Here is a 51,214-nt window from a genome sequence, read left to right on the forward strand (position 1 = left end):
GGGTGACCCTGGAGAGCTGGGATTTGGACAGGATCAGGGGAGGTGTCCCCCAGATGATGAATGGCTGGGGCATGGCAGCCAGTCCATGCTCCTGCTGCTGTGGGAGGGAGACCCCCACTCTGGGCTGGGGTGCAGCTCAGGGAGCCCCGGAGCTGGCTGAGCCACGTCCTAGTACCAGGCAACGTCCAGGTCCACCCCCAGGGTCAGATGTGGGCAACCAAGCCAAGAGAGGGGGCTGCTGAGGCCACAAGCTCATCCCTGTGTCCATTTATCCATCTGTTTACAGAGTGTCTACTATGTGCCATGTGCTGCATACTTTTTTTTTTGAGACAGAGTCTTGTTCTGTCTGCCCAGGCTAGAGTGCTGTGGCACGATCTCAGCTTACTGCAGCCTCCACCTCCTGGGTTCAAGAGATTCTCCTTCCTCAGCCTCCTGAGTAACTGGTATTACAGGCATGGACCACCACGCCCGGCTAATTTTTGCATTTATAGTAGAGACGGGGTTTTGCCATGTTGGCCAGGCTGGTCCTGAACTCCAGACCTCAGGTAATCCACCTGTCCTGGCCTTCCAAAGTGCTGGGATTACAGGCGTGAGCGAATACGCCCAGCCCCCGTGCTGTAGACTTAATGTGATAATGTGACTTCCATCGTACCGCCCAGGGCCTCTGCTCTTGCTGTCCCCTTGGCCTGGACTGTCTACCCACCAGATCCCAGGCCTGGCGGCTCCTCCTCACTTGGAGTCACCTCCTCCAAGAGGTTCCCCGCCCACTGCTGCCTTCCTGCCCTCTGTTCCTTTCCTTGGGTATGCGCTGAGAGCCTGGAAAAGAACACTGTGCATTTCCTCCTTTATCTAACTCCCCCATTCAAATGTCAGCTCCTCGAAGGCAGGGTTCTATCTCTTTCATCACTGCATGTCCCTAGCACAGGGCTTGACACACAGTAAATACTTATTAAGTGCTTGTTGAATGAATGAATGGACAAATGAACGAATGGAAGCTCTGCCGGGGAAGCTCAGGGATGAAGCCTGGCTCCTCACCCAGATGGCAAAGGTGCTCTGGAGGAGGCCACCGGGAAATTGAAGCCTAAAGAAGCTCAGGCAGGCAGGTGAAGAAACCAGGGAGAGGGCTTTGTTTCAAAACACCTTTCTCTGTGGGAGGAAGAGGTGAACTATCTCAACTTTGCTCAGAGGTAGAAACTGGTGATTAAAAATAAAAAACACTGGGAGTGGTGGCTCACACCTGTAATCCCAGCACTTTGAGAGGCCAAGACAGGAGGATTGCTTGAGGCCAAGGTTTCGAGACCAGCGTGGGCAATATAATGAGACCCTGGCTCTACAAAAACAAATGAAGCCTTTAATTAATTGCTACCATAGAAATTAAGACATTTTACTACATCCTGATGTTCCTGTCTCTCTGGAAGACTTGGAAGATTTGGCCACGTGGGCCAGCATTCTCGAGGCAAATGCGGTCGGTCCTGTGTTCACAACAGTCTCCTTCGGGTCCTTGAGGGAGGTGAGCTTCAAAGCTGTGCATTCACAGCTCGACCCTCACTACCCACACCTGCTAGGTGACCTTGGACAACCCTTTCTGAGCATCAGCTGGTCTTTGGCAAAAAATGGGTTGGAGGCCACGCATGTGGCTTACACTTGTAATCCCAGGACTTTAGGAGGACAAAGCATGAGGATCACTTGAGCCCAGGAGTTTGAGACTGGCCTGGGCAACACAGTGAGACCCCATCGATACTAAAAAAAAATGTTTTTTAATTGGCCAGTGGCCGGCGCTTGTAGTCCCAGCTACTCAGGAGCCCGAGGCAGGAGGATCTGCTTGAGGATGAAGGAGGTCATGGCTGCAGGGAGCCTTGATCATGGCACTGCACCCCAGCCTGGGTGACAGAGTGAGACCCTGTCTCTAAATGAATAATTAGTTGGGCGTGGTGGCACCCACTTGTAGTCTGGGCTACCTGGGAGGCTGCGGCTGGAGGATCGCTTGAGCCCAGGAGTTGGAGGCTGCAGTGACCTGTGATCGTATCACTGCACTCCAGGCTGGACGAGAGACCGGTCTCAAAAAAAAAAAAAAAAGAAGAAAGAAAGAAAGGAAAGAAAGAAAGAAAGAAAGAAAAGAAAGAAAGAAGAAAGAGGAAGAAAGAAAGAGGAAGAAAGAAAGAAGAAAGAAAGAAAAAAGAAACAGGGTTGGAAGCACAGGTACTGGGAAAAAAGCTTGCGCACTCCCCTCTGAGGGTCTCTCGCAGTTTCCTGCTGTGCCAAATGCACACACTCAGATGCCTGGTTCCCTGCCCGGCGGTGACGCCTGTCCCCTCCTCCAGCCCAGCTGGGAGGTGACGCGTGGCCCCGCTGATCCCTAGCGCGCGAGCGCCCTCTGCTGGCCCAGGGCGGGCGCGCAGGCCCGAGCTTGAACCGGGAAGCCGGGCGCCGGGAGAGCCTGGAGTTTCACGCTTCTCGTCGGCGAGATGGGGAAGAACAATAGCGAATACATAAGCAGAATATACCGGAAGGAAAGGAAAGAACAACAGCGAACTAACATTTACGAAGGCGGTACTCTGTGCCGAGGACTGCGAGAAGCCCACACCATGTAAAACCACACGTAATCCTTAGAATAATCCGGCGACGTGGCTACAGAAACGCACAGAGAGGTTAAGGAGCCTGCCTGGGGTCGCACAGCTGGTAGTGGAAAAGCCTGACTCCTGGGCCTGCACTGGTACCCACCGAGGCGGAGAGAGGATGTGAAGGTCTCAGCTGCGCTCACTCACTCATGCATGTCCTTCCAGCCACTCACCCACTCACAAGTATTCACTGAGCACCTGCTGTAGGCCAGACATCGTGTGAGATGGCAGAAACAGCCGCGCCCTTGCCCTCTTGAAGCTGACATTTTAGTGGGATGGGGAGGGGGCAGATAATAAACATAAATATATCATTAACAGTTGGGCCAGAGGCCAAAGGAGAAACCTGTACGCACTCCCGGTGTTACTCAGGCAGCCACCCCAGCAGGATTTTTTGCTGCATCTGAGTCTTACCTGCACTATTACTTACTTGACATTTGCTCCTAGACAATTGTTTTTTACTTAAATGTATCTTTATTTATTTATTATTTATTTATTTATTTATTTATTGAGACAGAGTCTAGCTCTGTTGCCCAGGCTGGAGTGTAGTGGTGCAATCATGACTCACTGCAACCTCCACCTCATGGGCTCAAGCAGTCCTCCCACCTCAGCCTCCCCAGTAGCTGGCACTACAGGAACGCAACACCATGATCAGCTAATCTTTGTATTTTTCATAGAGATGGATTTTGCCACGTTGCCGAGTCCGGTCTCAAACTCCTGGACTCAAGTGATCTGCCCACATTGGCTTCCCAGAGTGCTGGGATTATAGGCATGAACCACCGTGTCAGGTCAAAGTGTCAGGTTTCTGTTTGTTTTTTGAGATGCAGCCTCACTCCGTCACCTGGGCTGGAATGCAGTGGCACAATCTCGGCTCATTGCAACCTCTACCTCCTAGGTTCAAGTGATTCTTCGGCCTCAGCCTCCCGGGTAGCTGGGATTACAGGCACGCACCACCATGCCAGGCTAATTTTCATGTTTTTAGTAGAGACAAGGTTTTACCATGTTGGTCAGGCTTGGTCTCAAACTCCTGACCTCAGGTGATCCGCCCGCCTGGGCCTCCCAAAATGCTGGGATTACAGGTGTGAGCCACCACGCCTAGCTGCCAAAGTGTATTTTTAAAAGGGAATCTCGGTATGTGAAACTCTGTCTCTAATAAAAATAAAAATATTAGCTGGGCCTGATGGTGTGAACCTATAGTCCCAGGTACTCAGGAGGCTGAGGTGGGAGAATCACTTGAATCTGGGAGGTGGAGGCTGCAGTGAGCCGAGATCGTGCCACTGCACTCCAGTCTGGGCCACAGAGCGAAACTCCATCTCAAAAAAAAAAAAAAAAAAGGAAATCTCACATCACCACACCTAGCCAACCAGTATCAGCTGTCGCCTATCAGACAGCATCCCGGACTGAGGTTGAGGTATTGACATCACTGTTATATTAATGTCCTTGGCATGCCACCTCAGTTCTTCTAGGGCCTGGCAGAGGCACTAGAATCTGCCCCTGGGAACCCCAAGATGAAGCCAACCCCAGGGTCAGGCCTCGGGAACAGAGGTGCCATCAGCTTCTGAAGAAGGTGGGTAGCCTCTCCAGGATCCTCTCGGCCACTGTGACCCATGCCTTTTCTGGATTCTGCTGGCAACCCTGCAGAACCTGAGGTGCCGGCCTTCTGGGCAATCTGAAAGCAGTGGCTTCCGTCTGAGCTCGCTACCCACCGTGGACAACACTGCGTCATGGAACCCCCGTCCGCTCCGTGTCGTGGCCAGCAGTGGGTCTAAGGGGGACTTGCTCAGACCTGATTCTCAAAATTCCTGCCTGGAAAGGCCAGGCTTCTGAGCCAGTCCATCTGTTGTCCCCCGGACCCAGCCACCCAGCTTCCCTGCATGCAGGGTGGAGGGAGCAGGAGGCCCCATGGGGCCACTAAGACTCCTCCCTTGTCATCACCAATGGCCTGAGAGGCCCATGTGACCCACCCAGAGAGGAAGGCCAGGCCCAACCCTGGGGAGTTAATCATTCAGTAAACACAGTCTGACTTTGTGCTAGACAGTGTTTGTTGTTGTTGTTGTTGTTGTTTTTGAGACAAGGTTTCACTGTGTCACCCAGGCTGGAGTGCAGTGGCGCGGTCTTGGCTCACTGCAACCTCCACTTTCCGGGTTCAAGTGATTCTCCTGCCTCGGCCTCCCGAGTAGCTGGGATTCCAGGTGTGCACCATCACTCCCGGCCAATTTTTGTATTTTTAGCAGAGATGAGGTTTCTCCATGTTGGCCAGGCTGGTCTTGAACTCCTGGCCTCAAGTGGCCTCCCAAAGTGTTGGGATTACAGGCATGAGCCACCGTGTCTGGCTTAGACAGTGTTTTTATTTTATTTATTATTATTATTCTTTGTGAGATGGAGTTTTGCTCTTGTCGCCCAGGCTGGAATGCAATGGCGCGATCTCGGCTCACTGCAACCTCCACCTCCTGGGTTCAAGCAATTCTCCCGCCTGAGCCTCTTGAGTAGCTGGGATTACAGGCGCCTGCCACCGTGCCCAGCTAATTTTTTGTATTATTCTTTTTCTTTTTCCTTTTTTTTTTTTTAAATATGGAACGCTTCACGAATTCGCGTGTCATCCTTGCGTAGGGGCCATGCTAATCTACTCTGTATCGTTCCAGTTTTAGTATATGTGCTGCCGAAGTGAGCACACTTTTTTGTATTTTTAGCAGAGATGGGGTTTCACCATATTGGTCTGGCTGGTGTTGAACTCCTGACCTCAGGTGATCCACCTGCCTCAGCCTCCCAAAGTGCTGGGATTACAGGCGTGAGCACAGTCTATGATTATTATTTTTTGAGATGGTGTCTCACTCTGTCACCCAGACTGGAGTGCAATGGCATGATCCTGGCTCACTGCAACATCCGCCTCCCAGGTTCAAACGATTCTCCTGCCTCAGCCTCCTGAGTAGCTGAGATTACAGGCATGCACCACCACGCCTGCCTAATTTTTGTATTTTTGGAAAAGACGGGGTTTCACCATGTTGGCCAGGCTGGTCTCAAATTCCTGACCTCAGGTGATCTGCCCGCCCCAGCCTCTCAAAGTGCTGGGATTACAAGCTTGAGCCACTGTGCCCGGCCTTAGACGCTGTTTTTAACACTGGGTTCATGGCAGTGAAGAGGCCAGATGAGGTGCCCACCTGCAAGAGGGACAAAGGAATAACTACCGCAGGCCGGGCATGGTGGCTCACACCTGTAATCCCAGCACATTGGGAGGTTGAGGTGGGTGGATCACAAGGTCAGGAGTTCAAGACAGCCTGGCCAACATAGGGAAACCCCGTCTCTACTAAAAATACAAAAATTAGCCAGGTGTGGTGGCATGTGCCTGTAGTCACAGCTATTCAGGAGGCTGAGGCGGAAGAATTGCTTGATCCCGGGAGGTGGAGGTTGCAGTGAGCCGAGACCATGCCATTGCGCTCCAGCCTGGGTGACAGAGTGAGACTGTTTCAGAAAAAAAAAAGGAATAACTATGGCAATGAATGAGATGGTTAAAAGAGGACCGGGCGCGGCCACTTGACACTGGACTGGGAGGGCCTCTTTCAGGCAGAGACACAGGAGTGGTCACGGAGGGGCTGGGACGCAGCCATGGAGGGCCGAGGGGAGCAGGAAGAGCATTCTGGGAAGGGAGAGCTGCACGTGCAAAGGTGGGGGTGGGGCGAGGCTCCGGATCCCTCCCGCTGTGTGGCCAAGAGCCCAGAGCCGAGACAGTGACGTGGGGTTCGAAGGCAGCCGTAGTCTGAGACCTGGCTTTGGAAGCAGGAGTTTTCTTTCTCTTTTTCTTTTTTTGAGATGGAATTTCACTCTCGTTGCCCAGGCTGGAGTGCAATGGCACGATTTCGGCTCACTGCAACCTCGGCCTCCCGGCTTCAAGTGATTCTCCTGCCTCAACCTCCCAAGTAGCTGGGACTACAGGTGCCCGACACCACACCAGGCTAATTATTGTATTTTTAGTAGAGATGGTGTTTCACCGTGTTGGCCAGGCTGGTCTTGAACTCCTGATCTCAGTGATAAACCCGCCTCAGCCTCCCAAAGTGCTGGGATGACAGGTGTGAGCCACCACACCTGGCCTGGAAGCAGTTTTCTGTGGTGTCAGCCTAGAGCACCCCCTTGCTGGTGTGAGGCCTGTGCTTTCAAATCACCGCCCTGGGCTGGAGACAGCAGAAACGCATGCCAAGCAATGAAGACACGCCCTGATCACGGGCAAGCTGTGGCCACCATGCCAGCCTGCCAGGCTTCCTTTTCAACGCCTCTTCATCCACGAGACTCTGACGGGCAGAGCCCACTTTCCTGCCTTTCAAGGGAGGAACTGAAATGTTCCCAACTGACCACAAGGGAAGCTTCCAAACTGACTGCACGAACCCACCCACCCGCCTGTTCCACAGGTCACTCGGCAGCTGGTGAAGGTGGCCACCAGTGGGCCAGCCATGCCAAGCCATGCCAGTCATGTGTTTCTGCTCTCACTGACAGTCTTAGACGGTCAGAACTCCTTTACACAAGGCAGTCTTACAGGTGAGTGAGAAAAGTAACAAAGGCCAGGTGTGGTGGTTCACGCCTGTAATCCCAACGCTTTAGGTGGCTGAGGCAGGAGGATTACTTGAGTCTAGGAGTTCAAGACCAGCCTGGGCAACATAATGAGACCCCCCCCATCTTTTTTTTTTTTGTAGCTCTGAGGCATTTTATTATAAAAACTCAGTACTCATAGACATAAAGTAATATGAACTTAAAATTCATCATACATTTACTTCATTTTTAACTTGACCTTCTAGTAAATCTTTAGCTTCATGGATTTGGGCTGCGATATAAGCTCCTCCTTTGTCGGGATGAAGATCACGAGGTCAAGAGATCGAGACCATCCTGGTCAACATGGTGAAACCCCGTCTCTACTAAAAATACAAAAAATTAGCTGGGCACAGTGGCACGTGCCTGTAATCCCAGCTACTCAGGAGGCTGAGGCAGGAGAATTGCCTGAACCCAGGAGGCGGAGGTTGCGGTGAGCCGAGATCGCGCCATTGCACTCCAGCCTGGGTAACAAGAGCGAAACTCCGTCTCAGGAAAAAAAAATAAAATAAAATAAAAAGCATAATTCGTTGATGAGAATCTCTTATTTTTCCCTTTATTGGCAGTTGGGCTTACACCTAGTATTAATGCTGCTTCCCGTTTAGTCATTTTGGGTTCAAACCCACCTCTGCAATAGCCACCACTGAAGGCCTGCAAATCCTGCAGCTGCAAAGGTCAGTCCGACTGCTACCACCGTGCTGATCATGGCTGCGCTGGGCTCCCTGGCTTCCATCGGGAGCACGGCTCATCCCAGCGCAGAGGTCAAGGCTGACACCTGCGCGCCTGGACCAGAGAGCGTCGCACCCGCAAACGCTCGCACGAACCGCTGAGCCGAGACCCCCATCTTAGCCTTTGGCTAAGATCAAGTATAAACAACAAAAAAATTAGCTGGGTGTGATGGCACACTCTTGTAATCCCAGCTACTTAGGAAGCTGAGGTGGGAGGATCACTTGAGCCAGGAAGGTCAAGGCTACAATGAGCCATGATCGTGCACTCAGCCTGAGCGACAGAGTAAAACCTCGTTTCAAATTTAAAAAGAAAAATAACAAAGATGAGCGAAGAACAGAGTTGGCTTTTTGCCACAAGGAAGGACACGCAGCCTTGTCCGTGTGAAAATCATGCAGTACCACGTTCAGCGCAAAGATGGGCAGGCGTGAATGTGCGCAAGAAGGGGAGGGAACCAGGCGGGCCTGCAGCATCGGTGGGAGAGTATGGCCACCCTTCTTTGCCAGGAACTTGAAAATGTCAAAATTTAAAATGCTAGCTGGGTGCGGTGGCTCACACCTGTAATCCTAGCACTTTGGGAGGCTGAGATAGGCAGATCATGAGGTCAGGAGTTCAAGACCAGCCTGGCCAACATAGTGAAACCCTGTCTCTACTAAAAATATAAAAACTAGCTGGGCGTGGTGGTGGGCGCCTGTAATCCCAGCTACCCAGGAGGCTGAGGCAGGAGAATTGCTTGAACCCAGGAGGTAGAGGTTGGGGTGAGCCAGGATCATGCCATTGCACTCCAGCCTGGGTGACAGAGTGAGACTCTGTCTTAAAAAAATAAAATAATAAAATAATAAAATAAAATAAAACACCTATATCCTTGGACGGAGAAATCTGCTCCTGGAACTGTGTTCTACAGCGGTACGCACACGCACACACGCCCTGAGGCCAGCAGGCAGCAGAGCAGGCCCAGCAGCACAGGCCTGGCCACCACGGTGGTGGCCCTTCATGTCCTGAGTGTGCTGCAGCTGTGCGAAACTGCGGGGCAGATCCCGGAGGCTGCCCTGCAGGGTTCTCGGAGGAATATCCCGGGGAGAAGCGAAGTGGAGACCACATTCCCATTTGCGTAAAAAAGTGGGGGAAGGTGCACGAGGGGAGGGGAAAGAATGCGGAGCAGCACTGGCCGCACACGTGTGCGCTCAAATGCCGCCTGTGCCTTCTCAGAGGCCCATGCACTGGGGCTTGCATTGGGAGCATGGGGTCAGAGGTGAGACCTTACTCTGCACTCTATTCCCTTTCTCTTCCTTCCTTCCTTTCTCTTTTCTTTCTTTCTTTCTTTGTGTGTGTGTGTGTGTGTGTGTGTGTGTGTGTGTGTGTGTCAGAGTCTTACTCTTACTGCCCAGGCTGGAGTGCAGTGGTGTGATCTCAGTTCACTGTAGTCTCCACCTCTCGGGTTCAAGCAATTCTCCTGCGTCAGCCTCCTGAGTAGCTAGGATTACAGGTATGCACCACCACACCCAGCTAATTTTTGTATTTTTAGTAGAGACAGGGTTTCTCCATATTGGCCAGGGTGGTCTCAAACTCCTGACCTCAGGTGATCAGGCTGGAGTGCAATGGCTCGATCTTGGCTCATTGCAACCTCCTCCCAGGTACAAGCAAATCTCCTGTCTCAGCCTCCCAAGTAGCTTGGATTACAGGCATGTGCCACCATGCCCACCTAATTTTTCTTGTATTTAGTAGAGACGGGGGTTTCACCGCATTAGTCAGGCTGGTCACGAACTCCTGACCTCAGGTGATCCACCCACCTTGGCCTCCCGAAGTGCTGGGATCAGGTGTGAGCCATCATGCCCGGTCACTCTATTTCCTTTCTGTTGTTTGAAATCCTTTCTAGGATCGTGTATTCGCTATTTAATACAAATAAAAGTGGGCTCTTCAGCTCGGAATTTCCCCTGCTAGTGTAAGGGGCAGATTCATTTCTTAGCAGGGTTTTAACGTGGTCTCCAGCCTCCACCGGCAGTATGGCTCATTGCCTGTCACAATTGACAAACCCACCCTGCCTTCCACTGACTCTGAAATGGACATCTCCACATTTCTGGAATTGGAACGTTTCTTATGGTTATAGTGTCTTACACTTATAATTGGCAGCATTTTTCCGTTTTTTTTTTTTTTTTTTTTTTTAGATGGAGTCTTGCTTGGTAGCCCAGGCTGGAGTGCAGCAGCATAATCTCGGCTCACTGCAACCTCCACTTCCTGGGTTCAAACAGTTCTCCTGCCTCAGCCTCCTGAGTAGCTGGGATTATAGGTGTCCATGACCACACTTGGTAAAGATGGGATTTTGCCATGTTGGCCAGGCTGGTCTCGAACTCCTGACCTCAAGTGATCCACCCGCCTCGGCTTCCCAAAGTGCTGGGATTACAGAGTGAGCCACTGTGCCAAGCATTTTTTTCTTGATGGTATGGAAACCAATACTGCATCTTGCAGCAGGTTCAGAACCCCAAAGTTACCTGTGGGTCTGGTTCCCATGGGTCCCATAAACACAGGTGCTGCTGCCTGGGCTCTGAGCATGTCCCTGGGCAGAGCTGCCAGAACCACAGGCCTCCTAGAGGTCAAAGGGACACCATATTGACCATCTTGGGAGGACCAGGAGCAGCTGGTGGCAGAGGGTCATATATAGCAGTCTCATCAGTGGCCTGTGCTGCACATGGCTATGAACGAGTTTATGTTCTACATGGAGTAGGAGAGGTTTGTTTGTTGTTGGTTTTTTTTTTTCTTTGAGACAGGGTCTCACTCTGTCACCCAGGATGGAGTGCAGTGGCGTTATCACGACTCACTGCAGCCTCAACCTCCTGGACTCAGGTGATCCTCCCACCTCGGCCTCCTGAGTAGCTGGAACTACAGGCATGCGCCACCATGCCTGGCAAATTTTTAAAATTTTTTGTAAAGACAGGGTTTCACCATGTTGCCGTCTGGTCTCGAACTCATTAGCTCAATGGACCTGCCAGCCTCGGCCTCCCAAAATGCTAACATTTGTAATGTTAGCCACTGCCCCCGGCCAACTCTGTCAATTGACACATAAATATGGGGAGATTTCACATAAAAATCTGCATTCATAGCTTCCTTGGAAAATAAGAAATATCTGGCATTCACTCAGCCCATGTGCCCAGTACTTAGTAACACCTTCAAACTCACCTGTCCCCACCCACCTGTGTGACATCAGACACATCGGAACCCCAAAGATGTGGCCCATGCCTTATTCTCATGGTGACAGGGCAATGAGCAGCAACGAGGCAGCTCTAGCCTAAGGTCTCCCCTCTCCCAAGGTCACCTTGGCCCATGTGTGACAGCTGACTGCATCGAGCAGGTGACCTTGCACAGGTCTCACAAGGAAGTCTTTGAGGTTGATCTGTTATCATCTGGAGCTCAGAGCCCTGTACAATCCACCCACCCCAGCAGCTTGTTTTCTTGCTAACTGGAAAGAATGAAGCTTTCGTAAGCTGCTTTTTTTTTTTTTTTTTTTTTGAGATGGAGTTTTGCTCTTGTTGCCCAGGCTGAAGTACAGTAGCATGTTCCCAGGTTCAAGTGATTCTCCCACCTCAGCCTCCCGAGTAGCTGGGATTACAGGCATGCACCATCACACCTGACTAGTTTTTTTGTATTTATTTATTTATTTTTTTAAAGATGGGATTTCACCCTGATGGCCAGGCTGGTCTTGAACTCCTGACCTCAGGTGATTCACCCACCTTGGCCTCCCAAAGTGCTAGGATTACAAGCGTGAGCCACCGCGCCCGGCTGTTTTTTTGTATTTTTAATAGAGACAGGGTTTCTCCATGTTGGTCAAGGTGGTCTTAAACTCCCAATCTTAGGTGATCCACCCCTCTCTGCCTCCCAAAGTGCTGGGATTACAGGCACGAGCCACCGCGTCTGGCCTAAGCTGCCTCTTCTTAGAGGAATTTCCTCCTCTGCCGAGTAAGGAAATTCCTAGTGCTGTATCTTGAACTTTGCATGGGGCTCCTTGATGTGGGAGTGACATCAAGCAGGGAGAGGCCAAGAGAGGAAATGTGACTGTCCCCGGGCTCCCCAAGGTCTTCTGAGGGGACGTGCAAGAGACCAAGCAGGGATCCACAGGCTGGGTGGAAAGGGGCACAGAGGCAGGGGCCGCTCTGTTTATGTGACACCATCCACATCGTTATGCCACATCATGACTAAAGGTGCAGTGCAGGCAACAATGCTATCACCCAAAGGGCTCGAGAACTTTCCAGTGGAGAGGCAGCCCAAGGAACTGGTCCTCGCCCCTCACGAAGATCAGAGTCCATCAGAGATCCAGGGGAGCGGAGCCCCATGGCTGGCTTGCTGTTGTGGGTCAACCAGAGAGGTGCTTTCTACACCCGCTGCCTCTCCTGGCTTCGCCAGGTAGCGACAGATGACTCCCCACACTCCAAACTTCCACACAGCAAAAATTACCAGTGGACACATCCCCTCTGGTACCTAAACCTGGCAAGGGCTCGGGACTGGAGGTGTGACCCAGAGAAGCCACCTGGCAAAAGTGGTAACATCTGGTCGGGTGTGGTGGCTCACAGCACTTAGGGAGGCCGAGGCGGACAGATCACCTGAGGTCAGGAGTTCAAGACCAGCCTGGCCAACATGGAGAAACCCTGTCTCTACTAAAAATACAAAAAATTAATTTGGTGTGGTGGCGCATGCCTATAGTCGCAGCTACTCAGGAGGCTGAGGCAGGAAAATCTCTTGAACCTGGGAGGTGGAGGTTACAGTGGGCTAAGATCACGCCACTGCACTCCAACCTGGGTGACAGAGCAAGACTCCATGTCAAAAAAAAAAAAAAAAAAAAGGCAACATCTGAACCTCCCATAAGCACTTCCTGTGTGCCCTCAATTTAGGCCTAAACTCTGTCCATAAACTTCAGACCATCTGTAAACTCACCACCAAGGAAAAGCAAATGACGCAAACTTAGGACACAGTGCCCACAAGATCACAGATCCGAACGCTGTCTCAGAGGATTTGGAGTGTTAAAGTTTCACAGGCCTTAAGCCAGGTGCAGCCAACCTGCTAATAAGGTAAAAAGTGCACACCCTAGGATTTCAGACAGGATTTGTTTTCCTCTTGGGGTCACTCAGCACAGAAGATGCCACCTTTAGATTTAACCACAAATTTGTTCTGAGGTTTTCCGGCAGCATTTTGAAATTTTATTTTTTAGAGACAGGGTTTCCCGCTGTAACCCAGGCTGGATGCAGTGGCACCATCATGGCTCACTGCAGCCTCGACCTTCCAGATTCAAGTGATCCTCCCACCCCAGCCTCCTAAGCAGCAGGGACTACAGGCACGCACTACTATACTGGCTCATTTTTAAATTTTTTGGAGTCAGGGGTTTTCCTGTGTTGCTCAGGCTGGCCTCAAAACTCCTGGGCTCAAGTGATTCGGCCGCTTTGGCCTCCTAAGGTGTTAGGATTACAGGCATGGGCCACCATGTCTGACCTGCAATGATTTTGGAACCTCTCCTGTCCTTTTCCCTTGGGAGAGCTGACTGAGGATGAAGAACACACAGCTGCCCCTGGCCTGCATGGACTTTCAGAACAGTCTACTCCAGAGGATTCCAAAGACCATTGGCAGAAATCTGGGCAAGGCTTTCTGGAACGTGGCCTGTTGGGAAGAACCTGGCCCTTTCCTTACAGCCAACTCTTCTGACACCTGCGCTGGCCTCAACAGCCAGAGGGACTGGCCTGCTCCTGCCACCAAGGTTGCACCTGTGTGTAGCTGGGACCACAGCAGGAAGTTCAAGCTCTGGGTAAAAACGAGACACGTTCCCACTGCTTATGCAGTAGATGGTAGGTAAATCATTAATCATCAGATCAAAATTCGTTTCAAACATCAGAAATATATGTGACAATCCTATGATTTCTTTTTCTCTGAAAAGACTAAGTCAAGCCAATAAAGGGCTTCTAGTGGACATTTAATAGCCCAAGACCTATGAAGCTACTTAAACCAAAGGAAGAACCCTTTTTTAAACTACCATCTTGGGCCAGGCACGGTGGCTCATGCCTGTAATCCCAGCACTTTGGGAGGCCAAGGTGGGTGGAGTACCTGTGGTCAGGGGTTCGAGACCAGCCTGGCCAACACAGTGAAACCCTCATCTCTACTAAAAATACACAAAATTAGCTGGATGTGGTGGAGTGTGCCTGTAATTGCAGCTACTTGGGAGGCTAAGGCAGGAGAATTGCTTGAACTCACAAGGCGGAGGTTGCAGTGAGCCGAGATTGCACCACTGCACTCCAGCCTGGGCAACAAGAGCGAAACTCTGTCTCAAAACAAACAAACAACAACAAAAAACTACCGTCTTTAGGACAGGGGTTGGCAAACTATGATCCAGCGGCCAAATCTAGCCCCCGCCTGATTCTGTATGGCTTCTCGCATGAAGAATGATTTTTACAGATGAACATTTGCAAGAAACTTGATGACAGGGAACACTAATGAATTCCAATTAAACAAAATGTTATCTACTAAAAGAACTCCAGTCCTCACATTAGTGAGCCAGTTACATTACAAATAAACTCAACTCTAGTTTGAATTTCACCAACTAAAAATCTGGGGAAATCTGTTTTCTCTCAGCATATAAGTACTTACATAATGTCCTGAGATTTTGCCTCTTGGGTTGCAAAGCCTATGTATTTACTAATTTGGGCCCTTTTAGAAAAAGTTTGCCGATGACCCCTGCTTTAGGATGTCAACTTGAATCCCAAAGCATCCAAAACATTAAATTCTGTCCCTAAGATGCCAAGAGGAAGAAGAGCACAGCCTGTTAAATATTAACGCACACTTTTTTTTTATTATATTAAAATCAGGCAATGGTCTGACAATAAAAAGGCTGCTTATGGAATACTGTTATGTTAAACTTCACTTACAGGATGTTAAATCCTCAGAACTAAGGTTTTCTCCCGGAAAAAGATCAATGGAAACATCAATTGCTTTTCAGACTTGATAGTTGCTGCTTCAAAAGGTGGTTTTACACAAATACTAAATTAAAAAAAAAAAAACTTTAGTACACAATGAATTGCTTTTATTTCGGTATGCATCCACATTTCAGCATTTAGTGGTCCTGAACAGAAAGTGGAAAGACGCAGCAATTTGCCAGGAGGTCAAGCCCGCCAATTTCGGGGATCTGCTGTGCACACCGGGTTCTTTCTTAATCCCTGCTGAGGATCTTGAGAAGCAGCAGCACCAAAACCAAGGCATGCACCGGAGTCAAGGTTCTTTTTGTTCCAGTTGTCAGATTCCAAACTAGACCCCAATGGATTGCAAGGATGGCCAAATGAAAGCCCTGTTTAAAACTTCTTCAATTTTTAAAAGCAAAAGCAATTACAGGAAAGTAAAACAATTCAGAGGGATCATGTGTGCTTACAAGTGTCTTCATGTGGTCTTTCTCCGAGTTCAACCACCAAGGACTCTGAGAGCTGGCAGGTCTGAGTAACCCTGGTGACTATTCTTTTCACCTTATCAAAACCTGAGCTAAAAACAACGCATCAGCTGATGACAGCAGAGGGTGGCAGGGCTGAGGACCCAATATTCATTTCCCAGGCTGGTAGAGAGTGAAAAAGTATGGTTGTGAAACTAAACAAGGGAGGTCAGAGACTCTTTCCAACCTTACCTCATGGCTTCTGGCCAAAGCAAGGAAGTGTCATGGAAGGTGTTGGGTGGTGATGGTGCAAAAAGGAACTTCAGGAGGAGGGAAGAAAAAGCAGCACCCCTCGATAAAGGTGGGGGAGAAAGATATGGGGAAAGCCCTGAATTCCTCACCGAAGGCCAATCTCAGAGGGGAGCGGAGGGGTTACAATCTATGCTTCGGCCAAGGGCAGGAGTGGAGGAGTGTGGGGAGAGGATGATGGCTTGGAAGGGGCATCATTTAAGACTTAAAGAAACCAGGGGTGCAGGCAAAGCACCCAACACACCCAGCAGTAGTCCCACAGGCTGTGACCTGAAACCTTCACATCTACTCTAACAAGCCCTCCAGGCCAGAGGGCTGTTGTTGCAGGGAGGGTGGGAGGCAGGAGGGTAAGGGGAGAAGGCAGAGACCCCAGGCCGTGTAATCAGCAGCAAGGTGATTGTGTGATGTGTCTTTTCACAGTTGAGTTAGATGTGCCCCACCAGTTATGATGGGAATCAATTTAAATAGACTTTCTTGATCCCAGAAGTTCAACTACGTGGACAGTGGTTACACTTGACAGGATGATTTGTTATAGCACAACTTATATATTTCAAATGGACAAAAAGTTAGTATCATTTACAGTATCTTAAGATAAATTTCCTTTGAATGGGAGCTTCCTTTCCAGTACTTTGAGGTCTACAAGACGTATCTAGAAAATTTACTACTGTGGAAAATGAAGACTGCTTAAATCGAATGGGGGGGAAGGGAAGGGCCTGTGGTTTTTCTTTTTGATTAATTGCTGTAACACTGTCCTTCAGGCGGCTGAGGGAGTTTCATATTTTCTTTAGACATCATTAGGCGCCGAAGCTCTTGCAGGACAACTTTGATGCTATATGAATTTTGCCATTTTGCTAGCACTGATATGGCTCTTGGGTCCACCTACAACAAGGCAAACGAAAGCAAGTTACTCTCAGACACTCACACAAAATAGCTATATGCTGGGCTTAAGCTAAGGTTCAAATGGAGTAAGATGTACTTTTCAGGTTGAACCTGCTGCTGGTCATAACACCTGGCATGCGGAATACCTACCTGCACGAGTCCCTCCCTCCAGTCAGCCTGCCTTTCCCTTTTGTGCCCAGAACACTTACTATCTGGGATAAGGAAACAGTGGTACTCACACTTCGTGAGAATCAACCCAGCCCTACTTGGCTCCACAACAATGGCTGCTGCTGGGCTGGCTGCTATTGGGCTTAGGGCCTGTCCTCTCCACTGCACCCAGGTCAGGGGGTACAAATGTGCACATAGGACAGTATGGAGAGCAAAGGCAAAGGGTGGCCAGGACCCGCGCTCTAGTGACAAGGGCCTGCCACAGAGCCAGCATCTCTCAGGTTAGGGCAGCATTTCCCAAAATAAGTTCCCCAAAGCATGGGTTGAGCTCTGGGCTCAGGACTTCAGGTGGAACTCAGATTCAGGATTAAACACTAAACACACTGTAACGAGGCTCATCTCTTTTCAATTTTCCAGTCTTCAGAGTATCTCAAAGACGAAGGCCTGGCGTGATGTTAACGTGGAAGATCCCTTCAACACCTGCTCTCCCTTTGAACGGGAAAGCAGGCCTCAAAGGCTCAAAGCCTTTGGCAAACAACACATGGAGTAAAGAGGTATTAACATTGCTCTGGTTTTGTAATATTTACTGTGCCATTATTGCTCAATTATGACAACTGAGACAGGTTTTCCATTTATGATAGTAAAAATAAAAAGGCAAGGCCATTAAAGGAAAAAAAAATTAGGCCCAGAGGGTAAAGGTATAGCCCTGGGCAAGATCTTTCACGTGTGCCTCAGTTTCCTCATCTGTACCTCATAGGGTGATGTGACGACTGAAAAAGCTCATATCTCAAAGCGACCAGCACAGAGCTAGCCCAGGGTAAGTGCTGTGTGAGTGACCGTCAGATATAACTGGGAAACAGGCCCCACCCCAAATCTGGGCTGCTATGCACAGTGATAGTTTATCGTCAAATAACCAAAGAACATATGGAACCGGGCCCAGTCCAAAAGCTCCTGATGTTAAGGACAAAGCAATCGTCAACCCCAAGGAACAAGTGGGGGCAGAAAAAACAACTTACCACTCCATTAGAACTATTAACTCCATTCATATTAATTTTTGTTACAAATCTTACAAAGGGGGGTGCTTCTGGGTATTTAGGTCCACATTCTATTTTAAGGCTGTATATTCGGTTTTCATAAATTGTCTGGAAAAAAAGGGTACAGAGATGTCACGCAGTTACAAACAAAGAATTCAAAAAGGCAGAGCTTGTGAAACCCCATGATATATCTCCTTCCAGCATGGAGTCTACTTGTTCTGTGGTGGGTCAGCAGTTCTATGCTAGTTCCTATACTAGTTCCTATGACTTCCAGGCCTTGGGGGAATAAAAAGAAGATGGAACATTTAAGCAAGTACCAATCAAGTTTTAAGTTAGTATTAAGTCTAATAATCAGAGGGACCCGTCTCTATGTTAATTTCTCTACCTTGCAGTCCTTCTCTGGGGAATGGTAAGAGACATTCTCTATCCTAGGAAGCCATGCTAAATGTCTACTCACCAGGATCATCAGCCAATCAAATACCACTATGTGCAAAGCACAGAACAGGCCACTGTTTTAGAGAACCTCAAAATTAAGACAAGATGAGGGAGGGGTGCAGACCCAGAGCTGCCTCCCCCTTCTCCATCACTCTGGGGTTAGGCATTGTGTAAGGGATTTCAACTGGGGTGTTCCATCCCTCCCTGCAGTCTTTTTTTTTTTTTTTTTTTCTGTAGTCTGACCTGAGAGATTACTGGCATTCAGTGGGTGAGGCGGCACAGGGAACAGTCCTTCTTAAAAGGCTATCTGTGCCTTTGTTGAGAAACAGTGAAAAATTCCAACTCCCTATGCCAATAACCTCTTCGCCGTACTGTCTATCCAATGAGCAGTGAGACGTGCTCTGTTGCCCAGCCGTTCCTTCTGCTTGGAGCGCCCTGCCCCCACCTGAAATGCCTTGCAACCCTGAAGACCCAGCTCAAACACCACCTAGTGTCCCTAGCTTTCTGTCCCATGTGAAGTCATACTGCTATTACATGTGAAGACCACACTGAAGGGTGATGTCTCCCCGTTAAGAGTAGCCCTCTCAACGGCAGGGGCTCACCCTCCTGCGGGTTCCTCTCAGGCATCAGTGCCCTCTCCTCAGTAAAGGAGTCTTGTGCTGCACAAGTAATTGCACCTGTGTAAACAGCGGCATCTAGTGGTCTTTGGGGAGAATAAATCAGAGGATGTGATTTAAACCCTTGCTTAATTCAGAAGGCATTCATAATATACCCATAGAAACTTTTCTTGTCCACAGGGATCCCAAACTATAACCAAACCAAAACTGTGGATTTCCACCTACCCTCAACCTGCCCTCTTCTTCCTCAGTAAGTGACATCAGCATTTACCCAGTTAGCTAAAGCAAAAACCTAGCAGGCATTCAATTCCCTTTTCCCTTACCCTCCACCACCTCCCAATGGTCAGAAGGTCCCACTGCTTCAACCTCCAAAAGATACCCGGTATCACTCCACTTTCCTCCACCACCGTCACCTCTTCTGAACTCCCCCAAGACTCTTTCTCTCTTGCTTCCGGCACAGCAGCCAGACTGACCTATTAAAAACAGGAAGCTGTCTCTGTTGGCTTAACCCTCTGCTGGCTCCTAGTGACCTGAAGAGGAAGCTGAAGTTTCCAGACTGACCGGGCCAGCCTCACCTCCTCTCCTTTCACTCTTCTCCCTCCCCTGCCCGCCATTCCTCTTCAACCTTGCCAAGTTCTCCACTGTGGAGCTCTCACACCAGCTGCTCCCCATCGGAAGTCCTCCCGGTCCCCTCAGCCCCTCCCAACTGAGGCTCAGTCATGAATCAGACCCCCTCACTAAACACAGAAAAAGGAGGGTGGGGGCCTTGACAGGGACCCTCAACTGAATTGATACTCAAATGTTTATTGAATAAATTTTTCTCTTTACATTTTTATATTATAAAATAAACACTTCATTGCAATTAAGGCGTTTCCTTAAAGAAAAAAAAAGAGAAAGAAACAGAATAAGTAGGAAGCAAATAAGGGCATGACTCACATACCGATTTATGGAAAATGTGATAAGAGATCCATCCGCAGAACCTATCATAGTCTCCATCAACTACATACTCAGTGAGTATCTGTTGACTGATGGATCCCAAATGGAGCAAAATCGTGCTCCCTGGTTTTGTCACACAGTTCAAGGATGAAATTTCCTACATTAAAAAGTCTCTTCTGAGGGGCATGGACTCATGGTAATTACCAAACTTAGTCTTAAAATCTTTGGTGGCCGGGCGCGGTGGCTCAAGCCTGTAATCCCAGCACTTTGGGAGGCCGAGGCGGGTGGATCACGAGGTCAAGAGATCGAGACCATCCTGGTCAACATGGTGAAACCCCGTCTCTACTAATACAAAAAAAAAAATTAGCTGGGCACGGTGGCGCGTGCCTGTAATCCCAGCTACTCAGGAGGCTGAGGCAGGAGAATTGCCTGAACCCAGGAGGCGGAGATTGCGGTGAGCCGAGATCGCGCCATTGCGCTCCAGCCTGGGTATCAAGAGCGAAACTCCGTCTCAAAAAAAAAAAAAAAAAAAAATCTTTGGTAACACATTTTGGAGGCTGGCATGTTTTACAGCTTATCAGTGCTGATGAGATTTCACTGTTCATTCTATCTATTAATAACAGTGTCAGGCCGGGCGTGGTGGCTCACACCTTAATTCCAGCACTTTGGGAGGCCAAGACGGGTGGATCACTGGAGGTCAGGAGTTCAAGACCAGCTTGACCAACATGGTGAAACCCTGTCTCTACTAAAATACAAAAATTAGCCGGTGTGGTGGCACATGCCTGTAATCCCAGCTACTCAGGAGGCTGAGGCAGAATTGCTTGAACCCGGCAGGCGGAGGTTGCAGTGAGCCGAGATTGCACCATTGCACTCCAGCCTGGGCGACAGAGCGAGACTCCGTCTCAAACAAAAATTAAAAAAAAAAAAAAATGGCTAAGTAGGTAGACAGCTTAGTAAGAGGATTCTGATTATTACATAGGTTAAGTCTTAACATTACTGTTGACATTTAAAGACATCCATGGCATGACTAATTTCTTAAGAAGAAAAAAGAACTACCAAATTTCTCACCACTGATGTTCATCTGGTAATTTCACTGGAACACTGTAAAATAAAAGCCTCAAGTCAAGTGATCACACACACCTGAAGGGTCATTTAAAAGCCTCTAGCTAAGACCACACATAGTGGCTCACGCCTGTAATCCCAGCACTTTGGGAGGCTGAGGCAGGTGGATAACCTGAGGTCAGGAGTTCGAGATATGCCTGGCCAACATGGTGAAACCCTTTCTCTACTCAAAATACAAAAATTAGCTGGGTGTGGAAGCATGCGCCTGTAATCCCAGCTACCAGGGAAGGCTGAAACAGGAGAATTGCTTGAACCTGGGAGGTAGAAGTTACAGTGAGCTGAGATCGTGCCACTGCACTCCAGCCTGGGGTGGCAGAGTGAGACTTCATCTCAAAAAAATGAGCCCCAAGCTAGACTTAATAGAAAACAGAGTTTCTGGTTTTTTTTTTTCCCTTTTATTTTGTTCATGAGTGCTCCAGGGACCTGCTAAAAAGGTTTCAGCAAAGGAAATGTGCCTGAAGGTGCATTGCTGGAACATTCTGTGTCTGTGAGGAATATTGCTCTTAAGATTCATTATTTGATCATGAAACAAACACTTTCCACTTTGTTGATATGGCTCATGCTTTGTGGGGCCATTTGGCAGTGCTCATCAACATGTGAAATGGGCATGCTCAGACCAGCAGGCCCCCTTCTAGCAATTTCCTTCAGAGAGACGCATACTTGTGCACAAAATGTGAAGCATTGTCTGCAATAACAAAAATAACTACAATCTAAACATCTACTCGGAAAGGACTATCTGAACATGGCATGTTCATATAATCCGGAGACTTTGTAGCCTCCTCAAAGGCCGACGGACGCTCCTCAGGCACAAAGACACTGGGAAGGACTGGAGAACACAGCACCAGGTACAGACTGTGCATTGCAGCATATGCATAACCTATAAAAGCAGACATACGCTTTCTTCCAATTCTGGATGTATTTGTGTGCACACAAGCTATTTCGTCCATTAGCCACAGCAGGCCCAGAGCCTAGAGATTACAAACTTTTCCAGGGCCAAATGTATACATATGAGATAACCCCAGTCTAATCATTAAAAAAAAAAAAAGACAAATTCCAGTAGACAGCCATTTTACAAAATACCTGACCAGTACTACTCAAAACAGCCGAGGGCATCAAAAACAAGAAAAACCTGAGAAATGTCATTGCCACAAGGAGCCAGAGATATGATGACTAAGTGTAACATGGTATCTTGGGTGGGATTCTGGAACAAAAAACAGACATAAGTGAAAACTAAGAACACCTGAATAAAGTATGGACTTACGTTAATAAGAACGTATCAATATTGGTTTATTGCTTGTGACAAATGTACCATACTAACATAAGATGCTAGTGACAGGGAAAGTGGTGGTGGGGTGTGGTATATGGGGAATTTCCTGTACTACCTTTGCAACTTTTCTATAAGCCTGTGAGTTAGAAAATAAAATTTGTTTTAAAGATGTGTGATCTAGGCTAGGCACGGTGGCTCACGCCTATAATCTCAGCACTTTGGGAGGCCAAGACAGGAGGACTGTGTGAGCCCAGGAGTTCGAGACCAGTCTGGGCAACAAAGTGAGACCTCATCTCTACAAAAAGTAAAAAAAATTAGCCAGGTGTGGTGGTGCGCCTGTGGTCTTGGCTACTTGGGAGGCTGAGGCAGGAGGATTACTTGAGCCCAGGAAGTCAAGGCTGCAGTGAGCTGTGATTGTGTCACTACACACACACAGAAGTATGAGATATGAGAAAAGGTATAAGGTATTAATTACAAAAATATGCAAAGAAAATTACAAAATCTAAACATACAAAAAGGAAACATTAGGTCAACTAGTCATCTGCTACTCAGTTCAAATCTTATGTAGTTATATACAAATTACATTTAATGTACAATGTGGGTACATGCTATGTTAGAATGCAGACCACAGCTACTGTTGGGGAGAAGAGTGGGGATATGGCAGTTAGGGATAAGTCAGGAAAAAAGACTTTACACTAGATTTTATAACAGAATTTAATATAAGATATTGGTTAAACAGCCATCAGTGGACTGAAAATGTAAAAAGGGAATCTAAGCTAACACAGAAGTAATCATGAAATGAAGCAGGATGGAAACTCTTAAGGGCGGGGAATGAAGGGGATAAGCTGGAGTTTATCAACAGGCTTGGAGGCTAAGGAGAGGTCTGCAGAGTTGAACTCAGATCTCTGAGGAGGGGGTCCTGCCTGGCTGCTGCTAGAACCTCCAAGGAGGGGAACTGGGGGGATGTAATGAGGTTGGTTTTGTGAATGTCCCCAAAAAGCTGGAGGCTGAAACCCACTGCTGATGCCAGGGTGGTACAGACAGAACAAACAGGCAAACAGGATGCAGCAAATCCCCTTTCCCTTCCCCATGCCTTTCAGGCTCTCTCTTGTGTCCCTGACTGGTGGAACCTTAAGAGGAAACCAGCTGACAAAGGAAAGATGTAGCGTGCAGTCCCAGCATCCAAAGCAGAGCAGAGAGAAGCGGGCTTGGAGCTTCCTAACCAGCACGAGCAGGCACCTCTCTGAACAGCGAGGAGACACATTTACCCTTTGTACAGAGACTCTCCTTCTTCTCAACACTCATGGTATCCTCTGAGTGAGCACAGGGCTCATCTCTAGGCAATATTACATTTTCACTTCTCCAGTTAGGTTGTAGAATATTTGGGTGGCACTCCAATTGAATGGTCAAATTAATCACACGATTCTAATAAAAAGGCAAAGGAGGCATTTGCTCCTTCACATTTGCTTGCTGTTCCTTTAGGCATCTCCCCAGTATGAGCCCCTCACCTCGGCAGCAAGAGCTGGTTCTGAGCTTCAGTGTCTTTCGCATTCCCCCAACCAGCCTTGCCCCTGCCCCACGGGTGCCAGCAGCAGCAGAGGGCACCTCTCTCCCAAGTGCTAGGTTCTGACAGCCCGAGCTTCCTGTCCTGGCCTCCCAACCCCCAGGGGTGCTCACTGCTTCTGCAGCAGTATCTCTGTTTTCCCACAGTGTGCCTTTTGTGATTTTTCAGTCCAATGTCTATTTGATCAACTTCCTATTTTAAATTATCTCTGTTGCCTAGTATTGGATATAGATCCAAAGGAAATGAAATCCGTATCTCAAAGAGAAATGTGCACTTCTGTGCTCATTGCACGATTATTCACAATAGCCAATATATGGAAACAACTTAAGTGTCCTAGAGAAAATATGGCATAAATCACACAATGTAATATTATTCAGCCATAAGTAAGAAATCCTGCCAGTTAGAGAATTGCTTGAAACTGGGAGGCAGAGGTTGCAGTGAGCTGAGATGGCACCACTGCACTCCAGCGCAGGTGACACTGCAAGACTCCATCTCAAAAATAAATAAATAAATAAAAATAAAAAATAAATCCTGCCAGTCATGACAACATAGATGAGCCTGAAGGACATTATGCTAAGTGAAATAAGCCAGACACAGAAAGACAAAAACCGTATGATCTCACTTACATGTGGAATCTCAAAGCAGAACTCACAGAAGCAGGGAACGGAACAGTGGTTGATAGGGACTGGCGTGTAAGGGGAGACACTGCTCAAAGTGCACAAACTTTCAGTTATGAGTAAGTTCTGGGAATCTAATGTAAAGAATGGTGACTACAGTTAATAATACTGGATTGTTTACTTGAAATTTGGTAAAAGAGTGGATCTTAAGTTTCCTTACCACAGATAGACACACAAGGTAGCTATGTGTGGTTACAGATGCATTGATTAATTTGGTTGTGGTAATCATTACACAATGTATATGTAGATCAAATCATCACATTGTATACCTTGGATATATACAGTTTTTATTTATCAATTATACCTCAGTAAAGCTGGGAAAAAAATTACCTGGTGTGATTTCTCTTTTCCTGACTGACACAAAGAGTTAGAGTGGCACTAAGTTAACTTCTTATTCTACATACTCTGTATTGTTGAAAAAAAAAATTTTTTTTTTTGAGACTCTGTCACCCAGGCTGGAATGCAGTGGTATGATCTCGGTCCACTGAAACCTCTGTCTCCCGGGTTCAAGCGATTCTACCTCCTTAGCCTCCCGAGTAGCTGGGACTACAGGAGTGTGCCACCACACCCGGCTAATTTTTGTATTTTTAGTAGAGACAGGGTTTCACCACATTGGCCAGGCTGGTCTTGAACTCCTGACCTCAAGTGATTCACCTGTCTTGGTCTCCCAAAGGGCTGAGATTACAGGCGTGAGTCACCACGCCTGGCCTTTTGTCACTGAAAATTTTTACAAGAATATATTCATTAATCAGTCATATAACTAAAAGCTTTAAAAAAAAGAGGTCAATATGCACTCATATAGAAAGATGTCCACCATCTATTAAGTGAAAAAAATTAAGCTGTAAAACATTATGCATAGGAAGATCCCATTTTTCTTAAAAATATATTTACATTTGCATACCCACGGCAAAAGTGGGTAGAAACACACCACACACCAACTTAACAGTTTTCATTCGATGGTTAGCACAATGAATCAGAGAAAGAATCACTTGCCTTTTACTTCATACATCCCTGTAATTATGTTCGGTTCCTCTGAAGCATGGGTACCAGTACTCAGGGTAAGTAAGCATATAAACACACATCCAGGCTCTAACCCACACATAAAACACTATTTTGGCCGGGCACAGTAGCTCATGCCTGTAATCTCAGCACTTTGGGAGGCCAAGGTGGGTAGATCACCTGAGGTCAGGAGTTCGAGACCAGTGTGGCCAACATGGTGAAACCTCATCTGTACTAAAAATACAAAAAATTAGCCGGGCGTGGTGGCACACATCTGTAATCCCAGCTACTCGGAAGGCTGAGGCAGGAGAATGGCTTGAATTTGGGAGGTGGAGGTTGCAGTGAACCCAGTTTAGGCCACTGTACTCCTGCCTGGGCAACAGAGCAAGATTCTATCTCAAAAAAAAGAAAAAGAAAAAACACTATTTTGGAGAACCCTAGAGGCACAACAATGCTTCTCAACCAGGGCAATTTTTGGCCCTCTGCTGGGAAGGGGAAGGGAGGATCAAGCATTGCCTGGACATATTCATGGTTGTTGCCATGGAGGCAGGGGGTACTGCTGGCATCTAGTGAGTAGAGGCCAGGGATGCTGCGGAACAGCCTCCAATGCACAGGCCCAGAACCCCCATGTCAAAGAAAAAAGGCAGCCCGATATGCCAAGGTTGAAAAACCCTGCTCTGTATAACTTGACTATTGTTAGTACTTCTGTGGTCAAAGCAGAAATATTCCATGTCTAATGCTGTGGACAGCCAGACATTTGCCAGAATTGCACAAGGAGTAGTTGGGTTAGAGCTTTGTTTTTAGGCTTGGAGGATTTGCTTTTCTTAAAAAAAAAAAAAAAATTGGGGGGCACTATTCAAACAGCACAAAACATTCAAAGGTACAGAAGGGTATATGGTAAAAAGTAAGTTTCCTTTCCACTCCAGCCCTAAACCAGCCAGCTCCCTTCTGAAGAAGGCAACCACTGTGAGCAGCTTCTTCTCTGTTCCTCCAAAGGTATTCTAAGCACACAGCACAAGTGTATGGATGACCTCTTCCTCTGCCCACTGCCCCCCACTCCAACTGGCAGCATACTCTGACTACTGCTTTGTAATTTGCTTTTTCACAATATCACGGAGATCATTCCATTCCAGCACACATACATCTGTCTCATTGTTCAACAGCTAAACAGGACATAATATGGTGTACTCAAAGACAATAACGTTGTTTCCAATATTCTGCTGCAGGAAATAATTTTGTACATTGCCTTTGGGCTATACATTCAAGAGAAACCGGAAAGTAAGTTCCTAGAAGAATTCCTGGATCATACAGTACAAACCTTTGAAATTTTGATGGAAAATTTTGAGTAAAATAACAAAAATATAATATGGAGATGAGTTACTCAAGTGCTCTATTTAGATGCTTAATAACTGTGGATATTCCAGTTACACAGCATATAGCTCATATGCTAATCATAAAAGATTGGTCACAGGAAGTATCTACAAGCAGAAAGTTCCTTTTATGACTTACTTTTTAACCTTGGGGAACCAGGATAATAAAAACTACAGGGGTCAAAAGATAGTAACAAGAAAAGAATGGAAAAAAAAGATAGTAACAAGTGTTGGTGAGAATGTGGAGAAACAGGAATTCTCATGTATTGCTAGCAGAAATGTAAAATGGTGCAGTCACTTTAGGAAACAGTTTGGCATTTCCTCAAAATGTTCAACACAGTTACCATATGATCCAGCAATTCCACTCCCAGGTATACACCCAGGAGAATTGAAAATATGTATGTCTGTCCAGGCGCAGTGGCTCATGTCTGTAATCCCAGTACTTGAGGAGGCCAAGGTGGGTGGATCATGAGGTCAGGAGTTCAAGACCAGCCTGGCCAAGATGGTAAAACCCCGTCTCTACTAAAAATACAAAAATTAGCTGGACGTGGTGGTGGGTGCCTGTAATCCCAGCTACTCAGGAGGCTGAGGTAGAGAATTGCTTGAACCTGGGAGGCGGCAGTTGCAGTAAGCTGAGATCACGCCACTGCATTCCAGCTTGGGCAACAACAGAGCAAGACTCCGTCACCAAACAAACAAATAAAAACCTATGTCCATCTTCAAAGGAAGACAAATTAGGTAGCCAAAAACAAAAAACTATGTCCATCCCATTCCAGCAGGTGCAGCTAAAAAAAAAAAGCAAATATGGCCGGGCATGGTGGCTCACGCCTGTAATCCCAGCACTTTGGGAGGCCGAGGCAGGTGGATCGCAAGGTCAAGAGATTGAGACCATCTTGGCCAACATGGTGAAACCCTATCTCTACTAAAAATACAAAAATTAGCTGTGCATAGTGGCATGCGCCTGTAGTCCCAGCTACTGGGGAGGCTGAGGCAGGAGAATTGCTTGAACCTGGTAGACGGAGGTTGCAGTGAGCCGAGATCGCACCACTGCACTCCAGCCTGACTCCATCACACATACACACACACAAAAAATATATATTCACATACAGACCTCTAAATAAATGTTCCTAGCAAGCATTATTTATAATAGTCAAAAGGTAGAAACAACCCAAATGTTCATCAACTAACAAATGGATAAACAAAATATGGTTTATCTGTACAATGGAATATTATTCAGCCATAAGAAGAATAAAGTATTGACAGATGCTACAATACTCTTGAACCTTGAAAAAATTATGCTGAGTAAAGGAAGCCAGTCACAAAAGGCCACATATTGTAGTATTCCATTCAAAATAAACGTTCAGAAAAGGCAAATTCATTGAGCTAGAAAGTAGATTGATGACTGTCAAAGATGGGAAGTGGGGGATGAGGGAGGGAGAACAGGGAGTGACTACCAACGAGTATTTTTTTTTTTTTTTAAGACAGAGTCTTGCTCTGTCGCCCAGGCTGGAGTGCAGTGGCACAATCTTGGCTCACTGCAACCTCTGCCTACCAGGTTCAAGCAATTCTCCTGCCTCAGCCTCCCAAGTAGCTGGGACTACAGGCGCCCGCCGCCATGCCCAGTTAATTTTGTACTTTTAGTAGAGACGGGGTTTCACCACAATGGCCAGGCTGGTCTCGAACTCCTGACTTTATGATCTACCCACCTTGGCCTCCCAAAGTGCTGGGATTCCAGGTGTGAGCCACAGTGCTCGGCCCAGGGGATTCTTTTTAAGGCGATGAAAATGTTCTGAAATTAGTGATGGTTGCCCAACTCTGAATATGATAAGACTACTGAATTGTACATTTAAAAGGGTAAATTCTATCCCAATAAAGCTGTTACTAAAAACAAATATACGGAAAACACCTGGCATACCACAGCTACTCATTACAACTTCCAAAGCCTCTTTTGGAAAGAGATAAACTAAAACTCAGGGTAGCCTAAGCTGTTTTAGGTGGATAAAATATTTTCAACAGAACTTACTGGTTCATTGTTTTGTGTGTTTTTTTGAAAGTACAATTCAGTGGTATTTAGTGTATCACAATTGGTATATTGGTTCAATTTTCAACATTTTAGAACCTGTAAATCAGTAAGTTGATTAACAAATCTATTGAATACCCCATTTGGAGTCATTTCTAGGTATTCTGGGAAGTAAGGAGGGAAGCACAGTCCTCATCCTCAAGAAACCCAAACCATTCTTAGGAAGAGAAGATATGCGGCAAAGAAGTCAGCATATAATGGACCTTCAGAGACAGCAAATAAAACGATCTCCATGGAGAAACAGGATTTCTAGACTGGGTTTTCCTCAGTATTTAACAGACAAAAAATTCTGGTTTTCATAGGAAAAAAAGGATAAAGAAGTGAGTAAAAATAGATTGAATGTATATATTTTTAAAACTCCACAAAACTATAGGGTCACAAAATGAATATAGAATAATATATAGAATAATATAGAAGCAATATTAAATGGCAAAGCCAATCATTCACCATGAGTGTTGATGACCATCTGAGGTGAACATTAGCGTCCTAACACTGAACGACACGTCACTCATCCCTGTTCCAACCGGGACCACGCCCTACATGTCTTTCTAGTCCCACAGTCCTAGTGCAGAGTCTCGCACATAATCAAAAGAATGAATGAATGTTGTCATCATACTTAAACACAAACAGACACAGGACAGGTCTTGCTACATCCAGGCAGAAGCTCTTGCTGCTTCTCTGAAGTGTGTGTCACAGTATGGAAATCAATTTCTTGACTCCTACATCAAGTTGCTACTTGATTAGTATCTTCTATAATGGTAACAAATAAAAACTCAAAATGTAAACAAAAGGGAGACACCATGGCACCGTGGTTAAGAGCACAGCTCTGAAGTCAGACAGATCTCGTTTTGGGGTTACCAGCTATGTAACTTTGGGCAAGAGACTTCACTCCTCTGAGTCTGTCTCCTCATCTGTAAAATGGAATGCAATTACACAAAAGCAGTACCTAACAATAGGGTCTTGTGAGAATTAAGTGACATTTTTTGAGGGTTTACTATGTGTCCTCAAAAAACAGTTGGCTGGCATTATGAAGACTGGAAACTCTCACAAATCAGGAAGTTCTAAAAGAGGTCAGTTTTCCCCATCCTCATTGTCTTGGTCTTCTTTGCAAAGGCCTCTGGGTCTAGCAGTGCCTGGAATAGACCAGGAGCTGACAGGCTGGCAATGGACCTTTGCTGAATGACCCAAGGAATTAGGATACAGGTGCATGGCAGACCTGGGAGACAGCAAATAAAAACCACAAGTGGGAAGGCTTTCCAGAGTTCATTTGGAGACCGGCTTGAGGAACGCTGGCTATACCTAGGACCTAGTTATTTGGTTAGCCCAGAGATTGTTCTGAATGACATCTGAGGGTCCAATGACCTCACACCTCACTGTCTACATGGTCATATAAATTCACACTATGAGTCTAAACAGGTTTTGCTTACCATTTAGAGGGGTTAAACAGCATCAGAGGATGTTCAAATATATAAACTGAAACTGGTCAAAAAAGAATAGCCACATTTCAGAAAATATACCATTGGTGAGCTTTTTTCCGTGATAAGGCTAATATTTTTTAAAAGGAGGCACAGTGAATTTAAGACATTGACATTTATAGCCGTAGCTCGACGCTTACTCTTGGAGGCCCAATTATCATCCCTGTCCATCTTGTAAGTGTCATGTCTTCGTCATCTTCTAGACCCCAGCTAACTGTGCCATCTCCTACTCCTTTCTGGCCTTCTTCGAGTTCTTCCAACAGTCGGAAATTGCGAGGGACTTTTACTCCTAAAATAAATGGAAAGAAATTCAAGATACCAGCAACTCCAGGGGAACCTGTAAGCCTAGAGCTAGCTGCTCATTATCATTCCCTGGGAATAAAGATTCTAACATGCAAAAAAATCATGGAAAGTTATCACACCTCTAACTTGCCACTTTTAAAGTTATCAGTATCAACCAGCACAACCAGAGGGAAGGAGCACATGGTTCTGTGACAGGTGAAGTGACCAGGGCTAGATAACCAAACTTAGAAACCCACTCCCACCCCTTGGACAAACCTCATGAGGGGCTTACATGTCTAAATGTCGATTAATTGGGGTCAACCAGTTTGAGATGAAAACCATCAATATCAAGTGCTAACAAAAGCACCCTGCAAGACAAGTGGCTAAGAGTATGATTATTTGCCGGCATGACTCTCAAACAGCCTTTAGGAGGAATAGTCGCCATGGATATGGCAAATAAAAATGGTACCCTCTTAATCAACTAAGAGTCAACTGAAGGTACCAAGGATAAAATTTTCTATTGTTTTTCAGTTATTTAAGCGATAGTTTATCGTTTAACTTACAAAAAAGTTGAAAGGGAGTAGCTGGTTCTCTAATTTGTTTCCAAAAATCCCAAAGCCTGGCAAGTAGCTCTTGAAAGGAATGCATGAAAACATCTCATAGGTTCAGGCCACAGTCCCAGGTTCAGGCTGAGGTTTGAGCTATTTCTAGGAATCTTCCAGAACAGAACTAACAAGGGGCCAGACAAGGGATGCAGTATGGGAGGGAAGAGAGATGAACTTTCTTCCTGTGCTTGGGGAACAAGTCATCTGTCCTAGGGTTGCTCTCCCAACCAACCCTGCCTGTCTCTCCTTCATCCCCCATTTTCCTCAGCGTATGCACTATTTTCTCTAGAAAAAACTCAGGATCCAGTCGAGTTTCAAGCTCTCTGCCTTAAATGCTGAGTTCTCAATTGGCCAGACTCTCAGAGACAAATAGGACTAACCATGTGACTGTGAAGAGAGGCTCACTGAAGGGACCCCAGATTGTGGGAGGTGTTGCCAGTATATGTATTTCCCCAAGTGTAGGACACATGCCATTAATTCCATTGGTATAAACATTTGAGCATCTATTATAAATCAGACACTTTTCTAAGCACTGAAGAACAAGTAGTGAATAAAACAAAAATGCCTGCCCTCATGCAGCTTATAATCTAGTTGGAGGCATATAGTGGACAAAAATCAATATGTAAATTATATAGTATGACAGATCCTGGTGTTCTGGAGCGGGGAGTAACAGGGGAGTGACTGTACTTTTAAATGGAGGGATCAAGAAAAAGTGCAATCAGGTGTCATAACTAAAGACCTGAAGAAGGTGAGAGGGCATGATTTATGGATAGCTGAGGGGAAAGTCTTTGAGACAGAGTGAATAGCAAGTGCAAAGGCCCTAAAACAGAAAGAAGCTTGCTTAGGGTGTCAAAGGACAGCAAGGAGGCCAATTTAGCTCAAATCAAGTGAGGAAGATGAGCAAGCAAGAGGAGATTAAGGATGCCAACTGTTACTGAGTGACATGATCTGACTTGTTTTTAATAGGATCCCTCAGACTGCTGTGTGAGGAAGAGAGTGAAGGGAGCAAGGGCAGAAGCAGCTAAGAGGCTGCTGCAATAACTCTAGCAAAAGATAATACCGCTTGGACCAGGGTGACAGCAGGAAAGGGTGAGGAACAGAGTAATTCTAGGCATTTTAGAGGTTTGAGCTGTTAAGATTTGCTATCAGGTTGCCTGTGAGGTGTAAGAGAGAAGAGTCAACTACAGCTCCCGGGTTTTTGGTCTGAGCAACTGAAGGACAGAGTTGGTAGAGGTATATTAGACAACTTTAGGTGGTATGTAATTGAACACTTCATTTTACAGTCATGTATGTTTAAGAATAACTTATTTAGGGCAAGTAATATACTAACTTCCCATTTATAATAATGGTAAAAGTTTCCTTTTAAAATAAATGTAAGCGGCCAGGCGCGGTGGCTCACGCCTGTAATCCCAGCACTTTGGGAGGCTGAGGCGGGCAAATCAGGAGGTCAGGAGATCAAGACCATCCTGGCTAACAAGGTGAAACCCCATCTCTATTAAAAATACAAAAAATTAGCCAAGCGTGGTGGCAGGTGCCTGTAGTCCCAGCTACTCGGGAGGCTGAGGCAGGAGAATTGCTTGAACCTGGGAGGCAGAGGTTGCAGTGAGCCAAGATCATGCCGCTGCACTCCAGCCTGGGCGACAGAGCAAGACTCTGTCTCAAAAAAATAAAAAACTCAAAAAAAAAAAAAAATGTAAGCAAGAGAGTCAGTTGACTGCAAGAAAAATATTAAATAGTACTACATGTGGCATTTGAAAGGAAACAGCAAAAACCTGCAAGCATACTTGAATTGCTTGTTTGGAAAATACTGGCATTTTCATCTGCAGAGTAGCCAACTGGATTATTCAATGATGCTGGATTATGTCTCCTCTAGCAAACATAAAACTGAAAGATAGTGGTGGATTATAGGCAAAAAGCCAGACAACACAATTATTATTCAAAAGAGTTCAATCTAAATATTTAATAATCCTAATTAGGCAGGGGGGTGGAAAGTCACTGTGCATTACTACTGGTTAATTTATAAGCCTGCACTAAATAAAAATGAAGATCAAAAGAGCACAGAATCATATTAGGGAGGCTGATGACTGAGGTACCTGTTCCTAGATGGTGTTATGGGCTGAACTGTATCCCCCTCAAATTTATATATTGCAGTCCTAATTCCCAGTACCTCACAATGTGACAAAACCTGCTGACACCTTGTCCGGGACTTCTAGTTTCCAGAGCTGTGAGAAATTTGTTTAAGCCCCCCACCCAGTCTATGGCATTTTGTCATGACAGCACTAGCAAACTCATACAGATGATAAGTGACATCTTAAGAAACGTATTAGAATTGGTAAGGATACAGAACCTCTGTCTTCCTGTCTCCCTGGACATGCACATAGTTTACTATGGCATGTATTCCAACTGCAATGCTCTATTCCTATATATATATATATTTTTCTTTTTCTTCTTTTGAGACAGAGTCTCACTCTATCGCCCAGGCTGGAGTGCAGTGACGCGATCTCAGGTCACCGAAACCTCCGCCTCCTGGCAGAGCCACTGCACTTGGCCAGTGATGATCTTAAAGATAAACTAGGCACCCTCACTCTCCTACTGGAAGCCCACTCTTGGCCTCCCATTGCACCCCCAAACTTGTCACCTGGCCAACAGAGCCCCATCTGCTTTGCCAGCACCATTTTGTGCCACTCTGCCTTGCTCCCCTATCCTCCTCCAGCCACCAGTCCTTCTCCAAGTTTCTGAGGAGACATTCCTACTTCCTGCCTTTGCATTTGCTAGTCCCTCACCCTGGAATTCTCTGTCCCAGAGCTGTGAATGGCTGACTAGTTCCCTTACTGTCCCTCCCCTTATCTTGCTTTATTTTTCTTCATAGCACTCACTGCCACTTGACATTGTAAACATATTCATTTCCACTTTATTGGTTGTTTACTGTCTGTCTCCTGTCTGAACTTAAGCCCCATGAGAGTAAAACTTCATCTGTTTTGTTCACTGCCAACTCTCCAATGCCTCAGTGTGCTTTGCCCTCTGGAGTAAGCACTCAAAGACTTATTGAAAGAATGAATGAGTCTCGGAGCAGTGGTTGAGAGGAGATGGTGTAAATGCCCAGATGTTGGATAGATTTGGAGATGGGTTGGATATGGGGCATAAGGGAAAGACTTATCATGACTCCAAGATTTTTGGCCAGAGTGGTATTTGTGCCATATACTGAGCTTGAGGAGTGGGTAGTTTTTGTTTTTTTGAGGAAGAGTGCAAGGGAATTCTGTCTTGGAGGTGTTTTAAATGTGAGATGCCTATTAGGCATCTAAATGGAGATGTCTAAGAGGCAGTTGATTGGGAATATAAATTGGAGAGTTGTCAGCTTACTCAGAGCCTTGGTCTGGGTAAAACTGCTTGGAGAATGGAGCAGACAGAAGACCTCAAAGGTGGACTGTGCCCTGAGGCCTGGCTGCCAAAGTCTGGAGGTCAGGGAGGTGAGGCAGAGCAGCCAGTGAGAAGAGAAGCGAAGGCTCAGGGAAGCAAGAATAAAAGAAGTGATCAGATGCTGCCCAAAGCTCCAGTAATAGGTTGGGAGCTGAGAACTGACTGTGGGATTTAGAGGGTGCTCCTCAGTGCCCTGACTGAGTTACTAAGCAACAAAAAAATTAGACAGTAGCTGGAGGGGGAGATAGGGTGAGGGTTTTTTTGTTTTATGATGGATAATACAATTTGCTGATGGAGATGATTCAGCAGCAAGCTTACTGTGTGCCAGGTATTCCATAAAGTGCTTTCCAGATCTTACCTCATGTATTGTCCCTTGCCACCTGTGGAGGCAGGCGTGCTGTGATTCCTGCTTGACTCAAGTTCAAGGTGACTTGCTCGGGCACAAAGCTAGATTGCTAGAGAGTTGTGGAGCCAGAACTTGATCTTAGGTCTATGGTCTAATCATCCTCTAAAAGATAAGGGAATTTTCTCTAAAATAGGTCTGGCGTGGTGGCACATGCCTGTAATTGGGAGGCAGAGGTTGCAGTTAGCCAGGATTGTGCCACTGCACTCCAGCCTGGGCAAAAGAGCGAGACTCCATCTCAAAAAAAAAAAAAAAAAAAAAAAAAAAAAAAAAAAATTAATGATGCGTATTAGCTAGGAATAGTATTTCAGAATGAATAACTCTTAATGTCACAAAATTCTAATTCTGGTTTATTTTTGAAAATACAAGAGGGCAACATTCACAGTACCATTAACAGGGAGTTTAATATTATAAGGATTAGCAAAGGGGCTTGGTATGAATTTTAATGGACAAGAAAAATTATATATTAAGAGGCAGAGTCTCACTCGTTCACCGAGGCTAGAGTGCAGTGGTGTGATTTTTGGCTCACTGCAGCCTCCGTCTCCTGGGTTCAAGTGTTTCTTGCACCTCAGTCACCCAAGTAGCTGGGATTACAGGTGTCTGACACCACACCCAGCTAATTTTCAGTAGAGATGGGGTTTCACCATGTTGGCCAGGGTGGTCTCGAACTCCTGGCCTCAAGTGATCCACCTGCCTCAGTCTCCCAAGGTACGGTTACAGGAATCAGCCATCGTGCCTGGCTTGACTATAATTTTTTTGTTTTTTTTTTGAGATGAAGTCTCACTCTGTTACCCAGGCTGGAGTGCAGTGGCATGATCTTGGCTCATTGCAACCTCTGCCTCCCTGATTCAAGCAATTCTCCTGCCTCGGCCTCCTGAGAAGCGAGGACTACAGATGTGTGCCACCACAACCTTGCTAATTTTTTGTATTTTTAGTAGAGACGGGTTTCAGCATGTTGGCCAGGATGGTCTTGATCTCCTGATCCACCCACCTCAGCCTCCCAAAGTGCTGGGATTACAGGCGTGAGCCACCGCGCTTGGACAACTATAATAATTCTAAAAGCTATAAAGCTTAATTAGAAGCCAGGCAGTCAGGAGAGGCATTCTCAGAGCCCACTGTCCCATTCACCTTGACTTCCACACAGGCCTGTGCTGTACTTTTTCTTTACATTTTCTTTCTTTTTTATTGACTGACTCACTCTAAGTTTCTCAAGTCAGAGCTGTGACTCATTCAATGCCGCCTCCCCAGAATCTGGTATATTGTCTGACATATAATGGTACTCAATATCAATAAATGTTTTCTGGTTGAAGAAATGGCAGTATCAGGCCAGTCGCGGTGGCTCACGCCTGTAATCCCAGCACTTTGGGAGGCTGAGGCAGGCAGATTATAGGGTCAGGAGATCGAGACCAGCCTGGCCAACATGATGAAGCCCCATCTCTACTAAAAATACAAAAATTAGCCAGGCGTGGTGGCAGGTGCCTGTAATCCCAGCTACTCAGAAGGCTGAGGCAGGAGAATCACCTGAATCCAGGAGGTGGAGGTTGCAGTGAGCCACCACTGCACTCCAGCATGGCAAGAGAGCGAGACTCCATCTCAAAAAGAAAAAAAAAAAAAAAAGAAATGGCAGTATCTCCTTCCTTTCCTATTAGATACTGATACCATATAACTGGCATACCTAAGGTGTTTTTATTTTGAGATAAGTAAAATTTGATAACTATTTTTATTTATTTTTTGAGATAGAGTCTTGCTCTGTCACCCAGACTGGAGTGCAGTGGTGCAATCTTGGCTCACTGCAACCTCCACCTCCCAGGTTCAAGCAATTCTCCTGCCTCAGCCTCCTGAGTAGCTGGGAGTACAGGTGCATGCCACCATGCCCAGCTGATTTTTGTATTTTTAGTAGAGATGGGGTTTCTCCATGTTGGTCAGGCTGGTCTCAAATGCCTGACCTCAAGTGATCCACCTGCCTCGGCATCCTAAAGTGCTGGGATTACAGGTATGAGCCACTGCTCCCAGCCTAGTTTTATTTGTAATGAATGCGAATTTTAGGGAAACGTACACCTTTTTTTTTCTTAATGAGGGAAAACTGGCTTCCCACCCAAACCACGCAAGTGAAAGAATTCATGAACTTTGTTTCATAAAATGTGCATGAAAGCAAGTTACTAACACTTCAAACCATTCAAAAACTGCATATAAAGTTAATATATCAATATTTTCTACAAAACAAAAGACCATTTAATTCCAAATAGCCTAACCACACTCTAGTTATAGAACTTCAGGGTCTACTCCAGGGACAGAAGTGCAAATATTGTTGGAATTCAGAGATCCTGCAGACATATGGATGTATCAGTGACAAGTGAGAAGCTCATCCTATCCTAAATAGAGTTTAAGTTCAAAATCATGATACATTAAACAAAACATTTTAGTGAATATATTAAAAAATTAAACCCACATATGCCAAAGAACAGAAGTATAGGAGATGAGAAAACCCAAGAATACTCAAACATATGTTTTGATTCTCTGGCACTTTAATCAATTGAACCAACATAAATTTTAAGATTCCCAATATTTCTTTGTGAATCTGACACCAAAAAAGCAGCTGGAGAAACAGCATTAAGTATACGGAGGACATAAAAATGGACTCTTGTAGGCCAGGCTCGGTGGCTCATACCTGTAATCTCAGCACTTTGGGAAGCCGAGGTGGCAGATCACCTGAGGTCAGGAGTTTGAGACCAGCCTGGCCAACATGGTGAAACCCCATCTCTACTAAAAATACAAAAACTATTTGGTTGTGGTGGTGCACTTCTGTAATCCCAGCTACTCGGGAGGCTGAGACACAAGAATCACTTGAACCTGGGAGGTGGAGGTTTCAGTGAGCTGAGATCATGCCACTGTACTTCAGCCTGGGCAACAGAGACTCGGGGGAGTGGGGGGAAGACTCTTATACTCTTGCAAAACCAAGAGACCTACAGGCTCTATAATAGCTAGGAAACTCTATAGCTAATGATAAGTATAATCAAATAGACTATTAAAAAGTAAACCATGAAAATGTTAAGAAAACTTCACCAAGGTGCTAAAATATCATAGTAATCCAAGACTTTTTGAAGAAAATCTTTGTTCCTATTACTGCAGAATTATTCTTTCCAGAAGGCTTTTTCCTGGATCCGTGTCAGTATCAAAAGTCAGCCGGTTATTCTCTTAGCTAAATATAAACTGAAAAGTCAGCAGTTGCAGGATACTACAAACAAAATACGGCAACCAGGTTGAAAAAGCATGAATATTTGATAGAGCTTTATACCATCTCACAGTAAAACATTTAATGCAGTAATCTGAAACACAGCAACATATTAAAATGTCTGGCACAAAAAGGATTCTGAAGTCCTTTAAAACATCTTCTGGGAAAATCATGACCACCAAGCAGCAGCTACCACAACATGTCAATCTTGGAAAACCCTGGCCTAGGTCTTGAATTAAAATGGTAGAATCTCAGAGGTTTCTCCTAAAAAGAAAGCTGCTAGTTAAAACTGGTTTGGTTGCCGAGTCAGGGAAGACAGGGAACTGAGCTAGAAATCTGATGCTGCTCCCACTTCAGAAAATGAGGAGGTTTGGAAGGTGATACACTGGGATTCACCATCCCTGAAAACTGGATATAAAGTCAAAAGGAGGTAACTTTTATTTCTGAGCAACCGGCCAAGTGTAGTCTGGCTGTCTAGTTAGCTGCCCAGGAGATCTTTTTCTCTCCTTCTCTAGAGCAATGGTTCTCCAAGTTAGTCCCCAGACTGCAGCCTGGACCTCATTTGGGAACTCACTAGAAATGTACATTCTCGGGCCTCATCCCAGAATTCCTGAATCTCAAACTCCAAGGGTGGGCCTAAGAATCTGACAAGCCCTCCAGGTGACTCTGAAGTACACTAGTTTGAGACCCATTGCTCTAGGGGAATTGTAGGGGAAGAATTAGTAGCAACCTGTCATTCTTTCTTTCTTTTTTATTTTTGAGATGGAGTTTCACTCTTGTTGCCCAGGCTGGAGTGCAATGGTACAATCTTGGCTCACTGCAACCACCTCCCAGGTTCAAGCGATTCTCCTGCCTTAGCCTCCTGAGTAGCTGGGATTACAGGCACCTAACACCATGCCTGGCTAATTTTTGTATTTTTAGTAGAGATGGGGATTTCACCATGTTGGCCAGGCTGGTCTCGAACTCCTGACCTCAAGTGATCCACCCGCCTTGGCCTCCCAAAGTGCTGGGATTACAGGCATGAGCCACCATGCCTGGCCTACAACCTGTCATTCTTTACAGCCCAACAACGTGACAACAGCTGGTGACAGAATGCAAGACCCTCTGTTCTTCTGCTGTTAGGGTCAGTGACCAAGGCCAAGCATCAGATTTTCTTTGACAAGAGGGAAAACAAAGAATAAGATGTGGGAAATGAGTCAGGACAACTGGGGAAGGGGAGGATAGTTAATTCTATGATCAAGTACCTCTATGAATACCACCTAATAAGGGTAAGAGTTTTAGTTTTTTGAAAGGGTGAATAGCCACTTTTGCCCCTGCCCTATTAGATACATTGTTTCTCCACAAATGTCAAATGTATCCATCTGGATACATCAAAGAGATCCTGAATTAACTCACTGCAACATTGACAAATATTTATTGAGTACCTACTATTTCATCCAGAACTGTGCTGGTGTTAGGGACACAGCAGAGGATGAGACACAATCTTGCCCCAGTGAAAAGGCATAGAAAATATGCAACACAACAAATAATAACACCTTAGGTAAGGTTAAGTGCTTTAGAGAAAGAGAATAAAACAAGAAGCTGTGAAAATGACTAAAAAAACTCTATTGAATGGAGTGCTCAGGGATGGCCTTTCTGGGTAGCTGTGACCTGAATTACAGCAGTCAGGCCCATGAAGATCTGGGGACACAGCAATATCAGAGGTGTGTGTGATACCACATGAAGTCAGGGCGGCAGGGCCTTGTGGGCCACGGAAAAAGGATGGATTATTCCATAATAAGAGCAGTGGGAAGGGCTTTCTGAAGGGGAGTGCTGGTTTCTGTTTTATGTCTGTGAAAGATCATTCTGTCTCCTGTATAGAAAATGGAAAGGGCAAGACTGAAAGCAAGAGGCTTTTTCCATCTTCCAGGCAACAGAAAGATGGTTCTGGTAAGACTAGGATGACAACAGTGGAGACAGAAAGGAGGATTTGGCATTTATTCTGAGGTTGCACCTACTGGACTTGTGATAGGGTGGATGTGAAGATGAGGAAAGACTACTACTTGAGAGGCCATTGCTATCCACCCATGAATAAACTAATCAGCCGAGGCAGGAGTAATAACAGACATCCCAATGGCTGAAGATGCTTGAGATGCCTACCTCAGAGAATAGGCAATGAGGGCTGGAAGAACGATCATAAGGCCATCCTGAAGCATCACTGTCCCAATTTGGCATTCCGGCTTTGCACCTCAGGCTAGTCACTTCTCTCCCGGCCTGTTCCTCACCTTCACAATAGATACCTGCCTCAATGGGTTGCTGTGACAAGTGAGATCATGTAGTTAATACAGTGTCTACCACTTACTAAACCCTAGGAGTGCAACTTGAAAAGAAGTCTGATGGCTTGCATGTAAATAAGGATGAGGAACTACTTTATACATGATGTGATGGGGATCCAAGTCCAAGAGGTGTGAGTTATTCAGTATAAAATATAAGCAAATGCTTCCTTAAAAACAGACCTCACTTTCCTTGGATAGCATATAACCCAGAGGAGGACAAACAGTGGCCAGAGATGCTATAAAAGGGTTCCTGACACTTCTTATTAAAGCCCTTTCTCTCTCCAAGATTAAACACTCCAAGACCTAGGAAGAACATATCCCTAAATCCACGCTTTTTCTATTTCCTTCCTAAGGTACTGGGGCAGGCTGGGGAGGGAACCAGAGTGAAAAATGCCTGGGCTTGAGGGCCAGGTGCGGTGGCTCACGCCCGTAATCCCAGCACTTTGGGAGGCTGAGGTGAGAGGATCACCTGAGGTCCTGAGTTTGAGACCAGCCTGACCAACATGGAGAAACCCCATCTCTACTAAAAATATAAAATTAGCTGGGCATGGTGGTGCATGCTTGTAATCCCAGCTACTGAGGAGGCTGAGGCAGGAGAATAGCTTGAACCTGGGAGGCAGAGGTTGGGGTGGGCTGAGATTGAGCCATTGCACTCCACCCCAGGCAACAAGAGTGAAACTCCATCACACACACACACACACACACACACACACACAAGCCTGGCTCTAGTCGGAGCATCACCAGTCTTTCCTGGCTTTTGGCTCTTCCCTCAGTAATCCTGTGGGGCAGATACTGACCCGCTGGCTGGTGACTGGGCTGTGGAGAGTTAAATGAGACAACATCACAGGTAAGTTGAAGTCTGTGGGGCACACTAAAGCACCATCCACAATATAAAAGTAACAGTATTCAAATATTTACTTCGTCAAATGTGCTGCTCTAAACTTCACTGTGGCCCTTCAAAATTAAGCAGAGGATTCCTGATTTCATATTTTGTGTTCAACTTTTATCAAATTACTACAGAGCTACAATTTGGGGGGAGGTGGGCAGAGGATTCCTGACTTCATATTTTGTATTCAACTTTTATCAAATTACTACAGAGCTACAATTTGGGGGGAGGTGGGAGGGACAGAAATATGAACAGAAAAGAGAATATGGTGAGGGAAATAGAGTGGTTTTAAGTGAATGTGGAGGGGGAAATTATGACCATCAAAATTAACCTTGGTAATCCCTTAAGAAAATAATAGCTTGCACTACTCCAACAAAGCCAGTTTCCCCTCCATCACTGGGGCAGGCTGCTATTTCTTTGGCTGAGCACAATGTGAAGCTGTTCTCTTGAGAGTAGAGCCCATGTTGTACAAAAGGCACTTAATTCCAACTGGCATAAGGTGCTCACACAGTGAGACACACGGGAACTGAGACCAACTAAAGGACTACGAGTTTTCATTCATTTCCAGCTCTCTCTGGAGAAGACACCCGAATAGAAGGGAAGACTAATCTCCACTGCCCACGTGGTTAATTTTTTATAAGCTGAATGTGCATATGAGGTCACTTCAGTGTACGCAAATTTAAAATCAAGCCCCACCAGGGCTTACCCCTCTGGCACTTACTTTCTGATTAAATGTCGGGCAAGCCCATGGGCTGCTGAGTGAGAGGAAGGGCCTGGCAACCAAGGGCCACTATTTGATGTGCTGCAATCCTGGCCAAGGCAGGAGGAAGTCACCTGTCACAACATGGGCATTCTGAGGATCTGTGGTAGGCTTTTCACAGTTCCACCCTCTAAGACATATGTAGATATCACACATTGCAGAACCAAAGGAAGTGGGAAGGTGGTGTAGCCAAAAGCTGAAAGCAGTGACCATAAAAAACTAAGTTCAGCCCTTACAGGAACTCAAAGGCTTCACAGCTGTTTCCTGGCAACCAGAGGCACAGGTTAATCAAGAGCCTCACTCTAAACCTGACTAAGGAAGGCCTCAGGGCCCCTGACCACACCTGGAAGACTTCAGAAAGCCAAGAGGCCTGTAACTCATTTTAGTTTAACCCAAGTAAGGTCTGCTTCACTCAGCACCTGGCACTCTTTTCACTGCCTAGAGGAAGGTCAGACCTTGTCATACCCCTCTTTTTAAGACTCTTATTCATTCATTCAACAAATATTTACTGAGTGCTTACTTCATACCAGACACTTGTTTGATGGCTTCCCCTCACACCAAGTAAAATCCAAAGCCAAGTCTCTCCAACTCATCTCCTTAACAAGCCTTGCTTGAACACTAAGGCCTTTTATTGTTTTTTCAACATGCCAAGCTCAGTCCCACCAAAGGGCCTTTGCACTCACAGTCCGCCCTCTCTCCTGCCTATGACACTGTAGGGCTGGCCCTTTCCATTATTTGCCTCAGTTGAAATGCCACTTTCTCAGAGAAGCCTTCCCTGGCCACTTCTCCAGACACTGTTTATCGTCTCACACAATTTCCTCCATAGCACTTACTGCTATCTGAAATAGTCTTATTATTTACTTCTTAACAGCCTTCTCCCTGACTTGAATGGAATCTCCTGAAGGACAGACTATGTCCATTTTGTTTGCTATCCACGATGGGACATAATAGGCCCTCAGTAAATATCTGTTGAATAAATGGACAAAAGAATTTTGGGAAGTCCATTTTAGGGCACCTCAAAGCCTGTTCTACATTATCTGAACCATCCCAAGTGCTCTTGTATTCCACTAGACAGCAGCTGACATTTTATCTGATCACCATAGCCATTTATGAAGCACTCACTCTTCAACTGTCAGGGTCTCAAGAAGTTAGAATTGGGCAGCTATTAACCCAGATTGTAGGTAGCCAACCGAGTGACTGCAAACAGGGCTGAGCTGCAACAGCACCTTATTGCTAGTTACCACCAGCACACCGGGCCTCTCGGTTCATTACCACCAGGCAGGATCATTATTCTGGTGAGAAGTTTCCCCAGCAGTCTGGCCTGACTCAGAATCTCTCTTCTGGGAGTGCCTGGGGCAGTGTCATGGTAAATGAATTGACTCAGCACTGTTCCAGCTGAAACCAAAATCGAGTTAAAAGATTCATGGTCTCCCCTGTGCTGCAAGAAGACCCCACTGTTTTAAATGCAAAAGGCAGCTTGTCGTGGGTCACTTCAGTCAGATCCCCTACATTCAATTTCTTTTATTCTCACCCCAACCAACCGACAAGTAAGGCTCCTTGAGACCACAGAGGAGCAACATTTGTAAAGAATTCCCCTCACCCTATTTCCCTTGGATCACCAATTCCTTCCCAACACTGCGGGAAGCTGCTGCTGTGGCCTTAAAATACCCCAATGATTGCTGTACGCAGGCTCTCCATACACTGTTTATCGTCTCACGCAATTTCCTCCGTAGCACTTACTGCTATCTGAAATTGTCTTATTATTTACTTCTTAACAGCCTTCTCCCTGTCTTGAATGGAAGCTCCTGAAGGACAGAGACTGTGTCCATTTTGTTTGCTATCCACGATGGGACATAATAGGCCCTCTGTAAATATCTGTTGAATAAACAGACAAAAGAATTTTGGGAAGTCCATTTTCGGGCACCTCAAAGCCTGTTCTATGTTATCTAAACCACCCCAAGTGCTCTTGTATTCCACTAGACAGCAGTGTCCAGCTGCAGGCTGGTGTCCCTGCAGGCCCATAGTGGGGAACACTGTGGCCCTGTTTGCTTCCTCCATCAGAGGTAACCCATCTTCATCCCATCTGAGAGAACCTCCTTGGCCAACTTCACTGCCAGGCACCTGAGGGTGCAGCGTCACCCAAGAGTTCCCATTTTATTTGTTCATTTCCCTACTCCCATCAGCCACATATCTGTCCCAATTATCAAAGGAGTGGCTGAGAGTGAGCGTCTCCACAGAAAAGACACTTCTAGGGTATGCTTCCCTCATTCAATTCAAGAAGAGGAGACTTTTCTCCTTTACAAGAAACATCTCTGGAACCCGACCTTTTTCCACTCACTAATTTCAGGGGCTTCCCTCAGTTGAATTCCCACTCCCAAAGAGATACCCTCGGGGTTCTCAATTCACCAGTTCTTCCTCATCCAATATCAGAGTCTTCCACCAAGTGCCCCACTTGGACCTTGCCCCCTGAAACCTCACTTGGAGCAATCCATCTGTCTCCTCGAACAGGGAGGGGACTGGTAATGATGGGGTCATTTCACTATCACTCCAATCAGGTCCCTTTGGCATCTGAATCCTTTTCTCCCTTCTCACTTTATCCTGCGGAGATTCCCTTAGTTCTCCCCAAATGCAGCCGCTCCAAGGCTCCTCCTTTCTAGTCAACAGAGGTATTTCCTCAGCTAACCCCATCTCTTAAAACTAACACCGGAGCCGTCCCCTCAACCAATAGGGGATCCTCTCAAGTCACCCCCTCAGGATCCCGTTTCCTCCTCCCATCCAGCCTGAGGGGCTTCTCTGATGTCCCCTCCAGACAGACATCCCAAGGCCCCGCTCAGCCGCACCCCTGGCACCCAGTATGGGACTTCCATCCGCTGTGGGGCGCCTCCCCCTCTAGGGGACCCCTCTATCGCCTCTAAAGAATCGCCAGCCCCGGTATCCTCAGGAGTGCCTCGGAGATCGCTCCTCACCCACTCCGGCTCTCCCCGGCAGCGCAGCGGGGCCCTCACGCCTCCCGGGGGAGCCTCAGGGCCTCGCCGCACCGCCCACAGGTCCCTCAGGCCCCCGCCCGTGCTTCCGGCCACCGCCTGCTCCTCCTCCCCCAGTCAGGCCGCGCCGGTGGCTGCCGCGGAGCCCAGCAGACAGAGGCGGCGCGGGGACCCTGGCCCCGCTGCAAGAGCCTTTGAGAGTCCCCAGCCTCCGGCCCAAGCCCGTGCCCCCTTGGCCGGCCGAGCCCGGCGCCCCCGCTCACCCGAGCCCGTGGTGGCTGCCATCTTGCGTCGCTGTCGCTTGAAGGCCGGCCCCTTCTTCACCCCCTTCCCGTCCCCTGGTGCTGATGCGCAGGCGCGCGGGCACGCACAGACGCCGCCGCTGACGCCGGCTCCCGGGACCTGCGCGACCCGTGGCCGGGGAGGCTCTTTTCCTTCCCTTTTAGAGAAAGGAAATATCTGCGTGCTCGAGGGCTCAGCAACCTGCAAGCCCCCCCAGATCGGCTGCGAGGGAGGTATTGACGTTCTTAGTGAGAAGGGCAGGGGTGACGAGGCTTGGGAAGGCGCGATTGTGAAAGAAAAAGAAAAGATAGCTTCAAAACAAAAGCGCTGAATTCGCTTGGGTTTTTTCCTATTTAGTTCCTATCTAGATCCTCACCACATCGCCACAAGTTCAGGATTAATGTGAAAAATAAAGCCGAGAAAGATTAAGCGATTTATCTAAACCCAGCTGTTAAGTGGCAGAGACAGACCGAATTTGAACCTCCAGGTTCGGATTTGAATTTGAATCACCACCCTCCTGGTCAGATGATATTGCTTCTAAGATTCATGCTCCCTGGCCAGAGGAGGCTTGGAGTGGTGCAGCTAAATGATTTAAGGGCATTAAGATGGCAGGGAAAGCATTTGCTAACCATCTACACAATCCATTCATTCAGCCAACCAAACACAAATATTAAACACTTACTATGTACCAGACACTGTGCTAGGCGCTGGGGATGGACAGACATCTCTGAAGAACCAAATCTCTGCTTTCAGGGGCTTACATTCTAGTCATAGACAGATAGCAAGTAAACAAACAGGAAAGCATAAGTCTGATAAAGAATAAACCAAGAAAAGAGCAGCAGAAGATGGTCAGGAAAGGCCTCCTAAGGTGGTCATATTTCAACAGAGACCCTAACAATGAGGAGGTAGAGGGAACAGCTTGTGCAAAGGCACTCAGGAAATGTATTTGCAAATAAGTGATAAACCCAAGAAGTTACTCCTCCTTTATTATAAATTGTCTGAGAAGCCCTTATATGGATATAGACACTGAGGCTGAGAGAAGTGAAGGGACAGGCTTAAGGTCACAGAGCAAAATACTGGCAGAAGGACCAGGACTCTCACTATAGAGGGACAAGGAAGCTGGAAGTCCTCACCCAGCTCATCCAATTCATCACCTTTTTCTGACAACAATGCCTACTCTGCATCTCTCCACTCCATTCACTTCTCCACTCAGGGCAAGCTGGAAGAACCCAGCAGCCTCCATTCTCTGCCCCCCTGGTCCATTCTCCATATGGCAGTCAACATCTGCTCAAAACACCCTCCAGCTAAAACCTTCAATGGCTCCCCATTCCCTCGGATAAACTACAAACTCTGCAAGTTGAGTGACCATAGAATTATCACCTAGGCCGGGCGCGGTGGCTCACGCCTATAATCCCAGCACTTTGGGAGGCCAAGGCGGTTGGATCACGAGGTCAAGAGATCGAGACCATCCTGGTCAACAAGGTGAAACCCCGTCTCTACTAAAAATACAAAAAATTAGCTGGGCGTGGTGGCGCGTGCCTGTAATCCCAGCTACTCAGGAGGCTGAGGCAGGAGAATTGCCTGAACCCAGGAGGTGGAGGTTGCGGTGAGCCAAGATCGCGCCATTGCACTCCAGCCTGGGTAACAAGAGCGAAACTCCGTCTCAAAAAAAAAAAAAAAAAAAAAAAAAAAAAAAAGAATTATCACCTAATGAGGTGACTCATCAGATTAAAAGGGGACCTATTATAATCTCATGGACAAGTGGAAACCAGGGCTCTCCGGGGCAAACCAGGATGCCTGGACACGTGTGCACAAGGCTCTGCACCCAGGGCTGGGACTAGGATGGGGCCATCAGATTTAAGGAGGCTTTCACTCAGGTCCTAACTCTGCACTTATACAACCCTGCAGGTGAGTGCCTCCTTAAAATCTGCACCCTCGGGCTGGGCATGGTGGCTCAGGCCTGTAATCCCAGCACTTTGGGAGGTGGAGGCGGGTGGATCACCTGAGGTCAGGAGTTCGGGAGTGCAAGGCCCCTGAACACATGCCCTCTCCCACTTCAGGGGCTTTGCCTGTGTTGTTCCCACTCTTCAGTTCTCAGATCCAGGACCACCCCCCAGGGAAGCCTTCCTCGATTCCATCAACCACATCAAATTCAGCTATAATTAGCTCTCAAAGTGCCAGGTGTTCCTCATTGCCAGCACTGGCTATAAGTGAAGCAACTTGACTTTTCGGGTATCACGCGATACAAGTTTGCTTTGGGGAGCACAGAAAATACTTGCCCTGGACTTGAGGTCACTGTAAAGCATCGGTAGCAAGTGGAAGTATTTGGTTTCCTAAGGTGGATTCACCTTTGCAGTGAAATTTTCTGGGTTCAAGCCTTCCTTTATCACTCATTTTGCTTTGTGACTTCAAGTAAGACGCTTGAACCTCTCCTGGCATCAGTTTCCCCTTCTATGAGGATTGTAGTATCAACCTCATGGGATTTCTGTGGAGATAAAATGCTTTCCTAAAACTCCTTGGCACAGGGAGGAGGAAGGGACACCAGAAGAGCTGATATTTATCAAGCTGTTACAGCCAGCTTTTAATCCTCACAACTTGATGCAGCAACTCCTAGGAATATCCCCATTTTAGAGATGAGAAAACGGAGACAAAAGCTAACAGGTGGAGGATGAGGATTAAAACACAAGCCTTTTATCCATGATGCCCGTAAATGTTTACTCGCACGAATTCTTTGGCTCTTGTAGAAAACTTCTTGCAAGTAAAATTGACAATAAGAATTCCAGTGCAGAGCGCATCGCAGGAAGAAGAGGTTAAGGGAGACAGTCCGAGGCATTCTGGTTATTGTAGTCTAGCGGTGGCGCGATGCCTGCTGGGAGTTGTAGTATATCCTGCGCACACGCTCCCTTGGAGAAGTTCCGCCCCGTCCCTGGACGTCACAGCCGGTCCCCAGAGCGGGAGTCCTCCCGGCGCCTGCGCCTGATATCTGGTCTGCGCTTGAGCTGATAAACTCAGCTGATCGGGATAACAGTCCTGTTTTATCGGATTTTGGGGAAGATTAAAATGGTTAATAGAACGAGAGAATTTAGAAGAGGGCTTGATACTAACTGTAATATAAGTATTAGCCGCTATTATTACTTAATCCTCAGTGACCCTTGCAAAGTAGCTGTTATCATTTCAATTTGTGAGATGAGAAAACTGAGGCACAGAGGAGCTAGATGGCTTTTCCAAGGTCACACAACAAGGAAGGAGTAAAATCAGTTTTGGAATCCAGTTCTTTTTACCCTGTGTCACCTGCTGGCTTCCCTGTGATGAGGGAAGTGGAGCCTAGGAGGTTTTAAGCAAAATGTGGGCAGGTTTATGTTTTTACAGAGTGCATCCTGGTTGTCACGAGGAGACAGGACGAGGATACCCAACTGAACAGCAGCAATATTGGTGGCAGGGAACCCAGAGAAGTGTGTTGGGTAGTACTGTTTACTGCCAGTCCAGTCACCATGTCCCCACATTGCAGGCTGGGTGTTTGGAAACTTTCCATCCCCTGGCTCACGCCTGTAATCCCATTGCTTTGGGAGGCCAAGGCGGGCAGATCACCTGAGGTTGGGAGTTTGAGACCAGCCTGGCCAACATGGAGAAACCCCGTCTCTACTAAAAATACAAGAATTAGCCAGGCGTGGTGGCAGGCGCCAATAATTCCAGCTACTTGGGAGGCTGAGGCACGAGACTCGCTTGAACCAGGAAGGCAGAGGTAGCAGTGAGCCAAGATCGCGCCACTGCACTCCAGCCTGGGTGACAGAGTGAGACTCCGTCTCAAAACAAAACAAACAAGCTGAAGAAAAAGCCTATTTTTGACCCCCTCCTGAGGTTGTGATGGTTGGGGCTGCCAGGGTGATGTGGCTGAGCTGCTGAAGGGATCGCGGGCTGCCCACCTGCAGACTTCTGAAGATGTGAGATAATGTGCCTGTTGCTTAAGCTGTTCTTAAAGGTAGGTTTTTGCTACCTACCGCAGAAAGCATACCTAATAGATACAGGAAGCTGATGCAGTGGTTCAGTTAAGAGACATATAAACCTGACTGTTCTGCAGTGTTCATTTATGAACTCTGTTCTCAAGTGGGAAAACAATAGGGCTGGTTTGGAATCTCTGGGATGTAAAAGGCACGAATATACTCTGAAAAAGTATATTCGAAAGGTGAAAAAAAAATTATATAATGTTATTCACAACCTTCATATTTCCTATTTATAGTTAAGGGAAAACCCCAACCTTGTGCTACAGTTTTTATAACACAAGCTACAGAAAGTAAAGCTGACAAGCTGTTGACAGGAAGGGCTGTGGACTTGCAGAAGACAGAGAGGAAAATCGCTGGGAAGGGATGTGTGGTTAACAGGGTGTGTGATGAGGCTGGGCACAGTGACTCACACCTGTAATCCCAGCACTTTGGGGGGCTGAGGCAGGTGGATCACCTGAGGTCAGGAGTTTAAGACAAGCCTGGCCAACATGGTGAAACCCTGTCTGTACTAAAAATACAAAAATTAGCTGGGCGCAGTGGCACATGCCTGTAATCCCAGCTACTTGGGAGGCTGAAGCAGGAGAATCGCCTGAACCTGGGAGGCGGAGGTTGCCATCACTGCACTCCAGCCTGGGCAACAGAGCGAGACTCTATCTCAAAAGAACCAAAACAAAACAAAACAGGGTGTGTGATGCATTTACTAGTGAAATTCCATGGCACATATGTGGAGTCACGGCTCCCTGAGGTGTGTCTAGCCATTGCATTGAGACATCTTATTTAATGTCTGAGGTAGTTTCTGAAATATACAGTCAAAAAGAGGTGGGAGTGGGTTGGCAGGGGGTCTTTCGTACACTTCAATAATTCACTCTATCAGTGGACATCTCAGTTGTTTCCACTGACTTCTTCTGATACACTTTTTGTAATATCTGAATTTTGCATTATATGTTACTTTTGTGGTCAGGGAAAAAGGAATGAAAACTAGGGGCTTGGGGCAGAAACAAAAAAGATGTTTCCTTAACTTATAAAGCGCGCTTGCAACTCATTAAGAAAAAATAACTTGGGCCAGGCGCAGTGGCTCACGCCTGTAATCCCAGAACTTTGGGAGGACAAGGTGGGTGGATCACGAGGTCAGGAGTTCAAGACCAGCCTGGCCAATATGGTGAAACCCTGTCTCTGCTAAAAATACAAAAATTAGCTGGGTGTGGTGGCACGCGCCTGTACTCCCAGCTACTCAGGAGGCTGAGGCAGGAGAATCTCTTGAACCTGGGAAGCAGAAGTTGCAGTGAGCTGAGATCGCACCACTGCACTCCAGCCTGGGCGACAGAGCAAGACTCTGTCTCAAAAAAAAAAAAAAAAGAAAAGAACTTGAAAGATAGTCATAGCAAATATTTATTGAGCATTTGCTGTATTCTAGGAACATGGTATTTTGCATATACTAATGTATTTAATCTTCACACCTATCCTGTGAGGTAGGTACCATTATTATCCTCATTTTACAGAGGAGGAAACAGACACAGAATGGTTAAGTAACTTGTCCAAAGTCACAAGCTTGTAAGTGGCAGAACTGGGATTTGAACCCTACACTGTTAACCACTACTACCCTGCCTTCCAAGAAAAACAGGACAAGGACATGAACAGATGAAGAAATGCAAATGCCTTTTAAACACACTCAACATATTGTATTTCAGCGATTCAAAGATACACATTTTTACGTTTAAACATCTCTGAAATCAGGATGCATCTTAGAATCAGTGACATCTCGGATTCAGTGAAATACAGTAAGAGAAATGCAAATTAAAACCACCTATC

The 51,214-nt window shown here is 46.5% G+C and overlaps 1 protein-coding gene, 1 non-coding gene and 1 pseudogene across 6 annotated transcripts; all 3 read right to left on the reverse strand.

Moving 5' to 3' along the window:
• Positions 1 to 2,539: 2,539 nt before the first annotated feature.
• Positions 2,540 to 7,896, reverse strand: LOC135277009 (mitochondrial import inner membrane translocase subunit TIM14-like; annotated as a pseudogene).
• LOC135277046 (U6 spliceosomal RNA) lies at positions 5,181 to 5,287 on the reverse strand. The gene has a single exon (XR_010344658.1). It is a non-coding gene; the product is annotated as a U6 spliceosomal RNA (small nuclear RNA).
• Positions 7,897 to 14,712: 6,816 nt separating the features above from the next.
• On the reverse strand, positions 14,713 to 45,460 carry UBE2V1 (ubiquitin conjugating enzyme E2 V1). Of its 5 annotated transcripts, XM_064382514.1 has the most exons (5): positions 45,386 to 45,454; positions 43,907 to 44,013; positions 30,379 to 30,527; positions 17,679 to 17,804; positions 14,713 to 16,494 (listed from the first exon to the last, which is right to left on the reverse strand). In XM_064382514.1, the coding sequence occupies exons 2-5, from the start codon at positions 43,965 to 43,967 to the stop codon at positions 16,348 to 16,350; spliced, it is 483 nt and encodes a 160-aa protein (XP_064238584.1). In that variant the 5' UTR covers positions 43,968 to 44,013; positions 45,386 to 45,454; the 3' UTR covers positions 14,713 to 16,347. The 5 variants fall into 5 exon arrangements, with proteins under 5 accessions (XP_064238584.1, XP_012322862.1, XP_012322864.1 ...); XM_012467439.2 differs by lacking the exon at positions 43,907 to 44,013 and having other exon boundaries at positions 45,386 to 45,460; XM_012467441.2 differs by lacking the exon at positions 43,907 to 44,013 and having other exon boundaries at positions 30,191 to 30,527; positions 45,386 to 45,429.
• Between the last annotated feature and the right edge of the window lie 5,754 nt (positions 45,461 to 51,214).

Source organism: Aotus nancymaae, unplaced genomic scaffold (genome assembly GCF_030222135.1).
Source record: "Aotus nancymaae isolate 86718 unplaced genomic scaffold, 86718_ANA_hifiasm-v0.15.2.pri h1tg000029l, whole genome shotgun sequence".
In the NCBI taxonomy this organism is placed as follows: Eukaryota; Metazoa; Chordata; class Mammalia; order Primates; family Aotidae; genus Aotus; species Aotus nancymaae.

What these genes read in the sequence shown, in the direction of transcription:
- UBE2V1 (XM_064382514.1), bottom strand. Translation starts at nt 43,967, where the DNA reads ATGGACACAGTCTCTGTCCTTCAGGAGCTTCCATTCAAGACAGGGAGA. An exon ending in AGGGAGAAGGCTGTTAAGAA is followed by an intron (nt 30,528 to 43,906) that starts GTAAATAATAAG and finishes CATTTATTTTAG; the next exon opens with GAGTAAAAGTCCCTCGCAAT. An exon ending in TTAATAGTTCTAATGGAGTG is followed by an intron (nt 16,495 to 17,678) that starts GTAAGTTGTTTT and finishes GCCTTGTTGTAG; the next exon opens with GTGGACCCAAGAGCCATATC.